At 42.1% G+C, this 53,063-nt stretch overlaps 3 protein-coding genes and 1 long non-coding RNA gene across 4 annotated transcripts; 2 read left to right on the plus strand and 2 right to left on the minus strand.

The window, feature by feature from the left end:
• Window positions 1–370: 370 nt before the first annotated feature.
• Window positions 371–9,414, plus strand: LOC149490106 (uncharacterized). Its single transcript, XM_089714923.1, has 14 exons — window positions 371–626; window positions 1,821–2,180; window positions 2,280–3,337; window positions 3,421–3,538; window positions 3,714–4,007; window positions 5,141–5,287; window positions 5,751–5,922; window positions 6,338–6,478; window positions 6,558–6,750; window positions 6,856–7,120; window positions 7,193–7,370; window positions 7,817–7,941; window positions 8,696–8,819; window positions 9,210–9,414. The coding sequence occupies exons 1-14, from the start codon at window positions 371–373 to the stop codon at window positions 9,412–9,414; spliced, it is 3,636 nt and encodes a 1,211-aa protein (XP_089571049.1).
• Window positions 9,415–14,080: 4,666 nt separating this feature from the next.
• Window positions 14,081–15,144, minus strand: LOC149490107 (uncharacterized). The gene is made up of 2 exons (XR_016318390.1): window positions 14,288–15,144; window positions 14,081–14,231 (listed from the first exon to the last, which is right to left on the minus strand). It is a non-coding gene; the product is annotated as an uncharacterized LOC149490107 (long non-coding RNA).
• Window positions 15,145–31,283: 16,139 nt separating this feature from the next.
• LOC149490108 (uncharacterized) lies at window positions 31,284–32,595 on the minus strand. Its single transcript, XM_089714924.1, has one exon. The coding sequence runs from the start codon at window positions 32,562–32,564 to the stop codon at window positions 31,284–31,286; it is 1,281 nt and encodes a 426-aa protein (XP_089571050.1). The 5' UTR covers window positions 32,565–32,595.
• Window positions 32,596–35,376: 2,781 nt separating this feature from the next.
• Window positions 35,377–42,173, plus strand: LOC149490109 (uncharacterized). The gene is made up of 4 exons (XM_089715096.1): window positions 35,377–37,452; window positions 37,591–39,760; window positions 41,258–41,853; window positions 42,015–42,173. Exons 1-4 carry the CDS (start codon window positions 35,377–35,379, stop codon window positions 42,171–42,173), a joined length of 5,001 nt encoding a protein of 1,666 aa, XP_089571222.1.
• Window positions 42,174–53,063: the final 10,890 nt, after the last annotated feature.

A 53,063-nucleotide genomic window follows, 5' to 3' on the forward strand; every position in this document is an offset into this window, starting at 1 on the left:
AGTTGAATTTAATTAAATTTTTCATATTTGCATTCTTAATACTAAGCTAAACAATACATGATGGACTATTATATTTTTTGACATCTTGCTGTAGTTAAGTCTAGTTACCATGTATTAGCAAATAATTTTTTTTTTATGCTACTTGTATGTTTTGTGACAGATGAAATTATTTTTACGTTATGAATCTTAATTTACACCATGTCGTAAACGAAGATCCTATAAACACAAGAATGAGCTGCTGGTATATCGATCGAATTATTTGCGGCCTAGGAGAGATCCGTTTGATCCGGCGCGGTCAGGCGAGCGTGTAATCGGTGCAGCGAAGCGCGCGGGCGGCACGCGCATGGCGGCCGGCCCCTGACGCCGCGCCATGCGCGCCCGCCTCTCGCCTCGCTGTCGTGCCTCGCTAGCGCTACCGGCCGCGCCGCTCGCCGCGCTGCTCTCCGCGCTGCTCGCGCTCGCGGCTCCGGCTCCGACGCCCGAAGCTCCGCTCCTGATTATACTTCGTTCCGCATGCCCTCTTGCCGATCCGCAACTCTTCTCTGAGCACAATCTCCGCAGCTACGCCGCTACAATGCTACGCGACGATCTGCTCTCACGTCCGTTTCGTATTCTGCCTTTCGACGGTATGTGTGAATTAATGAACTAAACGTGAACTATATGTATTTCATGCAACTGTGAACGTTTCTTTCCGGCTCCTCCCTGTAGAAACTGCTTCTGAACCTATGACGTTATGACGACACAAAATCGCTGATTTCGGAGTATATTTTACTTACAAAAAGAAATGAAATCCCACCAAAAACATTTTCATGTAAAATGTTACCAAGACGAGCCCATATGACTCGCACTGTCAAAAAGTTATCAGATCTCATGTAGAGCCAAGCTTCTAACACTACACGCCCTAACTCTACAAGGCCTAACTTCACAAACTCTACACGTTAGTCAAAATATGTGGCTTGGCCATTTCGCTACATTCACATCGGCGTAAGGTGAAAAATTAATTCACTGTTCATTACTTTTGTGTTATACAATAGTTCTTGTAGTAACGAACGGCCAAGCCACATATTTTGACTAAGGTGTAGAGTTTGTGAAGTTAGGCCTTGTAGAGTTAGGGCGTGTAGTGTTAGAAGCTTGGCTCTACATGAGATCTGATAACTTTTTGACAGTGCGAGTCATATGGGCTCGTCTTGGCAACATTTTACATGAAAATGTTTTTGGTGGGATTTCATTTCTTTTTGTAGGTTGTTTGTAACAATTTTTTTTTTAACAAGGAGTACCTATACATATATATATCTAGGGGAACCAAGTTTTAGATTATTAGATTAGACCTCTAGCGTCATCAAAATTTAATTTAAAATTACAGGTCTCATACAAACTCCCATCCCCTAGTTTAAGGGGTTGGGGGATGAAAGTTACAAGTTTTATAATTTTTTTGTTGTTTGTGTGCTAATACTAGCTTACATACAAAATTTCAGCTTTCTAGGACATTAGGAAATACCTTAAGAATTTTGATGATCATCAGTGAGTCAGTGACGAAATTAGCGTTTTTTAGATATAAATAAAATCTGAAGTATAAAAGCTAATGTAATTAAAACTTAATATGTTCAATAAGTCCGCTATTGAAAATATATCCCGAAAATTTTGTTGATCTAGCATAATCCAAACCCAAGTTATGAGGGTTCAAAAAAACGTCGAAGCGCTTCGAGAAAAGGTAGGTAGTGCCCGTGCGCCTCGCTTGGCTTGTCTTGGCGGGGGCACTACCGTGCCCCCAGATTCTTCACTGTTATTATTTTTATACTTATATGGATTTTTATTGTTAGATACGTGCGGCGAGAACTCGAGTCGTACGATAACGCGCAATTCCCTGGCTACATTGGGCGCCGGAGGGATGTGCGTGTACGTAGGCTGGCCCGGGGGCGAGGCCTGCGCCGCCGCGTCGGCCGCGGCCCGCGCGCTGCGCCTCGCGCCGCCGGCGGCCTGCGCGGCGCCACACGCGCGCGCCTCTGTGCTGGCCGTGCTGGCCCGTCGCTTGCACTGGAGGCGAGCGCGTCTGGAGCCCGACGCGGCTGTCTCCACGGAATGTAAGAAGGCCATAGACCGAATAGAAACAGCTCTACTCGCCGCCGGTGTGCAGGTACACCGAACGTCGCTCGATGTGGAAGGAATTAACAATTTTCATGGTGAGTTTAATACGTCAAAAATATTAAATGTATCACACGTGCAAAAATTTCGACGAAATAAAATAAGAAATTCGTTTCAATATCTATTTTTTGTTCCAGTATCGGTGATTTGTAAGGATCGATCGAAAAATAAGCGTGGAAATATTGCTCCGATGCTGATAATTCTGCATATTATAGACTCTTATAATGTCGCGAGACAAGAGGTTCCATTATCCACTCAAACTTTGAACATCGCTAATGCTACATCTGACCTCGACCCATATGAGAAAACTTTGTCGTCGCCGACGAGCGAGAGTATCATAGGCTCTCTTCATAAAAATAATATTAATATTTTACGCGATAAAACTTCATCCATAGCTTCTAATACGTTGAATTTGTCTCAATCTAAAAGTGAATTTGTTAATAAAAATCAATATGTTATTAAAAATAATGACACAATTTCTTCTTATTTATATGGTTTAGATTCCGTTAAATATCTCAAAGCTATTATTCTTGTCGACATCGATTATTACGAATCGAATAACACATACAACAACACCATCGATACTTTAAGGTTATATTATTCTGGTAAAAATTACAATATAGAAAACATCTTCCAATTGTATGAAAGCAAATCAGTAAACGGAATACCAATGTGGGTACGTATCACACAATTCGTAACGAAATCAAAAGAGTCTGAAGATTACAGCAAGATATGGGAGACCGATGTGTCATGGGAGAGGACGGTCGATGTAGATGTTTGGTGGAAAGAACACGTCGCACAACGCGTCGAAGAAATGTACGATATGTCAATAATTTCTATAAAAAGCTCAACAGCGACAGCGGGTATGCTGTGCATAGCCGGCGCGGCGGCGATCGCCCTGGGCGCCGTCAGCCTCACGATCTTCACGACGCGGCGGACGCTCGCCAAGCGAATGCAGCGCCGTCCCCGAGCAGCGGTTATTTTAGCGGCTGCCGACTTTCAATTTCCCGCCGATGAACAACGCAGAGTGGGCGAAGGAATGGAGACCATGTTGTCGTGGTTGCAGCAGCTGCACGACTTGAACGGGCCGGAGCCCGACAAACCGGACCTGTTGAAGCGCCCGACGGCTCCCTCGGCGCCTTCCTCCACGTGTAGCGTCTCGCGCCTCCCGCCCGACGGCCGAATCCGCTACAAGGTCTTTATCTATGCGATTGCATCCAAGTACTTCGTTGATTATTTTGATTTTATTCAAATTAATAATTATTATAAATTTTACAGGGAGATCCCGTTCACATGAAATATTTTCCAACTACTGTCCTAGAACTGAAACGAAAAGCGATAGATATACTTTTGGTCATGCAAAGTTTACGCCACGAGAACTTGAATCCATTCATCGGTAACTGATATTCGTTTTTCTTATTAGATATTTTAGGTGTTACAATACCACAAAGCTACCCTAAAATATTACGCGAAATACAAATAGCTTTATAATCGAATGACAAAGTACTTAATTACGAAAAACGTCATCGTAACAATTAGTTAATGATGGTGTATTTGAACGTTTCCGTCAGGGGGCCTGTGCGAGGTGCGGCCGGCGCTGGTGTTCGAGCTGTGCAGCCGCGGCTCGCTGGAGGACGTGCTGGTGGCGGACGACATCCGCCTGGACTGGACGTTCCGCCTGTCTTTGCTCACGGACCTGGTGCGCGGCATGCGCTACCTGCACGGCTCGACGCTGCGCGTGCACGGCCGCCTCACGTCGCGCAACTGCGTCGTCGACTCGCGCTGGGTGCTGCGCGTCACGGACTACGGCGTGTCGGCGTTCGCGCACTCCCAGTCGCTACCTGTGCCTTTGAGGACGGCCCGCGGTAATATTATTTTTTATACGATATACCTAATGAAAGAAATCTACTTACATATTTTTAAAAAATAAAAAAGAATAAAGTAGGTAAAGTTATTACTTATTAGGCACACCAAATTACCACTACCACAGAAAAAAACAACAATGCCAAAATTTATTTTATTTTATTTTATTTATTTGATTTGCCAACAGATGTACATTTTATATTTATAATATATTTTGAGTATGTGACATAATTAGCATGCATAGCAAGATGTAGATCCAATTACAGGCAAATACAACATGCGTTTTTGAGTTGTATCAAATTATAGCTTCTAATCGTAGTGTAAATTCTAATCAGAAAACATTATTCTTATCAGTATAATTTTTCTGTAAAACGTTTTTATATGCAAACAAACTAAAGGAAGTTGATGTCAACCTTTGTACTATTAAATAATCTATTATGTTCCCGACAAACTCTAGCAATGACGCTGTTGAAGCCTAAATTGGTTCTATATCTTTTGACAAAAAATACATTGGTTTTCCTAGAGTATCTCCTCGGAACAGATATATTAATTTTTGATAGAAGATTAGGACAAATGTACAAATTAGTAACAATTTTGTATAACAACATTTGATCTGCCATCCATCTCCAATGTTTAAGACTTTCCATTTTAAAAAAGTTTAATCTGAGGTCGTATGATTTTAAAGATTTAAGTTTTTGTTGATGAACAGTAAGTAGATAAAGAAATTTTTTCTGGACAGACTCAAGTCTCTTTATATGACATCGATAAGATGGATTCCAGACTGGTGAACAATATTCCAAGAGAGATCTTACTAATGAACAGTATACAATTTTTAAGGGTTTAAGGTTAAGGTAAACATTTTGCAATTCCTCCATATAAATCCAAGAAGTTTTAGAGATTTCATAACTATATTATTAATATGAAGAAAATGCACTCTTAAAGACTATAAAAATAACAAGCATTAAAATTTAAACTAAGAATATAATTTGTGTGGCGACTGCAGGCGACCTAAAAGGTAAGGCCACTTAGCATATTATGCTATACCGATATGGTCGAGATAGCGCTGGTTCACTGGGCGACACCAGACAACATACATATTATATATTTACTTGAAAAAGGCTCCTACGTTTTTCAGATTTGTTATGGTCCGCTCCAGAGTTGCTGAGGGCCGGTGAAACGGCGCAGGGCACTCAAGCTGGGGATGTTTTTTCATTTGCTATTATAATGCAAGAAGTTATTGTGCGAGGAGAACCTTATTGTATGTTAGCGTTGACACCAGAAGGTTAGTTCATCTACACTCATATTATTTTTAAATTAGAAAGTTAGTACAAACTATGACTAGGAACGTCCAGAACCTCTATAACGTGTAGTGTCAAGAAAAAAAAATGACTTGCATAAAAACTCTGCTTCGCTTGCGTTGACTACAATACTTTGGGTTTTTTATTTTGACATTCTGCACATTGCTTTTACCTGGTAGATGTGCCACTATCAGTGTAAAACCACAAAAAATCTATCGGAAAACATAATTTTTTATGGTGACACCTAAAAAAACACCAAATTGATCCATTCCTTAAAATATTTCATCCGACTTTTTTGTTCTTGAGAAGCCGGAAGAGCGGCCAGTGTTGTTATAAGAATAACACTTAACAATCTAAGCTTAAAATAATAATCAATAAATTGTAAATACATTTTAGTTTGGTACTATTGATAGTTTCTAATGTGAAATTGATAAATACATATTTCAGAGATAATTGAGAAATTGTGCCGGCCTCCTCCACTGATCCGGCCGTCGGTGTCGATGGGCGCCGCGCCGCCCGAGGCGGTGAACGTGATGCGCCAGTGCTGGAGCGAGCAGCCCGACGTCCGCCCCGACTTCAACGGCTTGTACGACATCTTCCGCCACCTGCACCGTGGCCGGTAACTCTTTCGTGCCTCATTCACTGTTCTAATATATATCTAACGTATTTGTGCCTAATAATTACTGTCCAGCGCGCAAGCATGTGCTTCTTGCAATACAACCGGCTCACACTACAGCCTGAGCCTTATCACCTAATCGAAGTTACCCTCTATATGTAAATAAATAAATAAATAAATATTATAGGACATTATTACACAAATCGACCTAGTCCCACAGTAAGCTCAATAATTAAGGCTTGTGTTGTGGGTATATGTGTGCGAAATGTCATTGTAATTGGTTCAGTGGTAGGTATTTGCGTGAAAGATTAACAAACATACATATACATATTATGTATTAATTTAATTGGTGTAATACCGTTTTAATTATAAATAAACAAATAACATACACGACAATAATATTAACTAATCTTTCCAGTAAAATAAATATTGTGGACTCGATGTTTGAAATGTTGGAAAAATATAGCAATAATTTAGAAGAATTAATTAAGGAACGAACGGAGCAACTTGACATGGAAAAAAAGAAAACCGAACAATTACTCAATAGAATGCTTCCTAGGTGGGTAATGTCGGCAATTGTTGTGTGAGATTGCACTGTTTATAAACTCGTAAAAGATCGAAACGATGCGTTCATTCAGATCGGTGGCCGAGCGTCTGATGTTCGGATTGCGCGTAGAGCCGGAGGAGTTCGAAGAGGTGTCCATTTACTTCAGCGACATCGTCGGCTTCACGGCCATCGCGGCGCGCTCCTCTCCTGTGCAGGTCGTCGATCTACTCAACGACCTCTACACTACTTTCGATGCTGCTATAGAACAGTACCGCGTCTATAAGGTAAAAACGTTGTACTAACAATATATAATTGCATATTACACGATAACACTTTATACTTTCTATATTATGTATAAATAATATAAAAATAACCTCGTATGATTCAAGGTGGAGACCATCGGTGACGCATATATGGTAGTGGGTGGACTTCCGATCCGCTGCACGGACCACGCCGAGAACGTGGCAACTATGGCCCTGCACCTGCTGCACCTGGCCGGTCGGTTCCGGATACGACATTCCCCCGCGACGCCGCTCCACCTGCGCATCGGCCTGCACAGCGGAGCTTGCTGCGCCGGCGTCGTGGGCCTCACCATGCCCCGTTACTGCCTGTTCGGTGACACCGTCAACACTGCGTCGCGTATGGAGTCCACCGGTAGCGAGGAACGGCCAGTTTCGTTTTTCTCTTCGGTAGTTGCAGGACATTAAGCATGTATGTATGCCACAGGGGCGGCGTGGCGCATTCAGGTGTCGAGTGCGACCGCGGAGCGGCTGGTGGCCGCGGGCGGGTACCGGCTGCGCTCGCGGGGTCTCACGCAAGTGAAGGGCAAGGGCGCTATGCACACGTATTGGCTGCTCGGCAAGGATGGCTTTGATAAAACACTTCCGACACCTCCGCCTCTTGAGTGAGTTGATTTTGAGGTAGTGTGATAATAAAAAAGAATTAATATACAGTGTATATGTGTAAAATGGATATATTATATGTCATCATGAAAACCGGGTTCGAAAGTATTACAGACACTATTAGCTTCCAACCACAAACAGCGATAAATGGATTGCCTTTATTTAAATTAGTATTAGAATATAATTAATTTATTCGGGGTAAAAAAAGGTATTAGCCCAGCATGTAACAAATGTTGAAGAATTACTACGTAACGGCAAGAGTTACTTAATACGAGCTCAAGTGATTTGCCTAACATTTTAACTTAAAAAAAAACTCTATGGGTATTCTTAAAACTTTATTGATTGTAATTTGTAATGCTAAACCCCACCTCAATATATATATTTTTATTATATTATAATAGTAATTATTGCAACCAAATTGTCTAAAAAGCATTGAACTACATTTCAGGTCCGAGGAAGTGTTATTTGAAACTGAGGCCGAAAATGAAAGCGAGATTTCTGATGAGCCTCTACCCCTTCCCACACAAGCAGTCGAGAGACAGTGCTCCGACCCCTCATCGGGCGGTAAACTAATTTATAAATTTAAATTAATTTTATTAAATTAAGCCACTAATTGATATCTATTACACAGATTATATTATTCGCACCATCTTAGCAAAGACTCTTGCCATAGAGCCACTTTCTGCGTGGCACAATTTTTTGATAAGGAGGCTCTGATCAACCATGGCGAACGCCTTTGAAAAGTCTGTACCTATAGGTAGATATTAGATAGCATGGATTTCATTTTGTTTTCGAGCTCTTCAGTGCTACCACTGCAACTGACATATCCGAAGAGGTTAGACATGTTTGATAACTAGTTTGTGAGAGAATTTGGTTTTTGAGTTGTTGGAAAATTGTTTAAGTTCGAGATGAAGTTGTTTAATGAGTTTGAGATACCTATTGGAGGGGTAGGTATACTCCGCAAATAAACAGGGGGACAATTGAATTGTCTCGTCTAGGAAATATTGTAATACTGTGGCCTCGTGTTCATCGCCTTTCAGCTTAATAGCCAGCCATAGGTCTTTTTAAAAAAATCCAATTAAAACTTACGAATTGGCTAAATCTTTTTAAAAATCGTTCTTAATTTATTAAAGAAAAGACTAATGATTTTTCTGTTTGTCTTAGATAAGATTTTATATATTTTTAGGGTTAAATATCAACAACATTTTGTAGCCTGAAACTCTAGAATCTAGTCGTGAATATTGTTAAATATATTTACAAGGAGGAAGAGCATTAATTATCTTCTCTTGACGTACTATGACGTACGATAATCTGCGGCTCCGTGCAGGCTGGCAGCGGTCGGGCGCCGCGTCGGCAGACAGCTCGCCGCCGGCGGGCGCGCGCTACCGCTACCTGCGCGCCTCGCTCTCCACTGTGGCTGGCGCGCTCGACACGCCGCGCCTCTCCGAACGGTAACCACGCACAACCGCACTCCATGCGGCTTGCCGCTGCCCTATTCGGACTTGTATACTTTCTTTTTTTAACATTGTCACCATCAATTCGGTAAGATAGGTTAAAACGAATTAAACATAATTAAATCTATAATATTATGTGCATACGTCGTCGTTCAATGAAGGAGCAAGTAAATTGAATAGCAGATTCAACCGGATGATTGCGTCATTCATACGTGCGTTCATTCGAAGCATATTTTACTCAGTAAATTAAAAGAATTACCTGTTTTATATCCGTAACTATAATTATTTATTGTAAATCTACCCTATCTAATATTTTTATAACTTTTATCTCGAAAGATGTAGCATAGGTCTAAAATCTAAATAATCGTATCTGTGTTCTGATATAAGTCGCGTGACCAGCGGGCCGCGTGTCCTACGGCGACAGTGGTCTCTGGAGCGCGGCGACGCGCTGGCGGCAGCGGCGGCCGAGGGGCCCGTCGAGGCCACGCCGGCGCAGGAGCCGCTGGCCCTGCGCGCGCCGCCGCCCCGCGCCGCGCCGCGCTACCGCACGCGCCCCGACGTGTCGCAGAGCAGCGACGGGGAGCGGTTATAGCCGCCCCGCGTGCCCTCTCACCGCACCTCCCCTGCGCCAGCGACGCGCGCTGTCCCCACCAATTCCCTGACAATAATATTTAAGCTGTAACTGACGACATTCGATCGACTTATAATATTTTTCATACTTCGTTCGTTCGTAGTTCTTAATAAATTAATAATAATTAAATGTCTTCGTGAATTAGCGATAGTCGATGTCGATTATTTATTTTTTTTACGAGTGCTCCTCAGATTTAAAATTTCGACTTGGTAAAACATGTATTTTTGAAAATTTTCGAACTATAATAAAATATGTCTTAACTTAAAAATGTGTTTTATTCAAAAAAAATGTAAAGCTTTTCTACATTTATTTGAAAAATTGTTTTTAACTTTTAAAAACTATCTTTCAATGGGGGTGCACACTACCTACCTCTCCAAAAGCAACAAATAGGCACTCAATAATCACTCTACAGCTAGCCGCTAGGTATATTGTTTAATTCTGTAAACGACATTATGTAGTCCCTAGACGATAATGCAGCATGACTGAACTTATAGTTTCTATCAAATCATATGCGCGGGGATCAGATGATAAATCCAGAGACATGATTTTGCTCACTTTGCCATCCTGATTTTATACCTTGGATTTTGGTTTTGACCTCATATTGGTTAATACTAAATAGCTACACCAAAAACCATGAAAATGACACCTGTGACGAAAAGATGTAAAATTTTTGTCGGCGCCATCTTTGATTTTAGTTTTTACCTCATTTTGGTTAATAGCTGTCTCAAAAATCTTGAAATTGACACCCGTGACGAAAAGATGTAAAATTTTCTTTGGCGCCATCTTGGATTTTAGTTTTGACCTCATATTGGTTAATAGCTACCCCAATAACCATGAAAATGACACCCATGACGAAAATATGTAAATTTTTCGTTGGCCCATCTTGGATTTTAGTTTTGACCTCATATTGGTTAATAGCTACCCCTATAACCATGAAAATGACACCCATGACGAAAAGATGTAAAATTTTCGTCGGCGCCATCTTAGATTTTAGTTTTGACCTCATATTGGTTAATAGCTACCCCAAAAACCATGAATATGACACCCATCACGAAAAAAGTCAAATTTTCGTCGGCGCCATCTTGGATTGTTGTTTCATAAAAATAATATTTGTCATACTCATACAGATCAACCAACATCATAATAGTCTTCCTACTAGTCTACTTCAAAACTTTGCCGTTATTCCTACCTATCCAAATCCTAATCTTACTAAGAACTGCTTTACCCCACCAATCTATTCAACAACCCATAAAAAAGAGGATCTAAGGCAAGGTAATTTTTATAATTTATTTATCAATATTTCATTTTATAGCGGACGCATCACGCAACCCCAAGTTCGCCGCCCCATATAATAATATTATGAGGTTGCATCCTCTTTTTTCGAGTCATCTTGTAAGTTCTGATGCAGTATTAGGTATGATAGTTTACGGCAAATTATGCGGCATAGGCACAGTCACAGAACTTTAAAATTTGTTTTTACTGTTCTGTGGGCAATTGGGCACAGTCTTACAAATAAATTGAAATTTGAAACATAACTTTGCGATGGACGCTATTTTATTTTAGTTTAGTTTTAGTCTAAAATAAAATACTGATAGCGTCCATCCAATGTTCTTACTTCTTGCCTCTTGGATGCTTGGTCTGAACTTTAGACCGAGCATCCAAAAACAAGTAACAACTTAACCAAAGAGCCAAAGAACCGAACAACCGAACAATCGAACAACCGAACAACCATAGAACCAACCCATGAAGGGTAACTGCAGTCACAGACCACAGACCCTACAATATTATAATATGGACTCGAGAAAAAATAATTATAGTGTGATACAGAAATAATAAAAATAAATTACCGCCATCTATTATCACCTTACTCAAGTAATATTAATTATATCGAACGATCTGTCGTGAACACTCCATTAAGCCATTTTTAGGACAGTACTATACAAATGATGATTAAAATAAATTCTACATTAAGGTGATTGCAACGATCTGTTCCCAGCCAATATCCCGCTAGATGGCGCTGAATTCTACATTTCTAGTTTATTTGAGTTTTTGCGTAATTGGAATAGTCATCAAACCTAGGAATAGTCATGGCGGTTACTGAATATTATATTTTATTGAAATATGTTATATCATTGCCTTAAAATCCACCCAATTCGGTAAAATTATGCGTTTTAACATCTGTCATTGCATACAGGGTCGTTTACACACACAGACGTATACAAAAATGATAAAGATTTAACTCTAGATGGCGTGAATGTAAAGCGCGTCACACACGGTGAAGATACTACCTATAATATTTTATCTAATCTAGTAATATTTTATATTACAGTATCTTAAGGTATCCGGTATCAGCGTTCTGACCATCATTTTTCTTTTTTCGCTGTAGAACCGCCATCCTGTTACAAATGACCCACAAAGGAGAATGACCACGGGTGGTATCGGTAAAATTTTAGTTGTGCCACGTATTCGTTATATTGTTAATTCCTATTTGTATTTATAATGATCATATGTATCAATATTAAGTCTTAATTAAACCGGATAAATTGAAATAATAGTAAAAGTAAAAGTTTTTCTTTTGAAACATGTATGAACTTTCGCATTAGTAGGAAGTAGGATTGTTATAAAAATAAAAGTTATATTTGTTGGCGTAAACTATTTTATTGTAATTTTGGGAAATAAATAATGTCAAAATTGATTACCTACAATAAAACGCAGTTTTATTTTATTACCTACATTACACTATTGTTTTTTTTTTATCAAAACATGTATTTGAAGTAGCAAATATGATATTATGCTGATCCAAGCATTTTCACTCAAAACTAATATCACTAATGATTTGTAAAAGTAAATTATTTCAAAATACATTTCATAACCAACAAGTAAGAATAATTATTCATACAACAACAAATCAAAAACACTATTTACTATGGAAAAAAAACCAGGAAGGTGAAAAACATATTTATGATTTCGATGCACTCGACTTTTAGTAAAATAATAGGTAAAAATATTATTATGGTTTTGATCACAGACATATCTGTGGTTTTGATTTTAGCTACTAGTATCAGAAAGCTGCGTGTTCAATGCACGTCGGGGTCCCACAACTGTGGAGGAAGGAAGGTAGAATACCTCCATCGAATAAGTGAAGTTTCTCGACATACTCGATTTGCCGGCCGGCCTCAATGAAGATTGTCCGAAAGTTGTATATGTGCTCTGTAACGAAAAAATTTCGCTAGCGCGATTCAGAGTGAGGTGTCGTACAATATACCTAATGAAGTTTTTCATCTTTTTATTTTACTGCAAATACAAAATAAAAATTAAACAATGGTAATGTAAATTCTAAACAAACTACTACCAAAATACAATTAGAACAAAAATCATTTGACTTGTTTATTTCACCCAGAGGCCAGAGGCGGCTCGTGACAAAATTGTATAGGTGTTCACTTGAAATAAAACAACGAAAATACAATAGCGTTCGGGATGATTTATTACAAAAAAATGAGCACCACATTTTATAAATGTCTATAACACTAAAAATTACAAAGTACAGGCTATTTCAAAACGAATTCAATGACTAGGTATCAATAATTAGTAAATCACCGAATTTGCATTCGCGAGCGTAGGTATCCATAGTGTTTGTCACTGACGGTCACTGACCTCTATAACTTATAGTTATAGAGGTCAGTGGTGTTTGTTGTGTAAACATGTATGTATTTGAGTAGTTAGTAGCATATTATATTCTGAATTTCTGATCCATGCCTATTCACTCAAAACTAATAACACTAATGATTTGTAACAGTAAATTATTTCAATAGGTAGGTATTTGAACATTTCCCAACAAGACGTAAGAATAATTATTCGTAGGTATACAAGATACAATAACAAATCTAATACACTATTTATTATTTTATTATTTACTAGCGGTCCGCCCCGGCTTCGCCCGTGGTACATGTTTACGTTTTCTCTCCATAAGAAGTAATAGCTAGAGAGCTAGCGCAAAGCTACCTGTATGTATTTGACCAGACCTGGATTTTTGTGTGTTGATTCCCCTATACCTACTATACATGAGATGAGGAGTCACTAAGCCCAGAGTGGTGGACGGGGCGCGCGCTTAGGTAAGACAGGTGGAAATTTTTGGCGAACTTTGAAACCATTTGACCACGTCTGCCATTTTGATATTTGAAAATAGATTATTATTACTATCGGAAAATAACAATGGCAGACCATTATCACGCGGATAACATTCTGGCAGACACTTATGAAAGTGCTGAAAAAAATACAATTTTGAAAGTATTTGACCAGATCTGCCATTCATATATTTTATTTATTAGGGTCTTAAATACTTATTTTCGAAACGGCAGACATTTTCATTGCGTACAGACTTCAGCAGACAACAAAACTTTACAGACTTCAGCAGTCAACAAGACTTAGCTTCTACATGGTCAGATGTATATATGTATTACGTTCCCTGACCTTACATCAATGATTTACTTTATTAATGTTTTTATGGTCATTTACATTTAATTTTGAAAACTATGGAATAAAATTTATAAATTTGATGATACAAAACTAAATATACATTTGTAAAGAATCTCAAATATAAAGTTGTGTTGCAAATAACAAATCATCATTTAAATATTTAGTTTATTTCTTTATTTAAGAAACAATTAACAATTACAAAACAACATAAAAAAACACGCATGCATTTATTGAAATGTTCATTCATCATCACTATCGTATGGCGTTGTGTGACTCGTCTTCATAATCCATTGAATCGGATTCTGTAAAAGTAAAACGTAAATTATATAATAAAAGAAATGAGTCATTATAAACTTACCTAGTAAGGCAATGCCTTTGATGTCGCACGATGCCGCCGCGCCGCCAGTGTAGGTACTTCTGCTGCTACATGAAAATATGCTAGGGTTGCAACAAATGGGAAATAAAACAATTGTGATTATTACTATTATGATGTAATCATTTATTCATATTATGTACATTCAAAACAATTGCTATTATTAAATCTGATGTAATTATTTTTTCATAAATATATAATTATTATTAATTACATAATATATTGCACTGTGAAATATTTACGTATCACTTTATTTTTGATGTTCTTAATTGTCTTTTATAAAATTTAAGTGACGCATTCGCATTGGGATCAACAATCCGATAAGAAAAGAATGGAGACAACATATACATAGCTTTGATTTCAATTCTACAGATACAAAATATACAATCTATCTAAAATGATACAACGGATGTTTCCTGCGTTTTCTCGTCAAAATACTGAAACAACGTAATTATTGTATAGTAGTTGGGCGTGAAAGTAAAAAAACAAATGAAAAGTGTTTTCCATATGATTATTTATTAAATTTACGCGATTAAGAATAATTTCAACGATACAATTTAGTAACCGAGAATTCAGAGGATTAAAGAAAATACCTGCCTGATCATTTTATCAAACTCTAAAAGAATTATGGTTATTTCGCATCACTCGGTTTATTAGTTTGGTAATAATTATTAAAGGTAGTTACAACCCTAGCCATTGAGTCGAACGGTAGGCAACACAATATCGACTTTGTGCGGGTACATATGGTACATTTCTTCTTGCTGTGAAGCGTAATTATTATTATTAAGATTTTTTAGGCTATTTTGAATCAGCTGTTCTAATTTAATTCTAGAAATTTATTAAAACGTGATTTTTTTAAAAGTAACTATATTATGAGTTTATAAATACCTCAACCAATAGTTATTGTGTCCTATCCTCATTTCTTTATATCTTGGTAGTTAACTAAAGTGTTAAATTTACATAACCTCAACAACAACATTTACACTGCCACTGCACTAAAACTAAACTAACTAGCTCTCTAGCTATAAGAACCATCCTCGTACTTCAAGGGATATAATAAAAAAAGAATTATCGAAATCGGTTCAGCCGTTCTCGAGTTATGCGCTTACCAACACATTTTGCGATTCATTTTTATATATAAGACTAGCGGTCCGCCCCGGCTTCGCCCGTGGTACATGTTTACGTTTTCTCTACATAAGAACCATCCTCGTACTTCAAGGAATATAATAAAAAAAGAATTATCGAAATCGGTTCAGCCGTTCTCGAGTTATGCGCTTACCAACACATTTTGCGATTCATTTATATATATATACTAGCGGTCCGCCCCGGCTTCGCCCGTGGTACATAATATTTACGTTTTCTCTACATAAAAACCATCCTCGTACTTCAAGGAATATAATAAAAAAAGAATGATCGAAATCGGTTCAGCCGTTCTCGAGTTATGCGCTTACCAACACATTTTGCGATTCATTTTTATATATAAGAAGATAAGATTATGTGAAAATAACCAGGAAGGTGAAAAACATATTTACGAAAACATAGTAACATAATATGGCTGTCGCTACAATAATTATATTTCAATTTTATCTTTTTATACCTAGTAGAACTGGCCGACGAATAAAAAAAATCGTATTAGAATAAATACAATAAATTACGGAACAAAAAAAGGATTGTAACTGAATTAGGTATGTTTGTTTCTGGGCGCACCGTTTTCGACGACGCGACGCGCGACGTAAGCGTATAGGTATAGGTACCTACTTTGCTAAAACAAACTAATAAAATTGTGTGTCTGTCTGAAAATTCGGAAAAGCATATTTTGCAAGTTTGTAATTACTTTGATAGTTTACCGATTTATAATAATTGTAATTGTAATTGTATAATATATAATTTGCAATGTGGTGAAATTTCATAAAAATCACGGGCCAATTTTTTGTTTTGAATCCCACCGAAAATATAATTGCGTTATTAGAATAATTAATTACTATACCTACCCACGATCAATTATTACAATATAGTCTCAAATGCATACTAGAGAAATATTGCAATTTGATTCAATTAAAATGCATAGCATACAAAAATAAATTCACAACACAAGAAATTCCGCGCGCAAATCATAGCGCGTGTCAATGAAATCAAGAATGTTTTATATCAAGCCGACGCGGACGACGACGCGACGCCGAACAAAAGTACCTACGACGGACGACCACGCTTCGAGTTGCCAAACAACATGAGTAATAAATTGTTTACAAAAAAAACAAGTTTTCCATTTTTCTGTATGAGTAGACAGAACTTCAAAACGCCACCTGCTACGGTTTATATTATGAACGATTGTTATAAAAATAAAAGTTATATTTGTTGGTGTAAACTATTTTATTGATCAATAATTTTGGAATTTAAAATTGTCAACATTGATTACAATAAAACGCAGTTTTATTTTATTACACTATTGTTTTTTTTATCAAAACATGTATTTGAAGTACCATATAATATTATGCTGATCCAAGCATTTTCACTCAAAACTTATATCACTAATGATTTGTAAAAGTAAATTATTTCAATATACATTTCATAACCAACATGTAAGAATAATTATTATTATTCCTACCTACAACAACAAACCTAAAACACTATTTACTATGGGAAAATAACCAGGAAGGTGAAAAACATATTATTATTTACGATTTCGACGCACTCGACTTTTAGTAAAATATAGTAGGGAAACATAATATTATGGTTTTGATTTTTGCTACTAGTATAAGAAAACTGCGTGTTCAAACTACTTGTTTGTCTGTCTGAAAATTCGGAAGTACTTTGGTAGTTTACCGATTTATAATAATATTGTATATATCGTTGTTTAAAAAATATTCAATCACAATAAAATATGATATATGTACTGATTTATCACTGGTTTCAGTGATGAACTGATGAGTCAATTATAGCCACTATACTTTCGTCATACGTGTGTATGATTGATGTGATTTGCAATGTGGTGATATTTCAGAAAAATCACGGGTCAAATTGTCCCACCGAAAATATAACTGCGTTATAAGAATAACTATACCTACGATAAATTATACATAATACAATATAGTATGATATAGTCTCAAATGCATACTAGTGAAATATTTTATTTGAATCAATAAAATAAAAAAATAAATAAAAAATAATAATAATACAAAAATAAATTCACAACACAAGAAAATCCGCGCGCAAATCATAGCGCGTGACAATGAAATCAAGAACTTTCGAGCCGACGCGGACGACGAAGGAGCCTAACAAAAGTACCTACAATCATAGGCGGCTCGTGACAAAATTGTATGGCCGTGTTCACTTGAAATAAAACAACGAAAATAGGTACCTACAATAGCGTTAGCAGTACAAAAAAAATGAGCACCACATTATAAATGTCTATTTATACACTAAAAATTATAGAGTATTTCAAAACGAATTCAATTATTATTTAGCAATAATAAGAAAATCCCCGAATTTGCATTCGTGATCGTATTCATAGTGTTTGTCTACACTAATATTATAAAGAGGAAAACTTTGTTTGTTTGTTTGATTGTAATGAATAGGCTCATAAACTACTGGACATTTTACCAATGTTTGCAAGTTTGTGATTACTTTGATAGTTTACCGATTTATAATAATTGTATACTTATATCATTGTTTAAAAATATTCAAACACAATATGATATAGGTACTGATTTATCACTGGTTTCAGTGATGAACTGATGAGTCAATGTTAGCCACAATACTAATCACTTTCGTCATACATGTGTATGAACTATGATTGATGTGATTTGCAATGTGGTGAAATTTCATAAAAATCACGGGCCAATTTTTTGTTTTGAATCCCACCGAAAATACATATATTACTAATTGCGTTATTAGAATAATTAATTACTATACCCACGATCAATTATTACAATTTACAATATAGTCTCAAATGCATACTAGAGAAACATTGCAATTTGAATCAATTAATGATTAAAATGCATAGCATACAAAAATAAATTCACAACACAAGAAATTCCGCGCGCAAATCATAGCGCGTGTCAATGAAATCAAGAATGTAATTTTATATCAAGCCGACGAGCGACGACGCCGAACTAAAGTACCTACAGTACCATTTACCTTCAGTGTACAATACAGTTTACAGACCTACGACGGACGAACAATAATGAGTAATAAATAAAAAAAACATAGTTTCTAAGGTCATTAGTTTTATTTTATTTTATTGTTATTTTCTTTGAACGATTGGAAATGAAATTACTCAATTTTTACACAGAACTTTGATTTATTAGAATTATGCTCATTATGCATAAGATAACGAACGCGAATGCACGACATCTAGCGCGTCAATGTCTAAACATCGCCTTTCGTTTAGACATTGACGCGCTAGATCTGTAATAAGTATATAGTCTATGCGCTAGATGTCGTGCTTTATGTCGTGTTTCGCTTGGCAAAAGTCACGCACACTACTGTAGAAGTGTCAAATTTTTCCGGTATTTTACTGTTGTTTTTCTAAGTAAATATTGTAAATTATTGATTAAAAAGGTCGAACGCGCACACATTTCATTATAGAGAAGTGATAAAATGATTAGTTTTAAAGAAATAGTGTCTGTGTTAAGTGTTTAGAGGTAATCAAAAATGTATGGAGGGACGGTCGGAACATCAACCTTAAATTAATTTTTATCTATTTATGCAGATACTAGCGACCCGCCCCGGCTTCGCACGGGTGCAATGCTGATACTAAATACACTACAGAAAAACTGTGAACGTTGTAAAAAAAAATAGCGGCCCGCTCCGGCTTCGCACGGGTATAAAATATATAGCCGGGCGGCCAGCCGGTACCGCCGCAAACGGTACGTCCCGCAATTTTTAAATCTGTAATATCTTCGAAAATATTCACTTAAATCATATGGTGTAAAGGGCCATATAGATCTAAATTAAATGAACAATGTATTCAACGTATTTAATTGGTTAAGGATTAATGCTGTATTGGTTAAAATCGCTTCGAAAATTAGCCATTATTTGTCGTAAAAAGTAAAGGACAAAAAAAAGTTATTGTGGGTTATACATAAGAGATAGACATATTATACCATCGCGGACTTTTCTGTAGACCTTTTTAATGTGTATAATACTTAGTACATTATTTTGATAAAACTCGTAGGGTTCAGCCTGCGTTTGCAATGTAAGCGGAAAAAATGTAATTTTTTACGACATCACATTAGAAACCTCAAAAATAACAGTACTTCTCCACTATTTAATGGATGTTGTTATATCTACATATAAACCTTCCTCTTGAATCACTCTATCTTTTAAAAAAAACTGCATCAAAATCCGTTGCGTAGTTTCAAAGATTTATGCGTACAAAGGGACATAGGGACATAGGGACAGTGAAAGCGACTTTGTTTTATACTATGTAGTGATAATGAAAATTTGTATATTTGGAAACAAGGCCATCTATGCGACGGAGGAAAAACTTTAATAAACGCAGCAGCACTCTGTGATTAAAGCCCACCCAAAAGGCCCGAGGTTCGAACCCGGGTGGGCATGCTAATTATTATTTTTTAGTTTATCTGCGAATTATCGACATAAGATGATATTATAATTTATATACCCTATTTAGATGTATTGGGTGGATTCGTAGTGTTTTTTTATCTTTAAGATACACTTAAGACATATTATAATATTTAAAAATTAATTATAATTATTATTCTTTATTCTTGTAAATGACTGCTTGTGGAGGATAGTAGAGAAAAGGTAGTTAAAAATTATTTTTTTAACATTTCTTTATTACAATAATATAATACATTTAACTATATAATATACCTAACAAATTTTAAACAGCATTATTTTATTTTATTATATTTGTGTACGTTAAGTTTTTGTTGTTTTTACCCAAAATACTTCAAAGATGGTGTTAAACAGGGTGTCTAAAATTAAAATAAAAGTAAATAACAAAAAAACTACATAATAATTATTGTTCAACCGAGTTTTGTAGTGCGGATTAGCGTTAAAATCTTATCTCGTATATTTTATTAACCGTTTGTTCAATTTCATTAAATTTGGTATGTATAGATGCGCATCGATAAGAACTTTTATTTGAAACTAATATTGTGAAAATTTATCAACCCGCTGAGGAGTAGTAGGGGAAAATCACTTCCAAAAGCGCTAAATCTCTCCCTCGAATAATTAATCAACCAGTAAATAAATATTATCGATTTTGGTGTCTACAGATGCGCAATAACAAGATCTATCGTTTGATAAAAATTTCAGGAGGATTTGCTAACATGTTTATGAGAAAACGAGGAAAATCACGTTGGGAGCCACCTCTCATATCTATTGAACTGGGCTATGCACCCCATTCAATTTGGTGTCCAGGGATGCGGCCTAAAAACTCTTTTCATTTGATACCAAATTTGTAAAAATCCGCCCAGCGGTTTAGGAGAAATCGGCGAAAAACGAAACGCAGCGCCCACCCACCCTCCCAGTCCACATCTCTTAGGCACATCAACTCGGTTTGCACAATTTTATACCTATTTTTTTTAAATTTTTTTTTAATAGAAAAATAATAACTGGAGAAGAATATTTAAAAATTTTTGAATTTGGACGGCTACAAAAGGCTACAGGAATATTTTAAGTTCCTGTTTTTTTTTTTTTTTTTTTTTTTTTAAGTTGATATAGAGAAACCTACCCAGGCCAGAAATCTAACCTAACTTTGACATTAACCTAACCTAAACTAACCTAACTTTGACAGTAACCTAACCAAAACTAACCTAACTTTGACATTAACCTAACCTAAACTAACCTAACTTTGACATTAACCTAACATAAACTAACCTAACTTTGACATTAACCTAACCTAAACTAACCCAACTTTGACATTAACCTAACCTAAACTAACCTAACTTTGACATTAACCTAACATAAACTAACCTAACTTTGACATTAACCTAACCTAAACTAACCTAACTTTGACATTAACCTAACATAAACTAACCTAACTTTGACATTAACCTAACCTAAACTAACCTAACTTTGACATTAACCTAACCTAAACTAACCTAACTTTGACATTAACCTAACATAAACTAACCTAACTTTGACATTAACCTAACCTAAACTAACCTAACTTTGACATTAACCTAACCTAAACTAACCTAACTTTTGGAGAAAACTAACCTAACTATTATAGAAACCTCACCAACACTAACCTAAGTTTTTTTTTTTTTTTTTTTTTTTTTTTTTTTTTTTTTCCAGCAACGTCACCTACAGTAACCTAAGTTTTTCAGCAACCTCACCTACAGTAACCTAAGTTTTTCAGCAACCTCACCTACACTAACCTAACTTCTATACAAACCTCACCTAAACTAACCTACAAAAGTTAGGTTAGTTTAAGTGAGGTTTCTACAAAACTTAGGTTAGTATAGGTGAGGTTTCTATAATAGTTAGGTTAGTTTTCTCCAAAAGTTAGGTTAGTTTAGGTTAGGTTAATGTCAAAGTTAGGTTAGTATTGGGATTATGGATAGTGGTGTGATTAATTTTAGTAAATAATTCAAGCACTTTGTTGTAGGAAGATAGTCACTTTATTTATCTTCAAATAGAGTATCGAAGGTATGTCTTAACAGTCTGAAGGATACGAGTGAACTACACACGAAGAGCTATATAACTCAACCGTTTTTAGGGTCTATACAACACTCAAAATTATACCTTTATTTATGACCCTCTTCGAGTATTTCTTACCCGTACTTCTAGGAATCTATACAATAAATATTCACAAGGTTTAACATGTGTTACCAAGTGTTGAGTGTATACAGGACTCACAATAGGTTTACCAAATGTGCATGATAAACAAAAAAAAGGTCGTTGCTATAAATCACACGTATAGTGTAAGAAACGTAATTGCTTTTTAAAAGAGAAACTTTTGTAAATGAAATCAATATTTCAACACGCCCCCTCAAAAGTTAATCTCTTTTCCAAGTTACAATTTTAATTGCAATTACATATTAATACATATACAATTATATTAATACATCATGATAACCAAAATTCTAAAGTTGAATACAATACTCTTAATACTGATCGACATACCTTCCGCTTACTCTTTGTCTGGGACGGTTGTTACTAACCGTATACATAGTGATCCGACATTTGTCTTCACGATAAGGGAAACCCAGGAAAACCTTATCAGATCATTAAAAATATATAATTAAGTTTACATCAAGATACAACTTATTTACTAATCAATCTTCTGATGCCATTTTCGCTCTTAACTCCAGGAACCTCCCTGGTAGTGGCTTTGTCAGCATGTCTGCAATTTGAACACCTGTTGACATATGTTTAATAATTTTAGTATTATTTCTCATATTGATCCCAAAGGAATTAATATTTGATGTCAATATGTTTGGATCTAATAAGGCTTGTTGGATTGTTAGCTAGTACATCCATTTTACTATTCATATATTAAGATAGGTTCTTTAGTTTTCAGGTTTTTTACCTGCTGCTAAAGTTTTTTTTCAACCATATTGCATTTAACAGCTTCATACAGAGCCATATATTCAGCTTCTGTAGAAGAACCTGCCTTATTGTACTCCAACATATTGTACATCAATCATACAACTAGAAGAAGTAACCCGTTGTACTTTTCTTTTTAAATACTAACTCGAATCAATTATCTTATCAATTTGTCTAATTAGAATCAAGTATCTTATCAATTTGTTCTTATATGTTTCCTTTACATATTTAATTTTAATCTACTTGTTTTTAAACATTACCGAGTTCTTCTTTATTTTCATTCACATGTCTGCTTATAGTTAAAGTCAGATCATTGTACATGAAATTAAATACATTAGATTTCCAATAAGAATTCGAAATGGAATACTGTCATTCTCATTGGATTCCATTGCCTCAAAATCTAAATTGAATTTTATGTAAGAAGATTTTGATCACCCATTGTACTAAGTTTATTTCATACGGTTTTAATATTTACTTATGTGCTTTGATCTAGTGTTACGACATTATTTTGTCTCGTGATTCTAAAGCTTAATAAGAATTTAACCTCCTTTTAAATCACCCATTTTAAATTAATTCATTAAATTCTGCATCGTTTTTCAACAATAGTCACTCACTATAATCACTAGATCGTCCACATTTAATTCAGTATAAATATTATTAGAGATATCTCATCTATTCAGTATGTACATGAATCGATCCTTAAAATCATTTGTAAAACCTTTTTCTAATAGTCTTTTTCAAATATTTCAATCCAACATCTGGCAACTTTTTAAGCAATATGCTACCTAATGCTTTGTTTAATTTACAATCGGGGTTCACAAGTGTTTTCACTTTTCACACCCTCAAGTATTTTAATATACTGTACGATTAACTGACCACTTAAAATGCAGTTTAATCAATCTGGTAAACTAACAAGCCATGCTGCTGTTAAAAGACTTAAGTTCAAAATTGTTGCAACCGATATTTTTACTAATACCTCTAGCAACTAAACGGGCTTTACACTTTTATGGATTTCCGAACTCATCGTACTTTATAATATCCATTTTCATTATATACAATATTTGTACTACTTGGTTTTGATACTAAAGTCCAAGCTTTTTATTTACAAATAAAGAATATAGTTCATCATTAATTGCATTTTTCATTGTTTAGCATCATTCCTATTTTCAATTATCTCATGTGAATTAGGAGTAAATTTACAATGTATTATGCGCACAGTAAATAATGAAACGGCTAATAATCATCTTCATTAGATGAAGTTTGGCTTTTAATATCTATCTGATATATCGGTTTCATTATCAATACTAATTGTCTGTGTCATTAAATTTTAGGCACTGTATTGTTTGTATTTTCAATACTTCGATAGCCTTCTGCCTTATTATTTTATTGATGACTAGCTACTGAGTTTAACGTAAAGTTATTGACTACAGTTTTTCGTCTAGGTACTGAGTTTAACGTATAGCTGCTATTTACTTCCAGTTTTCACCAACTGAGCTTATCACATAGCTATTCATTCAGTTTTCACCAACTGAGCTTATCACATAGCTATTCATTCAGTTTTCACTAACTGAGCTTAACACATAGCTATTCATTCAGTTTTCACTAACTGAGCTTAACACATAGCTATTCATTCAGTTTTCACTAACTGAGCTTAACACATAGCTATTCATTCAGTTTTCCCAACTGAGCTTAACACATAGCTATTCATTCAGTTTTCACCAACTGAGATTAACACATAGCTATTCATTCAGTTTTCACTAACTGAGCTTATCACATAGCTATTCATTCAGTTTTCACCAACTGAGATTAACACATAGCTATTCATTCAGTTTTCACTAACTGAGCTTAACACATAGCTATTCATTCAGTTTTCCCAACTGAGATTAACACATAGCTATTCATTTAGTTTCAACCAACTGAGATTAACCCATATAGCTATTTTTAACTGAATATATAAGGTTGTCAACTGAGTTTAACGAATCGTTAGGGACTTCAGTATTTAAACCTGAATCAACCTCGTCTCCCTTTGCCTTTGATTTAAATTTACATCTCTTTCTACCACATATTTATTACTCTCCACTTTATACGCTCTATACCCATTTTACCTTTGATGACTTTTCATCAAATTTGTTTTACTGGTTTCAACATACGGCTGATTCGAAAACCTAAAGGTATTTTAAATATGGAGTTCGTGGCAATGTGAGATGATAACTGATACCTTTATCTACCTTTTAAGTAGTAAGATAAATTCTCTTTAACATGATCAGTAAATAGGTTTACAATACATCAGATTTATTTCTCATAAAATATGTTACACTCTTATGAGTGAATTCATCATTAAACATTACAAAATAATTTTATTATTATTTATTCATTTCTTTTAATCATGAGAACCATAAACATCTGATTTCAACATTATTTTATTAAATGACATTTACACTTGTTTATTGTTTATACAAGCTTCACACAAACAGGTAATCTACCTTTTCATTTAATGTCATCTATTAGCTACTAGATAATTTAACTTTATCAAACTTCTAATAGATAATTTAAAATTTATCTTTTCTTATTTGACCTCGTCACTGATGCTAATATTTTTATTCGGAATTAGAATCTTTATTTTAATAATTAATAAAGTTTAACTTACCGAAAATTCCAGAATAGATATATTTTATTTCGGCTTACCAGTCATTGCCGTCTTACCATTCCACCTCACTGTCAGCTGTCTTACTAACTGCTAAAAGGATATTTCACTTCCTTCATTTGTTAACTGAAAATTTCCAGCCATAAATGCAAAGCTGTCTTCAATCACTGGCTCAGCTTGAATGGTTTGAATTGTCCTTTGTCTTTCTGTACTTGGTTTGGACTTAAAGCGTTTCGAGAAGTTACGACATTCATTTTTATAATGTCCTCTTTTTCCACAATTGTGACACTTAATGTGCCCTTTATAATTTATACCATTTTGTTTCGGCTTGACGACTCCACGACGTATTTTCGATGATTTTCTAAGCTCCTTATTATTACGTTTTCTTTCATTAGTTTTCTGTTCAACATGTAGAACCATTTTACTTGTGTCAAGACTTTCATTAACAAGTTTAACTTCATGATCTAATAATCTTGTTTTCACGAAACTTAACGTGATGTTGTCTTCTGACAAAGTCTCGATGGCTGTTATAACACCATTGTAAGAAGGTGGTAAAGTAAGCAATAGTTGAGTCACTTTATCAACCTCTGAGATAGTCGCACCGGCTGATGCTAACTCCGATATCAAAGAATCGAACATCATAAAATGTTTACACAAATCTGTGTCTTCTTCCAACTTCAAATTAAATAATTTCTTCCGAGCTCCAATTTGTTTTGCTACACTTTTTCTTTCGAAGATATTGTTTAGTACATCAAAAATTTGTTTTGTCGACGATTCTGTTTTCACGTAACTTAAATACGAATCGGACAAATATTCAATTAACACATTCTTTGCGGTTGACTCCGATTTCTTCCACTTGCTGTCAGGATTCGCTGGTGCTGGTTTATCGATTACATGAATCACTTCAAGTTCATTTAAGAGACTGCGGATTCTGAACTTCCATATATTATAATTTTCACCGTTGAAAGGTTGGATGTTTCTTTTAGATTTTATAGTTTCCATATTGTTTATAAAATCTTTATCTTCACTCTGAATGTTTTACTTACGATACATTCACTAATTTTCAATTGCACTTTGAAATTTTAATTTTCTTCCTCTCAATAAAATTTGTATTTAAATTAATCAACAACGTAGCCTGGGCCCATAACCTATTGGGATTATGGATAGTGGTGTGATTAATTTTAGTAAATAATTCAAGCACTTTGTTGTAGGAAGATAGTCACTTTATTTATCTTCAAATAGAGTATCGAAGGTATGTCTTAACAGTCTGAAGGATACGAGTGAACTACACACGAAGAGCTATATAACTCAACCGTTTTTAGGGTCTATACAACACTCAAAATTATACCTTTATTTATGACCCTCTTCGAGTATTTCTTACCCGTACTTCTAGGAATCTATACAATAAATATTCACAAGGTTTAACATGTGTTACCAAGTGTTGAGTGTATACAGGACTCACAATAGGTTTACCAAATGTGCATGATAAACAAAAAAAAGGTCGTTGCTATAAATCACACGTATAGTGTAAGAAAATGAAATCAATATTTCAACAGTTAGTTTATGTTAGGTTAATGTCAAAGTTAGGTTAGTTTAGGTTAGGTTAATGTCAAAGTTAGGTTAGTTTAGGTTAGGTTAGGTTAGGTTAGGTTAGGTTAGGTTAGGTTAGGTTAGGTTAGGTTAGGTTAGGTTAGGTTAGGTTAGGTTAGGTTAGGTTAGGTTAGGTTAGGTTAGGTTAGGTTAGGTTAGGTTAGGTTAGGTTAGGTTAGGTTAGGTTAGGTTTTTTTTTTTTTTTTTTTTTTTTTTTTTTTTTTTTTTTTTTTTTTTTAAAAGCACCCGCCATCGCAGGGTGTTGTCTGCTTTTTCTCTAGAGTATAGTCTAGAGACATTTCTTTTCTTTAATCAAATAATAAACACAATTTTCTTTATTTACAATATGGGCACATAATATTAAAATACAATCAAATTTTAAAATACGAATTTACAATATACAATAGAATTTTCAAATAATAATAAAATACAATAATTAAAGATCACATTAAAATTTACAATTCAAAGATTACAATAAAAATAAAACCAATACAAATAAATATACAAATTATCACGGCACAACTATCCTAGACTTAACCCTAACATCACAGCTTATCACAGTTTCTTTTGTTTACCACCCCAACAATGTACTTACAATATTCCAGAAATTCATTCCTCATTTTGTCCCCCAGGGCCGCGGGCAGATTCTCACCCGTCATCGCGATGCCCAATTTTTGCTCAATAACATATCTATCTCTTGCAAAAATCGGACACTCGAGCAACAGGTGAGAAACCGTCTCGTCGACTCCGGGCTGACACAGGCACGATGGATTCTCCTTCAGCTTGAATCTGTTCAAGTAGAAGGCGAATCCACCGTGTCCAGTCAGTACTTGTGTGGTGTGGTGTGTGATGTCTATTTTCCGAACTATTTTGTATGCAGCAGCAGCGCTTGGGAAAAAGAGCTTCGTGCCTCCAGCCGTCTCCCCCACATCATATCTCCTGTCCCATTCCCCGATCGTATCCTGTCTCAGGATACGCTTGACGAATGAAACAGGACACAGATCGTAGTCGGGTTTCTTCTTCGACCCCAGAGCGGCCTCCTTGGCTAACTGGTCCACTCTTTCGTTCCCCCTTAGCCCTGCGTGCGCCTTGATCCAAAACAGAGCGACCTCCCGCCTCTGCGAAGCAGCTTTTCGGAGGGCCGCCCTTGTTTGCACAGCAAGGGGGTGGGGGGAACCGAGTGTGACTGCCTGGAGGGCCGATCTGGAGTCGCTGAAGATGCCGACCTTCGACACTCCACTCTTGCAGGCTCTAATTACTGCTCTTTGGAGCGCTAGGAGTTCGGCCTGGTAGACGGTGCAATACGGCGGCAAAGCAAGCTTGACGGCCTTCGTCTCGGCCTCCCCCTCCCATACGGAAAGGGCGGCTCCGACTCGACCCTCAATCTTGCTGCCGTCCGTGTAGATCCTATGTACGTGGCTATTAGCCACGTCGGAATACGAGTCCTCGTCCACCAGCCCGAACCCCAGCCCTTCCTGCTCTGCCGGATGTGGGTCCTCAATCGCCGGAGCCATTCTTTCCACCTCCCTGTCTCCCAACGCTGGGTGCGACACCCCCTTCTTGATCTCATATAATCTCGAGACTTCGAGAATTCTGAGGTCAAGGGGGAGTATCCCAGCCAACAGCATAGCTGAGTTCAGGGAGACGGTCCGATATGCTCGGCAGATCTTTTGGGCGAAGCCCCGTTGTACGGTGTTCAGCCTTTTTTGGACCCCCATCTTTTCCACGGTGGGTGCCCACGCTGCCGATGCATACATAATAGTCGGTTCGATAACAGCTACATAAATAGTTCTAATAATATCTGGGCTAAGTCCCCAACCAACTCTGGCTGCCCTAGCCAAGAGTTTATACCGGGCTATTGCCTTTTGGCATACAGCCCCGACGTGGGCGTTAAAGGTGAGGCCGCTGTCTATTGTTAGGCCCAATATTTTTATATGGTCAAAATATTTTATTTCCACATTCCCCATAGCGAGCCGTGGCACGTCATATTTTAATCTCCTCGTGGAAAGGAGGGCACAAGTTTTATGCGGTGCAAATTTTAGTTTGTTTTCCTTTCCCCATTCATCTATTGCATTTAAGACACGGTTAGCTTCCATTTCAATTTCAAGGGCCGTATCACCCTCAAAGACCAACACAATGTCGTCGGCGAACGCCTGACAGAATACTCCCATCTCCTCTAACATCCATAGCAGAGGGTCCAGCAAGAGGTTCCACAGGATTGGTCCACCTATGGATCCCTGCACGCACCCCTTGCTGGTCCCCCTACTCACTTCCACGCCCGCATATCTAACTTTCACTCCCCTTTCACTCAGGTAGCTGCTGATCACCCGCCTCACGTTCCCCGGGCACCCAACTTCAGCCAACCGCACCTTTATGGCTGGCCACCAGGCGCTGTCGAAGGCTCCCTCTATGTCCAGCGATACCACAACAGAAATCTTCTTCTCCTCCCTCATATTTCTGATGTGGTTCACTAGTCTATAGAGGGCGTCCTCGGTGCTCCTCTGTGGCATAAAGCCATACTGGTGGGGGCTTATTTTGGGCAACAGGTAAAACCTGAGTCGGCCGACCAGCATCTTTTCGAAGATTTTGCCGAGCACAGGTAAGAGGCCGATCGGTCGATAGGCTTTCGGTACCCGATATGATTCCTTGCCCGGCTTTCGCAGTATAACCACGGTCGCCCACTTCCACTGTGCGGGGAAGTAGGCGGCAGAGAGGCATCTGTTGAGCAAGGCAAGGAACCATCCCGGGTTACAATCCACAGCGTGCTGACAGATGTCGGCCGTGAGGCCATCCGCCCCGGGGGCCTTCTTGGGGTTGAAGGACCTTACGGCTCTCTTCAACTCCTCCATGATGAAAGGAGGGTCATCCGGGCCCGCCGGTGGTTCGGTGTCCAAGGACTCCGCACACCCGCGCACCCGACGATGTCCCTCACTTTCACCACTTTCCTGGTCCTCGGGGTAGAAGGTCTCCGCCAACAGTTCTGCCGAGCTCCGGGCATCGAGGGTCTCACCGCCCCTCGAAAGGGGCAGATCCTCCTCTCTCCCTGTGGCTCTATTAAGCACCCTGTAGATGCCCTCCCAGACCCCCTCCCTATCCTGTTTCCGGCAAAACTCCTTCCAACTCTTCTCTTGCGCTTCTTTCACTGCCTTTTCATACATCTCTCTTTCTTCCAGGTACAATCCAACCACGCGGTCTCTGCGATCAGGTGCTGCGTTTCGGATCCTGCGTCTCCTCGTGGCCACCTGCTTCTTCATCTGCGCGAGCTCATCATTCCACCACGACAAGGTGAATTTCTGTGTGTGTTTTTTGGTCGGCATTGTGTCTCTGCATGTCTGTGTGATTGCTTCAGTGTATCTGTCTATTGCGTCATCTATTTGTTGTGTGCTGTGTATTGTGTCTATGTCTTGTATAGTTAATTGTCTGTCCGACATCAGCTGGGTCAGTTTCTCATGAAACTGGATCCAGTTTGCCTTGTGTGTGTTAAATATGCGTGTAGTTCGTATTATGTTCGTGCCTGTGGATTTATGTTGTCTGATGCCGAAGGATATGCCGTTGTGGTCCGAGCTCGTGAGACTCTCCTCAACCCTCCAGTTGTCCACTCGGTTCAGCAGATCGTCGGAGCACGCTGTCACATCCACGTAGCTAGAGTACCTTTTCCCACCTCTAATGGTATCGAACGTAGGGATGTCCCCGGTGTTGAGTATGTGCATTCCCATTTCTTCCAGTACAGCAGACACATCTCTTCCTCGCGAGTCTTCCATTTCGCCACCCCACCACGGGCTTTTTGCGTTCGCATCGCCTCCCAGGACCATCCTATGGATACCCAGCTCACTCCCTATCCGCCTAAGATGGTCCAGGTAGAGCCCCACTGGTTTATCGGGCTCGAAGTAGAAGGACACTACAATCATCTCCCAGGCTTTGGTTCTGAGAGTGGCCACAACGATGTTGTTACTGCTAAGGCGTGTGTGTAGTTCGACATCCAGTGTGTCGTCGAGTACTACAATACACGCCTTTACTGCTCCACCCCCTTCCCCTTCGCTCTGGAAGATCCTCACTCCATTGTATGTCCTCATACTTTTCGCCCCACCAACGTAGGGCTCTTGCAGCAATGCTACGCATGCCTTACGCTTGGTGGCTTCGAGCAGTAGCTCCCGTGTGGCGATTTGGCTCCGCTGGAGATTGGCCTGCAGCATTCGGTACTGGAAGGACTCACCTTGGGCAACCTTAGCAATACGCTACCGCCGATCTGGCCAGAGCATCCCACCTCTTTCTTTCCGTACACTCTCTGTCAAAGGCGCTGTGCTCTGCGCTGCCTTTCTTAGCCTTTATGCAGTTGATGCATTGAGGCACTTCTCCCCGCAGCCACTTGTCGCACTCGGTCTTCATGTGAGGACCGGCGCAGTGGCTGCATCGTTCCTTCTCCTCCCTACACATTCGTCTCGTATGTCCGTACCCAAGACAGCGCGAGCACTGCACTAACGGACTTTGATCCATCACTTTCACTCTACTTAGCCCTATATGGGCGTATCCTTCACTCGTGCATCTCTTCCATACCTGTGGACTCACCCTGGCCACTACGTGGTTCTGGAGGTGGTTCCTTGCTTTCATCACGTACGCTACTTCTACCTTTCTCTCTTCCCCCTTCAGGCCCTCAAGGATGCTTGCATTTTGATTACTGAATGCTGTGACGAAATCGTCAACTTCGCATTTCATTACATCCCTGAAGACTAGTAGAGGGCTCTTATTTTTTACATCTTCCACTACTAATCCCTCATTCTTTCTCAGCCTTTCCTTCACCTTGATTCTTTCTTCCTCATTCGCACAGCCGACGACCACCTTCCTGTTCTTCACCTTTCTTACCCTCTCTACTTTCACCCATCCGTCCTTTGCATCCACAGTCTTTCTGATCATTTCTAGCACCTCATCACCCGTCTCTTGTTCGTCTTTGGATGACACCATGACCGAATGCAGGGCTCTTGCTTCGGGGAGTTTCTCTATGACTCCCCTCGAGACAACGCCCGCATAACTCGCCGTTTTGGCGACAGTCATGTTGCCCTCCAAAAGCGAGCTCAATTTGTCCATTTTATTTTCATTCTCCCGCATGCTTACTCTCATCTCTTCCATTCTTGTCATCATCTCTTTCATACTTTCTTTCATTCCTTCACTTAGGTCCAGATTTCTCACCAATGCGTCGTCAACTACGCTGGGACCAGCATCGGATGGCGGGGGGGGATGTATAGGGTCCCCACTACGCCCTCCACTACCAGCCCTGGCATTGGTGAGTTCAAATTCAATCTCTTTTATTATTTCATACATCCTTTCTAGCGCCGTAATTACCCCGTCTTTTATATCAGTCTTTAAATTTCGGGACTCCCGCAGGTGGGCTTTCCCTTTCAGCAGAAGGGCTTTCCCTTCTGCAGTCCGACTTTTAGGTGTTGCAGGCTTCTTCACTGGTTCGGAGATAGTGAACGTGTCACTGGCACGCCTCTGGGGAGTGTGGATCATGATGACTTAGGGGGAAAAAAAAAAAAAAAAAAAAAAAAAAAAAAAAAAAAAAAAAAAAAAAAAAAAAAAAAAAACCCCTGTCAATAATAATTATTCTTAACACTATTAGGTCTCCCAATAGGGGAGATACCTGTCAATAATTACAATTAAAAATTAATATCACAGATATAAATATAAGGTATAAAATATTAATATAAAAATATAATATAAAATATTAATAGGTCACTGATAGTTAAGAATGGTCAACTTAACACTATTAGGTCTCCCAATAGGGGAGATACCTGTCAATAATTACAATTAAAATAAATATCACAGATATAAATAAGATATAAAATAATAATATAAAAATATAATATAAAATATTAATAGGTCACTGATAGTTAAAATTTGTCAACTTAGCACTATTTAAAATATTAATAAAATATTAATATTAATACGTCCGTAATAATTACAATTGGTCAACAATAAAAAAAAAAAAAAAAAAAAAAAAAAAAAAAAAAAAAGTCAAGTCAATAAATGAGTCAATACTTATACTTAATCAGTCTCCCAATAGGGGAGGCACCTGTCAGTGATTACAATAAAATAAAATAAAAATGGAAATGAGCAGCAAATACTAATAATATGATATTAGTAATACCTAATAACTATTATAGTCTATAGTTCAGTTTAAAAGTCAATCTATAAGTTATACTATAATATTATCGTACGGTTCGACCTACTAAGCTAGCACTAGCTTACTAAAGCTAGCTAGTCAGTACTAACCACTCAAGTCAATAATTAATAATTATTATTTTTACTTAAGACTATCAGGTCTCCCAATAGGGGAGTCGCCTGTTTATGATTTAAGATAGAATTAATATATAGATAAGATCAGAATGAATACATATATGGACAAATAATACCTATGAATAAAAGATAATAATATTATAATATTATTGTGTTGTGTGATATAATATGGTCCCTAAGCACTCAGTATATAATGCCTTAGTCTAACAGCTACACCAAAAATGATGTAGCTGGTCTATTTTTACAAAATACTAATATACAAATACAAAATATAAATTAGGTTAAAAAGAAAACATTAATTCGCCACCACGTGTTTACTGTTTTGTTGATTGCACCCGTGACCTACTTAGATATTTCTCCCGAAATACGTTATGAGGAGTTAAGATAATTTATTATCTTTGTGCGGGAAGGTGTATGGAATATCCCAGCACTAATTTAAGTAGGAAACACGGTGGGGGGAAAGGAGAAAAGTATAGTTTTGGCGGAAGAAAGTTTCTACTTTTAGGTTAAAACACTCTTTGGTGTCTATCTTCGCCAATTTTCAACCGATTTCCTCGGGACAAAAACCACAACCTTTATTTTGATAAGACGCGTCTATTTGCACTTGTATCGTTTCACCATGCACTGAGTTAGGGAGGATTGCCACCGCCCGGCTTGCCGAAAATTGTTTGTTTTACCTTATGTATGGGTCCAAAAAATCCCAAAATTTTCACAGGCACTCGTATCACCAACACACACAACACTGCAGTTACGGTTCGCGAAGTCCCCGATATAAATCGGGACTTCCCAGCGACGCCGTACTTTTTGTTGATTTCGTAAAAATTTCTTTTGGTGATAACTTTTTACTGGCTCGAGCGATTTTAAAACCGTTTTCGCGTCCGTATTAGCTGTTGAAACGCGCATCTACTGGTATATCACACTGGTGTGTAAGATGAAAAAATACCACTTTTACAGAAAATAAACTTAAGAGCGATGCGATTTCGCTGTCTACGGACCGCGTTCGGGCAAATGACTGGTTAGGTTAGGTTAGGTTAGGTTAGGTTAGGTTAGGTTAGGTTAGGTTAGGTTAGGTTAGGTTAGGTTAGGTTAGGTTAGGTTAGGTTAGGTTAGGTTAGGTTAGGTTAGGTTAGGTTAGGTTAGGTTAGGTTAGGTTAGGTTAGGTTAGGTTAGGTTAGGTTAGGTTAGGTTAGGTTAGGTTAGGTTAGGTTAGGTTAGGTTAGGTTAGGTTAGGTTAGGTTAGGTTAGGTTAGGTTAGGTTAGGTTAGGTTAGGTTAGGTTAGGTTAGGTTAGGTTAGGTTAGGTTAGGTTAGGTTAGGTTAGGTTAGGTTAGGTTAGGTTAGGTTAGGTTAGGTTAGGTTAGGTTAGGTTCCCGTGTGGAGTTTCTGGTCTCCCATCGGGCGCGTCCTCAGGTGGCGGATAGGGGAAGGCCTCCCAGATATGGGGGGTACCGGTGGTCTTGCCGGCGCGGACCAAAATCAGCGTGGAGGAACTCGAGGGCTACCACGTCCTCGTTGCAATCTCTGCTTTGCAGAGAAATTGCTGGGTTTGTTTTCGAACAGTGCTGCTTTTGTGGCGAGGTATGGCGACCAGTGGTTGCGGACGATTTAGTCCTACTGGACGACGGGCTGCTTTGCAGCGATGGATGGCGGTTGTATCAATCGCGGCGCGGCGGGCTGGGCGGCAGGTTTTTCTGTCGCCTGGTTAGAGGCTTCGGCCTCCCGTCGGGCAACCTGTTATCCGTCGTAGTGTTGTTGTCACGTCTAGCAGCTATGACGGACCAGGAGGCTTGCCTTAATCGGCTGGCCTGAGAGGAAGGACACCTCATCAAAAACCCTCAAATCCGCGTTGTAGTCCAGCGGCGTGGATTTCCTGTCCTTCTTGGACAGTTTGGCTCGGGAGAGCGTGAGCTTTTAGCTGTGTACACCCATGGATACCGCCCGACCTCCATGGTGTAAAAGGGTTATCCGGGTGCAGGGGGCACCGCCCGGATGGACGTTTTATATCCCCCATACTCGTGGGAACAAAAATGTCCTTTAACTCCGAACCGATCAACGACGACCCTAGCAAACACACAATTATGGACACTGAAAACTTCTATGATTTGGAAGACACTGACGAAAGTATGTCTCCGGCGCGTGTCGAGACAAGGCGGGGCAGGGCTGTGCTGCGTTCAAGCTCCAGCTCTGCCAACAGCATCATAGAAATGGATGGAAAAGACAGGCTGTGGCGGAAGCGGACGCTGGACACCAGCTGTTCTGGTTCCGACGAAGAAGATGGCACAGGGGTTTTTACATCCCCATTTATTAAGACCACCTCAAAAAGAGGGAAGGGCCGCCCATCGGGTTCAAGCGCCACTCGGCGCGAGGCCACATTCGATATGACGAGGTTGCGTAAGAGGGAGTTGGAGGCGCAGGCCGAGAAGGAGGTTGCTGAGTGCGCCGAGCGCATTGAAGTGGCGCAAGCTAGCGCTCCTCTCCCTCCCATTCCAGCAAAGACAAACACGTCCGAGGCTCTCAGTCGCCGCATTGCCGATGACCTGGCTGCAATCGTGAAGGTGATGACCAAGTCATCAAATCTCAAGGGCACTTTTAAAAAGGCCTTGAAATTGGCCCACGATGACATTGAGCAGTCAGTAGCTCTATTAGAGAAACACACTGTCTCTGAGGAGACGAGATTGCTGCAGGCAGCCAATTCCCGCCTACAGGCGGAGCTCGACTCCCTGAAAAGGGAACTCCAAGAGGTGAAGGCCTCTCAGGGCTCGTCGCTGCCTGCTCAGCCCCAAGATTCGGATATCTTGCGCCAGGTCGGAGCAATGATTAACGCGAGATTTGAGGCTCTAGAGGAGCGTCTGCTGCCGGAAAAGCGCATAAGACCTCCGCTGGCGGCAGATAGCAGGAAAGCGGCAAAGGCGGCTGAACAAGCGATGGCCGATGACCTCGCACCGCCCCCTCCATCAAAGGCGAGGACATATGCAGGTGTTGCGGCTTCATCGCAACCGGGTAGATCGGTGTCTGGGCCCGCAATTAAGAAAACCGCGAAGCAGACGGCGGTCCCAGCTTTGGAGATCGAGGCAACCTCGAAGAAGAGGAAAAAGAAATTAGCGAAGGGGAAGGAAAGGGTCCCCGTGCAGCCTGATCCGGCGGGTTCAAAGCCCCCCAGAAAAGATACGCTGGCCACGTCATCCGGCCCCCCGCAGCAGCCGTCAAAGGACGGAGAGTGGACTGTGGTCGGAAAGCGAGGAAAAGAAAATAAGGGGAAAGGGAAGAAGCCTGCGGCTAAGTCCCGCAAGAAGAAGTCGCGAAAGCTCCACGCTCCGAATTCCTCGGCTGTCGTCCTTACCCTGCAGCCGAGTGCGAAGGAGCGTGGCGTAACCTACGCCGGTGTTTTGACGGAGGCGCGGCGTGGAATAGACCTCGCCGAAATTGGCATCAGTGCAATGCGTTTTAAGCGCGCTGTCACTGGTGCCAGGATACTAGAGATCCCCGGTGCTTCCAGCACCAAGGAAGCGGACTCCCTTGCCGCCAAATTGCGGGAGGTCCTCGGTGAGGACAACGTTAAGGTGTCCAGGCCGGTCAAGTGCGCAGACTTGCGAATCACTGGCCTGGATGACTCGGCCACAGTCGAGGACATTGCGGCTGCGGTATCGCGTGCAGGGGAGTGTACCGCGGAGCATGTGAAGTGTGGTGGCCTGCGCACGGGCCCCCGAGGTGCTGTATCAGCCTGGGTTAGTTGCCCGGTGACTGCGGCGAAGAAGCTGGCGCAGGCGGGGCGCGTAATGGTTGGGTGGGCTTCGGCGAAAGTCTCTCTCACCGAGCAGAAGCCCCTGCGCTGTTACCGCTGCCTGGAGGTGGGCCATGTCAGCGCCACGTGCTCCTCGCCGACGGACCGGAGTGCCACTTGCTTCCGCTGCAGTGAAACAGGCCATAAAGCTGGTGGATGCGATGCCGCCTCCGCTCGCTGCGCCCTATGCACGGAGGCAAAGCTACCGGCAGAGCATCGGCTTGGAAGCGCAGCCTGTAAGGCCCCGAAGCCTAAAAGAGGTGGAATGCGGAAGCAAGATGGCGCTCCAACGCCATCACGCTCTGCTCCGGTGCCTGATGAGGTACCGCAAACGGAGGCAGCCATGGAAACGCAGTAATGGCCGCACTGCGTTTCCTACAGGCCAACATCAACCACTGTGCCAGGGCCCAGGACCTTTTACATCAGAGTCTGGCAGAGTGGGAGATTGACGTGGCGGTAGTGTCTGAGCCATACAATCTGCCCCCCCCGGGATAACTGGGTGGGCGATCTGGACGGCTTGGTGGCGCTGGTTGCTCAAGGCGACACACAGCTTGAGCAAATCATAAGGCGACGGGGATGCGTCTCGGCGGTTGTCAATGGCTTCACCGTTGTGGGGGCGTACTTCTCGCCGAACCGCTGCCTCGCCGATTTCGAGCAGTTCTTGGTTGAGCTGAGGGATCTGCTAGACTTCGCACAACCTCAATCTGTGCTTCTGGCCGGGGACCTGAACGCCAAGTCGGTGTCTTGGGGCTGTGTGGCAAGTGACATACGTGGCTCGACACTCGCTGACTGGACAGTTGCGGCGGGACTGACGGTTGTTAACCGTGGAGCAGAATTAACGTGTGTTCGGCAGAGGGGTGGATCCATTGTAGATGTCACGTTTGCGAGCCCCCCTCTCGCTCGTCGTATACAAGACTGGAGGGTTCTTTTGGACGTGGAGACGCTCTCGGATCACCGTTATATCCGGTTTAGCGTCTCCACGCCCTCGACGGCTCCCAGTCAATTCCCCCCTGGCGATTGTCGTCCGCGCTGGGCACTTGGTAGCCTCGATAGGGAGCTCCTCATTGAGGCTGCCTTAGTGCAGGCTTGGCTCCCGTCGCAGCAGAATGACGGCGAAAACGTAGAGGAGGAGGCCACTTGGCTTGCCGAAGCTATGTCTCAGGTGTGCGACGCGAGCATGCGGAGGGTGCGGTCGGTTCCACGTAGGCGCCAAATGTACTGGTGGTCCGCCGATGTTGCCCAGCTGCGTGCTTCATGCGTGGCTGCGAGGCGGGCGTACACCAGGCACAGGCGCCGTAGGCGGCGTGACGAAGAGGAGGAAGCGCGGTTATACGCCGTCTATAGGGACTGCATTGTGTCTCTGCAGCACGCCATCAGCAGCGCTAAGACCCGTGCATGGGAGGAGATGCTCGAGAGTTTGAACCGCGAACCTTGGGGTCGGCCGTATAAGAGGGTGAGGCAAAAGCTTCGCCCTTGGGCCCCGCCCTTGTCTCAAAGTCTCGAGCCACGATTTCTGGAGCAAGTGGTGACGTCCTTGTTTCCAAGTCGGGGAAGACATTCTCCCCCACCGATGGCACCCACGATGACTGCGCAGGAGGAGCTCAACAACGAAAATGTCCCTCCAGTCACTCGCAACGAGCTCGCTGTGGCAGTAGAGCGCCTTAAGGCGAAGAATGCCGCCCCCGGCCCTGACGGTGTTCCCGGGCGGGCCTGGGTGCTGGCGCTAGAATCTCTTGGACCCAGGGTGGAACAGCTGTTCACAAAATGCCTCCAACAGGGCCAATTTCCCCGTAGGTGGAAGACCGGGAACTTGGTCCTGTTGCAGAAGGAGGGACGCCCGCGCGACTCGCCCTCGGCTTATAGGCCGATCGTGCTGCTCGATGAGGTGAGCAAGCTCTTTGAGCGCGTCTTCGCAGCTCGCCTCATCGACCATCTGGAGGGAGTGGGGCCGGACCTAAGCGAGAACCAATTTGGATTTCGCCGGGGAAGGTCCACTATCGATGCGATTGCTGAATTGCGGAACCTCGCTGATCATGCAGATAATGAAGGCGGAGTTCTTTTGGCGGTGTCCCTTGACATCGCCAACGCATTCAACACTCTGCCGTGGAGTTGCGTGATCGAAGCGCTCCGCTACCACAACGTGCCCGGGTATATGGTGCGCTTGTTGCAGTCCTACTTATCGGAGAGGGCTGTGGCGTACCCCGCGCGTCGTGGGTGGCAAGAAAAGGAAGTGACGTGCGGTGTTCCACAGGGCTCGGTTCTTGGGCCCCTTCTGTGGAACATCGGCTACGACTGGGTCCTGCGTGCCACTTATCTACCGGGTGTCAGCGTGCTTTGCTACGCGGATGACACCCTGGTAACTGCACGCGGGGCCTCGTACAGGGAGGCAGCCCTCATTGCGACCGCTGGTGTGGCGGATGTTGTGCGCCGAATCAGACGACTTGGCTTAGAGGTCGCTCTGAACAAGTCGGAGGCAATTTTGTTTCGCGGCCGTCGAAGGGCGCAGGCTGCTGGTTCAGCTATCCAGGTGGGTGGCACGTCCATCGGCGTCGGTTCCACTTTGCGCTACCTGGGCATCGTGCTGGACAGCCGGTGGACATTTGTGGAGCACTTTCGTCGCCTCGCCCCCCGTCTTGTTGGGGTGGCCGGGGCACTTGGAAGTCTGCTCCCGAATCTAAGAGGGGCTGGGGGTGCGTGTCGTCGTCTATACACCGGCGTCATTCGCTCCATGGCCCTCTATGGTGCGCCCATTTGGGCCGACTCTTTGAGCGTCCGTACCAGACCATACTTGCGTAGACCGCAGCGGGTCATGGCGCTCAGAGTCGTGAGGGCATATCGCACAGTGTCCTTCGAGGCCGCGTGTGTCATGGCTGGGACGCCCCCGTGGGACCTGGATGCCGAGATGCTGGCGGACGTTTATCGCCGCGTCACCGCGTCCAGATCGCATGGAATTAATCCATATCTGGAGCAAGTCCAGCAATGGAGGGCTGATGCTCTCGAGCGGCGGTTCAGGGAGTGGGAACGCCGGCTCGAGAGGCCCAGCGCAGGAGCGAGGACGGTCGAAGCTATCCGACCGGTCCTACGCGAGTGGTGTGACAGGCGGCATGGGGCAATTACCTTCCGCCTGACACAGGTGCTGTCCGGACACGGCTGTTTCGGGTGGTACTTGTGCAAAGTCGCCAGGCGGGAGCCGCAAATGGCTTGCCATTGGTGTGACAGTCCGGAGGACACGGCAGACCACACTCTCGCCGTGTGCCCCGCGTGGTCCGAGCCCCGTGCTCACCTAGTCGCAGTCGTCGGCCCTGATCTCTCCCTGCCTTCCATAGCTCGCGCAATGGTTGGCAGCGACAGATCGTGGCGCGCGGCTATCACATTCTGTGAAGATGTGATGTCGCAGAAGGAGGAAGCAGAGCGGGTCCGCGAGGGAGATCCCAACGCGGATCCTATTCGGCGGCGACGTCTTATTGGGCGCAGTCGCCGAGTCGCGACCGCTGTACACGGTCGCGACTTGCTTCCCTAATGTTGGGTGCCGGACGGTGGAACGGGGACATAATCCATCGTCCGGTGCGGTGAGGCGGCGTGAGACGTGTTCCGTTCACGCCGCCCCCCAGGAAGGAGGAACTGGCGAACACTAGCCAGGTCTTAATCGCGATGGGCCTATATAAAAAATAGGCTGCCGCTGACGGGGTTACGGAAGCGGTTACACCAAATACCCGCGACCCTGCCAATAAAGCGGAGAGACGGAACACAGTGGAGTTTAGTCGGTAGTCGCCGCATTCTGCGGTGTGAGTCCGACATAACCCAGGGCCCTTTCCCCGAGCGCTCTGGGTATGCCTAAATGCATTCTCCACTATAAAAAAAAAAAAAAAAAAAAAAAAAAGGTTAGGTTAGGTTAGGTTAGGTTAGGTTAGGTTAGGTTAGGTTAGGTTAGGTTAGGTTAGGTTAGGTTAGGTTAGGTTAGGTTAGGTTAGGTTAGGTTAGGTTAGGTTAGGTTAGGTTAGGTTAGGTTAGGTTAGGTTAGGTTAGGTTAGGTTAGGTTAGGTTAAGCGAGAACCAATTTGGATTTCGCCGTGGAAGGTCCACTATCGATGCGATTTCTGAATTGCGGAACCTCGCTGATCATGCAGATAATGAAGGCGGAGTGCTTTTGGCGGTGTCCCTTGACATCGCCAACGCATTCAACACTCTGCCGTGGAGTTGCGTGATCGAAGCGCTCCGCTATCACAACGTGCCCGGGTATATGGTGCGCTTGTTGCAGTCCTACTTATCGGAGAGGGCTGTGGCGTACCCCGCGCGTAGTGGGTGGCTAGAAAAGGAAGTGACGTGCGGTGTTCCACAGGGCTCGGTTCTTGGGCCCCTTCTGTGGAACATCGGCTACGACTGGGTCCTGCGTGCCACTTATCTACCGGGTGTCAGCGTGCTTTGCTACGCGGATGACACCCTGGTAACTGCACGCGGGGCCTCGTACAGGGAGGCAGCCCTCATTGCGACCGCTGGTGTGGCGGATGTTGTGCGCCGAATCAAACGACTTGGCTTAGAGGTCGCTCTGAACAAGTCAGAGGCAATTTTGTTTCGCGGCCGTCGAAGGGCGCAGGCTGCTGGTTCAGCTATCCAGGTGGGTGGCACGTCCATCGGCGTCGGTTCCACTTTGCGCTACCTGGGCATCGTGCTGGACAGCCGGTGGACATTTGTGGAGCACTTTCGTCGCCTCGCCCCCCGTCTTGTTGGGGTGGCCGGGGCACTTGGAAGTCTGCTCCCGAATCTAAGAGGGGCTGGGGGTGCGTGTCGTCGTCTATACACCGGCGTCATTCGCTCCATGGCCCTCTATGGTGCGCCCATTTGGGCCGACTCTTTGAGCGTCCGTACCAGACCATACTTGCGTAGACCGCAGCGGGTCATGGCGCTCAGAGTCGTGAGGGCATATCGCACAGTGTCCTTCGAGGCCGCGTGTGTCATGGCTGGGACGCCCCCGTGGGACCTGGATGCCGAGATGCTGGCGGACGTTTATCGCCGCGTCACGGGGTCCAGATCGCATGGAATTAATCCATATCTGGAGCAAGTCCAGCAATGGAGGGCTGATGCTCTCGAGCGGCGGTTCAGGGAGTGGGAACGCCGGCTCGAGAGGCCCAGCGCAGGAGCGAGGACGGTCGAAGCTATCCGACCGGTCCTACGCGAGTGGTGCGACAGGCGGCATGGGGCAATTACCTTCCGCCTGACACAGGTGCTGTCCGGACACGGCTGTTTCGGGTGGTACTTGTGCAAAGTCGCCAGGCGGGAGCCGCAAATGGCTTGCCATTGGTGTGACAGTCCGGAGGACACGGCAGACCACACTCTCGCCGTGTGCCCCGCGTGGTCCGAGCCCCGTGCTCACCTAGTCGCAGTCGTCGGCCCTGATCTCTCCCTGCCTTCCATAGCTCGCGCAATGGTTGGCAGCGACAGATCGTGGCGCGCGGCTATCACATTCTGTGAAGATGTGATGTCGCAGAAGGAGGAAGCAGAGCGGGTCCGCGAGGGAGATCCCAACGCGGATCCTATTCGGCGGCGACGTCTTATTGGGCGCAGTCGCCGAGTCGCGACCGCTGTACACGGTCGCGACTTGCTTCCCTAATGTTGGGTGCCGGACGGTGGAACGGGGACATAATCCATCGTCCGGTGCGGTGAGGCGGCGTGAGACGTGTTCCGTTCACGCCGCCCCCCAGGAAGGAGGAACTGGCGAACACTAGCCAGGTCTAAATCGCGATGGGCCTATATAAAAAATAGGCTGCCGCTGACAGGGTTACGGAAGCGGTTACACCAAATACCCGCGACCCTGCCAATATAGCGGAGCGACGGAACACAGTGGAGTTTAGTCGGTAGTCGCCGCATTCTGCGGTGTGAGTCCGACATAACCCAGGGCCCTTTCCCCGAGCGCTCTGGGTATGCCTAAATGCATTCTCCACTATAAAAAAAAAAAAAAAAAAAAAAAAAAAAAAAAAAAAAGGTTAGGTTAGGTTAGGTTAGGTTAGGTTAGGTTAGGTTAGGTTAGGTTAGGTTAGGTTAGGTTAGGTTAGGTTAGGTTAGGTTAGGTTAGGTTAGGTTAGGAGGTTAGGTTAGGTTAGGTTAGGTTAGGTTAGGTTAGGTTAGGTTAGGTTAGGTTAGGTTAGGTTAGGTTAGGTTAGGTTAGGTTAGGTTAGGTTAGGTTAGGTTAGGTTAGGTTAGGTTAGGTTAGGTTAGGTTAGGTTAGGTTAGGTTAGGTTAGGTTAGGTTAGGTTAGGTTAGGTTAGGTTAGGTTAGGTTAGGTTAGGTTAGGTTAGGTTAGGTTAGGTTAGGTTAGGTTAGGTTAGGTTAGGTTAGGTTAGGTTAGGTTAGGTTAGGTTAGGTTAGGTTAGGTTAGGTTAGGTTAGGTTAGGTTAGGTTAGGTTAGGTTAGGTTAGGTTAGGTTAGGTTAGGTTAGGTTAGGTTAGGTTAGGTTAGGTTAGGTTAGGTTAGGTTAGGTTAGGTTAGGTTAGGTTAGGTTAGGTTAGGTTAGGTTAGGTTAGGTTAGGTTAGGTTAGGTTAGGTTAGGTTAGGTTAGGTTAGGTTAGGTTAGGTTAGGTTAGGTTAGGTTAGGTTAGGTTAGGTTAGGTTAGGTTAGGTTAGGTTAGGTTAGGTTAGGTTAGGTTAGGTTAGGTTAGGTTAGGTTAGGTTAGGTTAGGTTAGGTTAGGTTAGGTTAGGTTAGGTTAGGTTAGGTTAGGTTAGGTTAGGTTAGGTTAGGTTTTTTTTTTTTTTTTTTTTTTTTTTTTTTTTTTTAAAAGCACCCGCCATCGCAGGGTGTTGTCTGCTTTTTCTCTAGAGTATAGTCTAGAGACATTTCTTTTCTTTAATCAAATAATAAACACAATTTTCTTTATTTACAATATGGGCACATAATATTAAAATATAATCAAATTTTAAAATACGAATTTACAATATACAATAGAATTTTCAAAATAATAATAAAATACAATAATTAAAGATCACATTAAAATTTACAATTCAAAGATTACAATAAAAATAAAACCAATACAAATAAATATACAAATTATCACGGCACAACTATCCTAAACTTAACCCTAACATCACAGCTTATCACAGTTTCTTTTGTTTACCACCCCAACAATGTACTTACAATATTCCAGAAATTCATTCCTCATTTTGTCCCCCAGGGCCGCGGGCAGATTCTCACCCGTCATCGCGATGCCCAATTTTTGCTCAATAACATATCTATCTCTTGCAAAAATCGGACACTCGAGCAACAGGTGAGAAACCGTCTCGTCGACTCCGGGCTGACACAGGCACGATGGATTCTCCTTCAGCTTGAATCTGTTCAAGTAGAAGGCGAATCCACCGTGTCCAGTCAGTGCTTGTGTGGTGTGGTGTGTGATGTCTATTTTCCGTACTATTTTGTATGCAGCAGCAGCGCTTGGGAAAAAGAGCTTCGTGCCTCCAGCCGTCTCCCCCACATCATATCTCCTGTCCCATTCCCCGATCGTATCCTGTCTCAGGATACGCTTGACGAATGAAACAGGACACAGATCGTAGTCGGGTTTCTTCTTCGACCCCAGAGCGGCCTCCTTGGCTAACTGGTCCACTCTTTCGTTCCCCCTTAGCCCTGCGTGCGCCTTGATCCAAAACAGAGCGACCTCCCGCCTCTGCGAAGCAGCTTTTCGGAGGGCCGCCCTTGTTTGCACAGCAAGGGGGTGGGGGGAACCGAGTGTGACTGCCTGGAGGGCCGATCTGGAGTCGCTGAAGATGCCGACCTTCGACACTCCACTCTTGCAGGCTCTAATTACTGCTCTTTGGAGCGCTAGGAGTTCGGCCTGGTAGACGGTGCAATACGGCGGCAAAGCAAGCTTGACGGCCTTCGTCTCGGCCTCCCCCTCCCATACGGAAAGGGCGGCTCCGACTCGACCCTCAATCTTGCTGCCGTCCGTGTAGATCCTATGTACGTGGCTATTAGCCACGTCGGAATACGAGTCCTCGTCCACCAGCCCGAACCCCAGCCCTTCCTGCTCTGCCGGATGTGGGTCCTCAATCGCCGGAGCCATTCTTTCCACCTCCCTGTCTCCCAACGCTGGGTGCGACACCCCCTTCTTGATCCCATATAATCTCGAGACTTCGAGAATTCTGAGATCAAGGGGGAGTATCCCAGCCAACAGCATAGCTGAGTTCAGGGAGACGGTCCGATATGCTCTGCAGATTTTTTGGGCGAAACCCCGTTGCACGGTGTTCAGCCTTTTTTGGACCCCCATCTTTTCCACGGTGGGTGCCCACGCTGCCGATGCATACATAATAGTCGGTTCGATAACAGCTACATAAATAGTCTTAATAATATCTGGGCTAAGTCCCCAACCAACTCTGGCTGCCTTAGCCAAGAGTTTATACCGGGCTATTGCCTTTTGGCATACAGCCCCGACGTGGGCGTTAAAGGTGAGGCCGCTGTCTATTGTTAGGCCCAATATTTTTATATGGTCAAAATATTTTATTTCCACATTCCCCATAGCGAGCCGTGGCACGTCATATTTTAATCTCCTCGTGGAAAGGAGGGCACAAGTTTTATGCGGTGCAAATTTTAATTTGTTTTCCTTTCCCCATTCATCTATTGCCTTTAAGACACGGTTAGCTTCCATTTCAATTTCAAGGGCCGTGTCACCCTCAAAGACCAACACAATGTCGTCGGCGAACGCCTGACAGAATACTTTCATCTCCTCTAGCATCCATAGCAGAGGGTCCAGCAAGAGGTTCCACAGGATTGGTCCACCTATGGATCCCTGCACGCACCCCTTGCTGGTCCCCCTACTCACTTCCACGCCCGCATATCTAACTTTCACTCCCCTTTCACTCAGGTAGCTGCTGATCACCCGCCTCACGTTCCCCGGGCACCCAACTTCAGCCAACCGCACCTTTATGGCTGGCCACCAGGCGCTGTCGAAGGCTCCCTCTATGTCCAGCGATACCACAACAGAAATCTTCTTCTCCTCCCTCATATTTCTGATGTGGTTCACTAGTCTATAGAGGGCGTCCTCGGTGCTCCTCTGTGGCATAAAGCCATACTGGTGGGGGCTTATTTTGGGCAACAGGTAAAACCTAAGTCGGCCGACCAGCATCTTTTCGAAGATTTTGCCGAGAACAGGTAAGAGGCCGATCGGTCGATAGGCTTTCGGTACCCGATATGATTCCTTGCCCGGCCTTCGCAGTATAACCACGGTCGCCCACTTCCACTGTGCGGGGAAGTAGGCGGCAGAGAGGCATCTGTTGAGCAAGGCAAGGAACCATCCCGGGTTACAATCCACAGCGTGCTGACAGATGTCGGCCGTGAGTCCATCCGCCCCGGGGGCCTTCTTGGGGTTGAAGGACCTTACGGCTCTCTTCAACTCCTCCATGATGAAAGGAGGGTCATCCGGGCCCGCCGGTGGTTCGGTGTCCAAGGACTCCGCACACCTGCGCACCCGACGATGTCCCCCACTTTCACCACTTTCCTGGTCCTCGGGGTAGAAGGTCTCCGCCAACAGTTCTGCCGAGCTCCGGGCATCGAGGGTCTCACCGCCCCTCGAAAGGGGCAGATCCTCCTCTCTCCCTGTGGCTCTATTAAGCACCCTGTAGATGCCCTCCCAGACCCCCTCCCTATCCTGTTTCCGGCAAAACTCCTTCCAACTCTTCTCTTGCGCTTCTTTCACTGCCTTTTCATACATCTCTCTTTCTTCCAGGTACAATCCAACCACGCGGTCTCTGCGATCAGGTGCTGCGTTTCGGATCCTGCGTCTCCTCGTGGCCACCTGCTTCTTCATCTGCGCGAGCTCATCATTCCACCACGACAAGGTGAATTTCTGTGTGTGTTTTTTGGTCGGCATTGTGTCTCTGCATGTCTGTGTGATTGCTTCAGTGTATCTGTCTATTGCGTCATCTATTTGTTGTGTGCTGTGTATTGTGTCTATGTCTTGTATAGTTAATTGTCTGTCCGACATCAGCTGGGTCAGTTTCTCATGAAACTGAGTCCAGTTTGCCTTGTGTGTGTTAAATATGCGTGTAGTTCGTATTATGTTCGTGCCTGTGGATTTATGTTGTCTGATGCCGAAGGATATGCCGTTGTGGTCCGAGCTCGTGAGACTCTCCTCAACCCTCCAGTTGTCCACTCGGTTCAGCAGATCGTCGGAGCACGCTGTCACATCCACGTAGCTAGAGTACCTTTTCCCACCTCTGATGGTATCGAACGTAGGGATGTCCCCGGTGTTGAGTATGTGCATTCCCATTTCTTCCAGTACAGCAGACACATCTCTTCCTCGCGAGTCTTCCACTTCGCCACCCCACCACGGGCTTTTTGCGTTCGCATCGCCTCCCAGGACCATCCTATGGATACCCAGCTCTCTCCCTATCCGCCTAAGATGGTCCAGGTAGAGCCCCACTGGTTTATCGGGCTCGAAGTAGAAGGACACTACAATCATCTCCCAGGCTTTGGTTCTGAGAGTGGCCACAACGATGTTGTTACTGCTAAGGCGTGTATGTAGTTCGACATCCAGTGTGTCGTCGAGTACTACAATACACGCCTTTACTGCTCCACCCCCTTCCCCTTCGCTCTGGAAGATCCTCACTCCATTGTATGTCCTCATACTTTTCGCCCCACCAACGTAGGGCTCTTGCAGCAATGCTACGCATGCCTTACGCTTGGTGGCTTCGAGCAGTAGCTCCCGTGTGGCGATTTGGCTCCGCTGGAGATTGGCCTGCAGCATTCGGTACTGGAAGGACTCACCTTGGGCAACCTTAGCAATACGCTACCGCCGATCTGGCCAGAGCATCCCACCTCTTTCTTTCCGTACACTCTCTGTCAAAGGCGCTGTGCTCTGCGCTGCCTTTCTTAGCCTTTATGCAGTTGATGCATTGAGGCACTTCTCCCCGCAGCCACTTGTCGCACTCGGTCTTCATGTGAGGACCAGCGCAGTGGCTGCATCGTTCCTTCTCTTCCCTACACATTCGTCTCGTATGCCCGTACCCAAGACAGCGCGAGCACTGCACTAACGGACTTTGATCCATCACTTTCACTCTACTTAGCCCTATATGGGCGTATCCTTCACTCGTGCATCTCTTCCATACCTGTGGACTCACCCTGGCCACTACGTGGTTCTGGAGGTGGTTCCTTGCTTTCATCACGTACGCTACTTCTACCTTTCTCTCTTCCCCCTTCAGGCCCTCAAGGATGCTTGCATTTTGATTACTGAATGCTGTGACGAAATCGTCAACTTCGCATTTCATTACATCCCTGAAGACTAGTAGAGGGCTCTTATTTTTTACATCTTCCACTACTAATCCCTCATTCTTTCTCAGCCTTTCCTTCACCTTGATTCTTTCTTCCTCATTCGCACAGCCGACGACCACCTTCCTGTTCTTCACCTTTCTTACCCTCTCTACTTTCACCCATCCGTCCTTTGCATCCACAGTCTTTCTGATCATTTCTAACACCTCATCACCCGTCTCTTGTTCGTCTTTGGATGACACCATGACCGAATGCAGGGCTCTTGCTTCGGGGAGTTTCTCTATGACTCCCTTCGAGACAACGCCCGCATAACTCGCCGTTTTGGCGACAGTCATGTTGCCCTCCAAAAGCGAGCTCAATTTGTCCATTTTATTTTCATTCTCCCGCATGCTTACTCTCATATCTTCCATTCTTGTCATCATCTCTTTCATACTTTCTTTCATTCCTTCACTTAGGTCCAGATTTCTCACCAATGCGTCGTCAACTACGCTGGGACCAGCATCGGATGGCGGGGGGGGATGTATAGGGTCCCCACTACGCCCTCCACTACCAGCCCTGGCATTGGTGAGTTCAAACTCAATCTCTTTTATTATTTCATACATCCTTTCTAGCGCCGTAATTACCCCGTCTTTTATATCAGTCTTTAAATTTCGGGACTCCCGCAGGTGGGCTTTCCCTTTCAGCAGAAGGGCTTTCCCTTCTGCAGTCCGACTTTTAGGTGTTGCAGGCTTCTTCACTGGTTCGGAGATAGTGAACGTGTCACTGGCACGCCTCTGGGGAGTGTGGATCATGATGACTTAGGGGAGAAAAAAAAAAAAAAAAAAAAAAAACCCCTGTCAATAATAATACTTATTCTTAACACTATTAGGTCTCCCAATAGGGGAGATACCTGTCAATAATTACAATTAAAAATTAATATCACAGATATAAATATGAGATATAAAATATAAAATATTAATAGGTCACTGATAGTTAAAAATGGTCAACTTAACACTATTAGGTCTCCCAATAGGGGAGATACCTGTCAATAATTACAATTAAAATAAATATCACAGATATAAATATAAGATAAAATAATAATATAAAAATATAAAATATTAATAGGTCACTGAAAGTTAAAAATTGTCAACTTATCACTATTTAAAATATTAATAAAATATTAATATTAATACGTCCGTTATAATTACAATTGGTCAACAATAAAAAAGTCAAGTCAATAAAAAAGTCAATACTTATACTTAATCAGTCTCCCAATAGGGGAGGCACCTGTCAGTGATTACAATAAAATAAAATAAAAATGGAAATGAGCAGCAAGTACTAATAATATGATATTAGTAATACCTAATAAGTATTATAGTCTATAGTTCAGTTTAAAAGTCAATCTATAAGTTATACGATATTATTATCGTACGGTTCGACCTACTAAGCTAGCACTAGCTTACTAAAGCTAGCTAGTCAGTACTAACCACTCAAGTCAATAATTAATAATTATTATTTTTACTTAAGACTATCAGGTCTCCCAATAGGGGAGTCGCCTGTTTATGATGAATAGAAATAAATGAATGAAAGATAATAATATTATAAATAAAATTATTATAAATAATGATATTATAAATATATATATATTTGTGTTGTGTGGTATATGGTCCCTAAGCACTCAGTATATAATAACCTTAGTCTAACAGCTACACCAAAAATGATGTAGCTGGTCTATTATATAGCTACACTTACAATAATTTACTAATGTACAAATACAGACTATTACATTAAATTGAAAACATTCATTTGCCACCACGTGTTTCTTGTTTTCGTTTTTGTTGACTCGTGACCTACTTAGATTTTTCTCTTAAAAAACGTTATGAGGAGTTAAGATAATTTATTATCTTTGTGCGGGAAGGTGTATGGAATATCCCAGCACTAATTTAAGTAGGAAACACAGTGGGGGGAAAGGGGAAAAGTATAGTTTTGGCGGAAGAAAGTTTCAATTTGTAGGTTAAAACACTCTTTGGTGTCTATCTTCGCCAATTTTCAACCGATTTCCCCGGGACAAAAACCACGGGCTTTGTTTTAATATGCCGCGTCTATTTACACTTGTATCTTTTCACCATGCACTGAGTTAAGGGGGATTGCCACCGCCCGACTTGCCGAAAATTGTTTGTTTTACCTTATGTATGGGTCCAAAAAATCCCAAAATTTTCACAGGCACTCGTATCACTAATACCTACAACACTGTAGTTCGGGTTCGCGAAGTCCCCGATATAAATCGGGACTTCCCAGCGACGCCGTACTTTTGTTAATTTAGTAAAAATTTCTTTTGGTAATAACTTTTCACAGGCACACTCGATTTTAAAACTGTTTTCGCGTCCGTATTTGTTATTTAAGCGCGCATCTATTGGTATATGACACTAATGTGTAACTTGGAAAAATACCGCTTTTATAAAAATAAACTTAGGAGAGATGCGATTTCGCTGTCAACGGACCGCGTTCGGGCAAATGACTGGTTAGGTTAGGTTAGGTTAGGTTAGGTTAGGTTAGGTTAGGTTAGGTTAGGTTAGGTTAGGTTAGGTTAGGTTAGGTTAGGTTAGGTTAGGTTAGGTTAGGTTAGGTTAGGTTAGGTTAGGTTAGGTTAGGTTAGGTTAGGTTAGGTTAGGTTAGGTTAGGTTAGGTTAGGTTAGGTTAGGTTAGGTTAGGTTAGGTTAGGTTAGGTTAGGTTAGGTTAGGTTAGGTTAGGTTAGGTTAGGTTAGGTTAGGTTAGGTTAGGTTAGGTTAGGTTAGGTTAGGTTAGGTTAGGTTAGGTTAGGTTAGGTTAGGTTAGGTTAGGTTAGGTTAGGTTAGGTTAGGTTAGGTTAGGTTAGGTTAGGTTAGGTTAGGTTAGGTTAGGTTAGGTTAGGTTAGGTTAGGTTAGGTTAGGTTAGGTTAGGTTAGGTTAGGTTAGGTTAGGTTAGGTTAGGTTAGGTTAGGTTAGGTTAGGTTAGGTTAGGTTAGGTTAGGTTAGGTTAGGTTAGGTTAGGTTAGGTTAGGTTAGGTTAGGTTAGGTTAGGTTAGGTTAGGTTAGGTTAGGTTAGGTTAGGTTAGGTTAGGTTAGGTTAGGTTAGGTTAGGTTAGGTTAGGTTAGGTTAGGTTAGGTTAGGTTAGGTTAGGTTAGGTTAGGTTAGGTTAGGTTAGGTTAGGTTAGGTTAGGTTAGGTTAGGTTAGGTTAGGTTAGGTTAGGTTAGGTTAGGTTAGGTTAGGTTAGGTTAGGTTAGGTTAGGTTAGGTTAGGTTAGGTTAGGTTAGGTTAGGTTAGGTTAGGTTAGGTTAGGTTAGGTTAGGTTAGGTTAGGTTAGGTTAGGTTAGGTTAGGTTAGGTTAGGTTAGGTTAGGTTAGGTTAGGTTAGGTTAGGTTAGGTTAGGTTAGGTTAGGTTAGGTTAGGTTAGGTTAGGTTAGGTTAGGTTAGGTTAGGTTAGGTTAGGTTAGGTTAGGTTAGGTTAGGTTAGGTTAGGTTAGGTTAGGTTAGGTTAGGTTAGGTTAGGTTAGGTTAGGTTAGGTTAGGTTAGGTTAGGTTAGGTTAGGTTAGGTTAGGTTAGGTTAGGTTAGGTTAGGTTAGGTTAGGTTAGGTTAGGTTAGGTTAGGTTAGGTTAGGTTAGGTTAGGTTAGGTTAGGTTAGGTTAGGTTAGGTTAGGTTAGGTTAGGTTAGGTTAGGTTAGGTTAGGTTAGGTTAGGTTAGGTTAGGTTAGGTTAGGTTAGGTTAGGTTAGGTTAGGTTAGGTTAGGTTAGGTTAGGTTAGGTTAGGTTAGGTTAGGTTAGGTTAGGTTAGGTTAGGTTAGGTTAGGTTAGGTTAGGTTAGGTTAGGTTAGGTTAGGTTAGGTTAGGTTAGGTTAGGTTAGGTTAGGTTAGGTTAGGTTAGGTTAGGTTAGGTTAGGTTAGGTTAGGTTAGGTTAGGTTAGGTTAGGTTAGGTTAGGTTAGGTTAGGTTAGGTTAGGTTAGGTTAGGTTAGGTTAGGTTAGGTTAGGTTAGGTTAGGTTAGGTTAGGTTAGGTTAGGTTAGGTTAGGTTAGGTTAGGTTAGGTTAGGTTAGGTTAGGTTAGGTTAGGTTAGGTTAGGTTAGGTTAGGTTAGGTTAGGTTAGGTTAGGTTAGGTTAGGTTAGGTTAGGTTAGGTTAGGTTAGGTTAGGTTAGGTTAGGTTAGGTTAGGTTAGGTTAGGTTAGGTTAGGTTAGGTTAGGTTAGGTTAGGTTAGGTTAGGTTAGGTTAGGTTAGGTTAGGTTAGGTTAGGTTAGGTTAGGTTAGGTTAGGTTAGGTTAGGTTAGGTTAGGTTAGGTTAGGTTAGGTTAGGTTAGGTTAGGTTAGGTTAGGTTAGGTTAGGTTAGGTTAGGTTAGGTTAGGTTAGGTTAGGTTAGGTTAGGTTAGGTTAGGTTAGGTTAGGTTAGGTTAGGTTAGGTTAGGTTAGGTTAGGTTAGGTTAGGTTAGGTTAGGTTAGGTTAGGTTAGGTTAGGTTAGGTTAGGTTAGGTTAGGTTAGGTTAGGTTAGGTTAGGTTAGGTTAGGTTAGGTTAGGTTAGGTTAGGTTAGGTTAGGTTAGGTTAGGTTAGGTTAGGTTAGGTTAGGTTAGGTTAGGTTAGGTTAGGTTAGGTTAGGTTAGGTTAGGTTAGGTTAGGTTAGGTTAGGTTAGGTTAGGTTAGGTTAGGTTAGGTTAGGTTAGGTTAGGTTAGGT

The sequence above is a fragment of the Colias philodice genome, chromosome 3 (assembly GCF_061535455.1).
Source record: "Colias philodice isolate Cphi_HAF_F1 chromosome 3, ilColPhil1 Martin Lab GWU primary, whole genome shotgun sequence".
Lineage (NCBI taxonomy): Eukaryota > Metazoa > Arthropoda > Insecta > Lepidoptera > Pieridae > Colias > Colias philodice.

What these genes read in the sequence shown, in the direction of transcription:
- LOC149490106 (XM_089714923.1), top strand. Translation starts at nt 371, where the DNA reads ATGCGCGCCCGCCTCTCGCCTCGCTGTCGTGCCTCGCTAGCGCTACCG. An exon ending in AGGAATTAACAATTTTCATG is followed by an intron (nt 2,181 to 2,279) that starts GTGAGTTTAATA and finishes TTTTTGTTCCAG; the next exon opens with TATCGGTGATTTGTAAGGAT. An exon ending in GTTAGCGTTGACACCAGAAG is followed by an intron (nt 5,288 to 5,750) that starts GTTAGTTCATCT and finishes TACATATTTCAG; the next exon opens with AGATAATTGAGAAATTGTGC.
- LOC149490108 (XM_089714924.1), bottom strand. Translation starts at nt 32,564, where the DNA reads ATGATCCACACTCCCCAGAGGCGTGCCAGTGACACGTTCACTATCTCC.
- LOC149490109 (XM_089715096.1), top strand. Translation starts at nt 35,377, where the DNA reads ATGTCCTTTAACTCCGAACCGATCAACGACGACCCTAGCAAACACACA. An exon ending in CTGCTCCGGTGCCTGATGAG is followed by an intron (nt 37,453 to 37,590) that starts GTACCGCAAACG and finishes ACGTGGCGGTAG; the next exon opens with TGTCTGAGCCATACAATCTG. An exon ending in GTCGCCTCGCCCCCCGTCTT is followed by an intron (nt 41,854 to 42,014) that starts GTTGGGGTGGCC and finishes ATACTTGCGTAG; the next exon opens with ACCGCAGCGGGTCATGGCGC.